The following is a 72,089-nucleotide window of genomic DNA, read 5'->3' as shown; positions in this document are numbered from 1 at the left end:
CTGAATTCTTGCAAATCTGTGACACAGTCAAGACTAATGGGGTTAACCCTGAGGTCTATAGACTGATGCTATTCCCTTTTGCTGTAAGAGACAGAGCTAGAATATGGTTGGATTCTCAACCTAAAGAAAGCCTGGACTCTTGGGAAAAGCTAGTCAATGCCTTCTTGGCAAAGTTCTTTCCACCACAAAGATGGAGTAAGCTTAGAGTGGAAGTCCAAACCTTCAAACAGAAGGATGGAGAATCCCTCTATGAAGCTTGGGAAAGATACAAACAATTAATCAGAAGATGTCCTTCAGACATGCTTTCTGAATGGAGCATCATAGGGATTTTCTATGATGGTCTCTCTGAACTATCTAAGATGTCCTTGGATAGCTCTGCTGGAGGATCTCTTCATCTGAAGAAGACGCCTGCAGAAGCTCAAGAATTGATTGAAATGGTTGCAAATAACCAATTCATGTACACTTCTGAAAGGAATCCTGTGAACAATGGGACTAGTCAGAAGAAAGGAGTTCTTGAGATTGACACTCTGAATGCCATATTGGCTCAGAACAAGATATTGACTCAACAAGTCAATTTAATTTCTCAGAGTCTGTCTGGAATGCAAAATGCACATGGCAGTACTAAGGAAGCTTCATCTGAGGAAGAAGCTTATGATCCTGAGAACCCTTCCATGGAAGAGGTGAATTACCTAGGAGAACCTTATGGAAATACCTACAATTCTTCATGGAGAAATCACCCAAATCTCTCATGGAAGAATCAAGAGAGACCTCAACAAGGTTTCAATAACAATAATGGTGGAAGAAACAGGTTTAGCAATGGCAAGCCTTTTCCATCATCTTCTCAGCAACAGACAGAGAGTTCTAAGCAGAATACTTCTGACTTAGCAACAATGGTCTCTGATCTAATAAAGACCACTCAAAGTTTCATGAATGAAACAAGGTCCTCCATCAGAAATTTGGAAGGACAAGTGGGTCAGCTGAGCAAGAAAGTTACTGAACTCCCTCCTAGCACTCTCCCAAGTAATACAGAAGAAAATCCAAAAGGAGAGTGCAAAGCCATAGACATGGCCGAATATGGAGAGGAAAGAGAGGAGGAGGACGCCACTGAGGAAGACCTCAGTGGGCATGTACCAACCTCCTCTGAGTTCCTCAATGAGGAACCTTGGGAATCTGAGGCTCAAAATGAGACCATAGAGATTCCATTGGACTTACTTCTGCCATTCATGAGCTCTGATGAGTATTCTTCCTCTGAAGAGGATGAGTATGTTACTGAAGAGCAAGTTGCTAAATACCTTGGAGCAATCATGAAACTAAATGACAAGTTATTTGGAAATGAGACTTGGGAGGATGAACCTCCCTTGCTCACCAAAGAACTGGATGACTTGTCTAGACAGAAACTGCCTCAAAAGAGGCAGGATCCTGGGAAGTTTTCTATACCTTGTACCATAGGCACCATGACCTTCAAGAAGGCCTTGTGTGACTTAGGGTCAAGTGTAAACCTCATGCCCCTCTCTGTAATGGAGAAATTAGGGATCTTAGAGGTGAAAGCTGCAAGAATCTCATTAGAGATGGCAGACAACTCAAGAAAACAAGCCCATGGACTTGTAGAGGATGTTCTGGTTAAAGTTGAAGACCAGTACGTTCCTACTGATTTCATAGTCCTAGAGACTGGGAAGTGCATGGATGAATCCATCATCCTTGGCAGACCCTTCCTAGCCACAGCAAAGGCTGTGATTGATGTTGACAAAGGAGAGTTAATCATTCAAGTGAATGAAAAATCCTTGGTGTTTAAGGCCCAAGGATATCCCTCTGTCATCATGGAGAGGAAGCATGAAGAGCTCCTCTCAAAACAGAGCCAAACAGAGCCCCCACAGTCAAACTCTAAGTTTGGTGTTGGGAGGCTACAACCAAACTCTAAGTTTGGTGTTGAAACCCCACATTCAAACTCTAAGTTTGGTGTTGGGAGGCTTCAACACGGTTCTGAGCATTTCTGAGGCTCCATGAGAGCCCTCTGTCAAGCTAATGACATTAAAGAAGCGCTTGTTGGGAGGCAACCCAATGTTTTATAATTAATTATTTTCTTTTGTTATTTTATCTTTTTTGTAGGTTGATGATCATAAGAAGTCACAAAAACAATGAAAAAAGCAAAAACAGAATGAAAAACAGGAAGAAAAATAGCACACCCTGGAGGAGAAGAAACTGGCGTTCAAACGCCAGTAATGCTAGCTGTTGGGCGTTTAACGCCCAGTCTGGCACCATTCTGGGCGTTTAACGCCAGAAAGGGGCACCAGACTGGCGTTAAACGCCAGTAAAGGGCAAGAACCTGGCGTTAAACGCCAGGAATGGGCACCAGCCCGGCGTTTAACGCCAGAAATGGCTCAAAACGTGATTTTGAGCAACATTTAGTGCAGGGATGACTTTTCCTTGACACTACAGGATCTGTGGACCCCACAGGACCCTACCATCACTCTCTCTTCTTCCCCAATTCACCAATCACCTCAACACCTCTTCCCCAAAAACCCCTCCCCTATCAAATCCCATCTTTCTCTTCACCACTCACATCCATCCTTCATAAAACCCCACCAACCTCACCCTTCAAATTCAACCACTTTCCCTCCCAAACCCACCCATAATGGCCGAACCTTTACCCCCCTCTCTCCTATTAATACCCTTCTTCAACTCTTCATTTTCACACAACCTAAACCCCCTTTCTTACCCTTCTTGGCCGAACACACTACCATCCCCCTCTTCCTCATTTCTTCTTCTTCTACTCTCTTCTTTCTTCTTTTGCTCGAGGACGAGCAAACATTTTAAGTTTGGTGTGGTAAAAGCGTTGCTTTTTCATAACCATTATGGCATCCAAGGCCGGAGAAACCTCTAGAAAGAGGAAAGGGAAGGCAAAAGCTTCCACCTCCGAGTCATGGGAGATGGATAGATTCCTCTCAAGGGTGCATCAAGACCACTTCTATGAAGTTGTGGCCTTGAAGAAGGTGATCTCCGAGGTCCCCTTTTCACTCAAAAAGGGTGAATATCCGGAGATCCGCCATGAGATCCGAAGAAGAGGTTGGGAAGTTCTTACCAACCCCATTCAACAAGTCGGAATCTTGATGGTTCAAGAGTTCTATGCCAATGCATGGATCACAAAGAACCATGACCAAAGTGTGAACCCGAATCCAAAGAATTATCTCACTATGGTTCGGGGGAAATACTTGGATTTTAGTCCGGAGAGTGTGAGGGTGGCGTTCAACTTGCCTATGATGCAAGGAGATGAGCATCCTTACACTAGAAGGGTCAACTTTGATCAAAGGTTGGACCAAGTCCTCACAGTCATATGTGAAGAGGGCGCACAATGGAAGCAAGATTTAAGAGGAAAGCCGGTCCAATTGAGAAGGCATGACCTCAAGCCCGTGGCTAGAGGATGGTTAGAGTTCATACAACGCTCAATCATTCCCACTAGCAACCGGTCCGAAGTTACCATAGACCGGGCCATCATGATTCATAGCATCATGATTGGAGAAGAAATAGAAGTTCATGAGGTTATAGCCCAAGAACTCTACAAGGTGGCGGACAAGACCTCCACTTTGGCAAGGTTAGCCTTTCCTCATCTCATTTGTCACCTCTGTTATTCAGTTGGAGTTGACATAGAGGGAGACATTCCCATTGATGAGGACAAGCCCATCACCAAGAAAAGGATGGAGTACACAAGAGATCTCACTCATCATGAGATCCCTGAGATTCCTCAAGGGATGAATTTTCCTCCACAAAACTATTGGGAGCAACTAAACACCTCCCTAGGAGAACTAAGTTCCAACATGGGACAACTGAGGGTGGAGCATCAAGAACACTCCATCATCCTTCATGAAATTAGAGAAGATCAAAGAATCATGAGGGAGGAGCAACAAAGACAAGGAAGAGACATTGAGGAGCTCAAGCACTCCATAGGATCTTCAAGAGCAAGAAAGAGCCGCCATCACTAAGGTGGACCCGTTCTTTGATTTCCTTGTTATTGTTCTTCTGTTTTTCGAATTTTTATGCTTTATGTTTATCCATGTTTGTGTCTTATGATCATTAGTGTCTTAGTGTCTATGCCTTAAAGTTATGAATGTCCTATGAATCCATCACCTTTCTTCAATAAAAACGTGCCTAATTGATAAAGAAAGAATTGCATGAATTCTGAATTTTATAATAGTTTAATTATTTTGATGTGGTGGCAATATTTTTATTCTCTGAATGTATGCTTAAACAGTGCATATGTCTTTTGAATTTGTGGTTCATGAATGTTGGCTCTTGAAAGAATGATGAAAAGGAGACATGTTACTGAGGATCTGAAAAATCAATAAAATGATTCTTGAAGCAAGAAAAAGCATTTCAAAAAAAAAAAAACCGAAAAGAAAAAAAAAAACTGAAAAAAAAAGAGAGAAAGGAATAAGAGTTGTGATCCAAGGCAATAAGAGTGTGCTTAAGAACCCTGGACACCTCTAATTGGGGACTTTAGCAAAGCTGAGTCACAATCTGAAAAGGTTCACCCAATTATGTGTCTGTGGCATGTATGTATCCGGTGGTAATACTGGAAGACAGAGTGCTTTGGGCCACAGCCAAGACTCAATAAATAGCTATGTTCAAGAATCATCATACTTTACTAAGAGAATCATTAACACTATCTGGATTCTAAGTTCCTAAAGAAGCCAACCATTCTGGATTTCAAAGGATAGAGTGAGATGCCAAAACTGTTCGGAGGCAAAAAGTTAAAAGCCCCGCTCATCTGATTAATACTGATCTTCACAGATGTTTTTGGAATTCATTGCATATTCTCTTCTTTTTATCTTATTTGATTTTCAGTTGCTTGAGGACAAGCAACAATTTAAGTTTGGTGTTGTGATGAGCGGATAATTTGTATACTTTTTGGCATTGTTTTTAGTATGTTTTGATATGATATAATTAGTTTTTAGTATGTTTTTATTAGTTTTTAATTAAAATTCACTTTTCTGGACTTTACTATGAGTTTGTGTGTTTTTCTGTGATTTCAGGTATTTTCTGGCTGAAATTGAGGGACCTGAGCAAAAATCTGATTCAGAGACTCAAAAGGACTGCAGATGCTGTTGGATTCTGACCTCCCTGCACTCGAAGTAGATTTTCTGGAGCTACAGAAGCCCAATTGGCGCGCTCTCAACGGCGTTGGAAAGTAGACATCCTGGGCTTTCCAGCAATATATAATAGTCCATACTTTGCTCAAGATTTGATGGCCCAAACCGGCGTTCAAAGTCACCTCAAGAAATTCCAGCGTTAAACGCCGGAACTGGCACCTAAGTGGGAGTTAAACGCCCAAACTGGCACCAAAGCTGGCGTTTAACTCCAAGAAGAGTCTCTACACGAAATTGCTTCATTGCTCAGCCCAAGCACACACCAAGTGGGCCCGGAAGAGGATTTTTTATGTCATTTACTCATTTCTGTACACCCTAGGCTACTAGTTTCTTATAAGTAGGACCTTTTACTATTGTATAGAAATCTTTGGATCACTTTTAGATCTCTAGATCATCTTTGGACATTTCAGTTCTTAGATCATTGGGAGGCTGGCCATTCGGCCATGCCTAGACCTTATGCTTATGTATTTTCAACGGTGGAGTTTCTACACACCATAGATTAAGGTGTGGAGCTCTGCTGTACCTCGAGTATTAATGCAATTACTATTGTTCTTTCATTCAAATTCCGCTTGTTCTTTATCCAAGATATCACTTGTTCTTCAACATGATGAAGGTGATGATTGACGCCCATCACCATTCTCACCCATGAACAAGGTGACTGACAACCATTCTTGTTCTACAAGCATCTGAGGCTTAGTGAATATCTCTTGGATTCCTGATTGCACAATGCATGGTTGATCGCCTGACAACCGAGTGCTCGCCTGACAAACGAGCCAACCATTCCGTGAGATCAGAGTCTTCGTGGTATAGGCAAGAACTGATGGCAGCATTCAAGAGAATCCGGAAAGTCTAACCTTGTCTGTGGTATCCTGAGTAGGATTCAATGACTGAATGACTGTGACGTGCTTCAAACCTGTAACCTACTGGGCGTTAGTGACAGACGCAAAAGAGTTATTCTATTCCGGTAGGGGAGGGAACCGAACCGGTGATTGGCCGTACTGTGACAGAGTATTGAGCATTAGCTTTCACTGCGAGGATGGGAGGTAGCTGCTGACAACAGTGAGACCCTATACGAGCTTGCCATGGAAAGGAGTAAGAAGGGTTGGATGAAGACAGTAGGAAAGCAGAGAGACGGAAGGGAAGGCATCTTCATGCGCTTATCTGAAGTTCCTACCAATGAATTACATAAGTATCACTATCTTTATCTTTTATGATATTTTCGTTCATCACCATATATATCTGAGTTTGCCTGACTAAGATTTACAAGATGACCATAGCTTGCTTCAATACTAACAATCTCCGTGGGATCGACCCTTACTCACGTAAGGTTTATTACTTGGACGACCCAGTGCACTTGCTGGTTAGTTGTGCGAAGTTGTGTAATGCCATGGTATTGGGCTACCACGTTTTTGGAGCCATTACCAGGGATTATGAGAGTTGTGAAAAAGTATAGTTCACAATTTCGCGCACCAGAAACACAGGCCAGAACAATTGGAAAAACACAAACCATAACCCCCAGCCAAATACTAACCAAATACATACAGAAAACCACAAAACAACTACCCAAATTCTAACCAATACCCACCCAATAACCAACCAACTAACCAAAACACTTATCATCATCCATCAACAACCCAAAATCAACCCATCTCACAAGACTCACAAAGGATCACCAATCTAGAGCTGCTCATGGAGAAACTAATGAAGAACCAAGAATTGACAACCAAGAATCAAGAAGCCTCCATAAAGAACCTAGAGAGGCAGATTGGACAAATCTCCAAGAAGATTTCTGTTGAAAAACCATCAAGTTCACTACCTAGTGACACCATTCCTAACCCAAAGGAAGAATGCAAGGTCGTGCAACTAAGAAGTGGAAAAGTGTTAACAGATGGTAACCAAGGAGCAACAAAGAAGCTTATGGAGAATGACACTGAGCCAACAAAGAATGATGAAGCCATCAACAAAGACATGGTAAGCAAGAATGCTCCAGAAAAACTCACAGAGGAAGACAACAAACCACAGAATTTGAAGAAAGGAAAGAAGATCTTGGAGGAACCAGTTCCAAAACAACATCAAGTGGAGAAGAGCTCAACACCACCATTGCCTTATCCACAGAGATTTCACAAGGAAACAAAGGATCAGCACTTCCACAAATTTCTTGAGATTTTCAAGAAGCTAGAGATTAACATACCTTTGGCAGAGGCTTTGGAGCAAATGCCCCTGTATGCCAAATTTTTAAAGGAGCTCATCAACAAGAAAAGAGATTGGAATGAAAAGGAAACAGTGATGCTAAGTGAAGAATGTAGCGCCGTGCTCCAAAAAGGAATTCCACCAAAGCTTAAGGATCCAGGGAGTTTTGTAGTGCCATGCACTATAGGCAAACTATCCTTGGACAAAGCTCTTTGTGATCTTGGAGCTAGTATCAACTTAATGCCCTTGTCCATGATGAAGAAGCTTGCCATAGAAGAACTCAAACCCACCAGGATGTCACTAGTCATGGCAGACAGATCAATCAAGACACCAAATGGCATTGTGGAAAATTTGCTGGTTAAGGTTGGAAAATTTATCTTCCCTGCGGACTTTGTAATTCTATATACTGATGAGGAAGGCAACAGTTCCATCATCTTGGGCAGACCATTTCTAGCAACTGCAAGAGCCATTATAGATGTGGAAAAAGGGGAAATGATTTTTAGAGTACATAATGAGCAAATGATCATCAATGTTTTCAAGTCAATGCAACACCCTCCAGAGCAGGAAGATCATTTGAGGGTGGATATGATAGAGAGCCTGGTGGAAGAAATGTTAGACATTGACCAACATGAGCAAGAAAAAGACAATCAAGAAACAATAGAGGAACATGTGGCTGAGGTTTTCATAAGCAAAGAGGAGAAACCAAGCAAGAAAGAAGAGGTGCAAAAGCAAGAATTGAAGCCATTACCTTCTCATCTCAAATATGCATTTCTTGGCACTTCAGAAAGCCTCCCGGTGATCATCAATTCGTCCTTGACAAAGAAAGAAGAAGGAGAGCTTCTCGATGTTCTCAGAGCTCACAAGGATGCCTTAGGTTGGACCATTGATGACCTGAAAGGCATCAGCCCTACAGTATGCATGCATAAGATTCTTTTGGAAAACAATTCCAAAGCAGTGATTCAACCTCAGAGAAGACTCAACCCTGCAATGAAGGAGGTCGTCCAGAAGGAAGTGATGAAATTATGGAATGCAGGAATTATATATCTTATCTCCGATAGCTCATGGATAAGCCCAGTTCAAGTGGTACCAAAGAAAGGTGGGATGACAGTCATTGTCAATGAAAGGAATGAACTCATTTCCACCAGAACTGTGACAGGGTGGAGGATGTGTATTGACTATAGAAGATTGAATGATGCCACACGCAAAGATCATTTCCCACTTCCTTTCATTGACCAAATGCTTGAAAGGTTGGCTGGCCATGCTTATTATTGTTTCTTGGATGGATATTCGGGGTATAATCAGATAGTGGTGGATCCAAAAGATCAAGAAAAGACTTCATTCACATGCCCAGTTGGAGTTTTTGCTTATAGAAGAATGCCATTTGGATTATGCAATGCCCCAGCCACTTTTCAAAGGTGTATGCTTTCCATTTTCTCAGATATGGTTGAAAAATTTTTAGAAGTTTTTATGGATGACTTCTCTGTTTTTGGTGATAATTTCAATACTTGCTTAAACCATCTAACTCTTGTCTTGAAACGATGCCAAGAAACTAATTTGGTTTTGAACTGGGAGAAGTGCCATTTCATGGTACCTGAGGGGATTGTTCTTGGTCATAAGGTTTCAAGAAGAGGAATAGAGGTTGACAAGGCGAAGGTGGAAATAATAGAAAAACTCCCTCCACCAACTAATGTGAAATCTGTTAGAAGTTTCTTGGGGCATGCAGGTTTTTATAGAAGGTTTATCAAAGATTTTTCTAAAATAGCCAAACCTTTGAGTAATCTTTTGATGATTGATCAACCTTTTGTTTTTGATAAAGAGTGCCAGCATGCTTTTGAAACTTTAAAACAGAAACTTACAACAGCACCAATTATCACACCTCCGGATTGGAACTTACCATTTGAACTCATGTGTGATGCAAGTGAAATTGCAATTGGTGCTGTACTTGGACAGAAGAAGGGAAACTTGCATCATGTCATATATTATGCAAGTAAAGTATTGAATGAAGCTCAAAAAAATTACACTACAACAGAGAAGGAGTTGTTAGCTGTAGTCTATGCATTTGATAAGTTTAGATCGTACTTGATAGGATCTAAGATTGTGGTTTATACTGATCATGCTGCTCTCAAGTATTTGATGTCAAAACAGGATGCTAAACCAAGACTCATCAGGTGGATTCTACTCTTACAAGAATTTGACATTGAGGTAAGGGACAGGAAAGGCACTGAAAATCTAGTTGCTGATCATTTGTCAAGGCTGCCACCAGAAACAATTCAAAAGGCTTCATTGCCTGTGAATGAAAGCTTCCCAGATGAACATCTTATGCTGGTTCAACAAGCACCATGGTTTGCTGATATGGCTAATTACAAAGTGGGGAGGAAGATACCTCAAGAATTCACTAAGCAACAAGTGAAGAAGCTAATCAATGAAGCAAAGAGGTTCTTGTGGGATGAACCTTACTTGTTCAAAAGATGTTCTGATGGAATAATTAGAAGATGTGTCCCTGAGAGTGAAATGCAAGATATATTATGGCATTGCCATGGCTCTGCGTACGGCGGACACTTTGGTCCAGAAAGAACAGCAGCAAAGATACTACAAAATGGGTTCTATTGGCCAACCATCTTCAAAGATGCCAGGGAGTTTGTCCACCAATGTAATGAATGCCAAAGAGCAGGAGGATTAACAAAAAGGAACGAGATGCCACAGAACTTCATTTTGGAAGTAGAATTATTTGATCTATGGGGCATTGATTTCATGGGACCCTTTCCCCCCTCTTATTCATTTAGATATATCTTGGTAGCAGTGGAGTATGTGTCAAAATGGGTGGAAGCCATAGCCACAACCACCTGTGATGCACAAATTGTACTTCAATTCCTAAAGAAGCACATCTTTACTAGATATGGAGTGCCCAAGGGTCTCATCAGTGATGGTGGTGGCCATTTTTGTAATAGACAAATGGAGAAACTTCTCCACAAATATGGAGTTATTCATAAGGTAGCCACACCATATCATCCCCAAACTAATGGGCAGGCAGAGTTAGCAAACAGGGAACTGAAGAAGATCCTAGAAAAGACAATTGGTAGCACAAGAAAGGATTGGGCTAGGAAGTTGGAAGATGCACTTTGGGCATACCGAACAGCTTTCAAAACTCCTATTGGGAAGTCCCCATTTCAATTGCTATATGGCAAATCTTGTCATCTCCCTGTAGAGCTTGAGCACAAAGCCTTTTGGGCTACCAAACTTCTAAATCTGGATTCTGAAGTAGCAGGAGAGAAAAGATTATTGCAACTGAATGAGCTAGATGAGTTTAGGCTAGAAGCTTATGAAAATACCAAGATATACAAGGAAAAAGCTAAGAGATGGCATGACAGGAAGATTTTGAAGAAAGAGTTCAAACCTGGACAACAAGTTCTCTTGTATAACTCTCGGCTCAAGATATTCCCTAGCAAGCTTAAGTCTAAGTGGACTGGTCCATACTTGGTGACTAAGGTTTTCCCTTATGGGAGTATTGAATTGCTAGATGAAGCAACAAAGAATCGGTTTACAGCAAATGGTCATAGAGCAAAACTGTACCTAGGAGGGCAATGGAACAAAGAAACAGAGGCCCAGAGCCTAAATCCTCCTTGAAGCAAAAACAGAAGATGTCAAGCTAGTGACAATAAAAGAGCGCTTGTTGGGAGGCAACCCAACCTGAGGTAGTCTTTCTTTCATAGCTTTTTCAATAAAAATGTTGAATAATTGGTATGGATTGCAAGGAGCTCAGTTTGGTGTTGCACACCAAAACAATTTGAGGGAGAATGAAAACTTCTAAGTTTGGTGTTCCACCAAAAATATCAGTTAAAAACACATTCTCACCTCTTGTATGATTCTAGCTCCAAGCAATCAACCACATTATTCAACTGTTGAATTATTTTCTAGCTCTAATTCCATTAAACTTTAGCAAGGATACATGGTTTCAAATATGGTTAACTTGTTACATCTGAGACAGTGGCAAAATAATTAAGTTTGGTGTTCACACACCAAAACAAATCCTGAAACCACACTCAGTTTATGCACACTAACCATATAACTAAGGGCTTGAGAAGCAAGCAACTTTGAGAACTATGCAGGATATGAGCCAACATTTGAAGACACTATGCATTTTAACTCAAAGAGAACACAAAAGAAGGAAGAATCAAAAGGCTGCAACTTCAAAGGTTGTATCTGAACTTAATCTTTGCTGCTGTGTGTTGTTTTGAACATGGGAACCATTGTATATCTTGCTAAAGTGTTCGTCTAGCTGCAAGTGAAATAGCTTGTTAAAAATGCTAAATCTGCATAATGCTTGTATCCATCACTTAGCTTGAAAATTGTTTTGCTTCCCATATGCTTGAATAAAAGAGTTTGGTTTGAATTGAAAAGTGAAATATCCAATGTTGCATAAGCATGAATGGAAGTTGGTGGTGGTACATGTGTTTGATTAAATGTATAACTCATGAAATAATTGTTGCATATTATCATTCTCATTCAAGTGTGAGTTAGCTTGCTGTTATAAAAGCTCTTATCAAGAATGAAACAACCCTTGGTAATAAAAACAGAAAGAAAAGAGAAAGAAAAAGCCAAAATGGCAAGAAAAATAAAGAATAAAGGTTGGACACCAATAGCTTGGACCTTAGGACATATGCCTGTGGTGTTCTTGTACTAAGATCTGCTTGGATGAGTAAATTCTAAGGGGTATTTTAAAACCCGGTCACTTAGATCAACTGATTTGGGATGGCCAATTGAAAATCCACAATAAAGAGCAACTTAGATACAAAACATTTAGTTATCCAAAGAGATGCTGGGCATCAATGATCCTAAGAAGAATTAGTGAGCCATGTGTCTGTGGTGGAAATATGTTGAGCAAAAGAAAAGAAAATAAAGCCAAAGGCTATGCTGCAGCATTTGACACCCAACCTCTAAAAGAATAATAAGCTTGTTAAAGCATTATAAGCCAAGAAGAGTTAGCAAGGGAGTAAGTCAAAAAGTGAGTCTTATAACAGCAAGTTTAGCAAGCTTTTGAAGAAAGATATGTATTATGTAACAGGAACAATAACTTGAGTTGTCATTGTCTGCATAAATGCCCCATGGATCAAGTTCTGCTATCTGCATAATAAGGATAATCCTCTTAATTCATTTCATGTACTCTTAGTTTTGATGCTTGCTTGGGGACAAGCAAGATTTAAGTTTGGTGTTGTGATGACAAGTCATCATATACCCATTTTTCAAGCTAATTTCACTTGTTTTGATAGCATTTATGCACTTTCTTGTATCCTAAGTAAGTGATTTAGAGTGAAAATGCATAACTTCTCTAAATCAATCAACCATATGTGAATTAATGCAAATTCATGAGGTTTTATGCTATAATTGTTGCATATTATGATAGATTGAATATCTCATGATTTTGAGCATAGCTTTGATGTGTTTGGTTGATTTATGATAGGTGAAGAAAGCTTGGAGAAAAGTGGAAGAAAGAAGGAACGGCTAGAAGCAAAGAGGGAGCAATGAAACAAGTGAAATTGAACCAAGAAACATAAAGTTGGAGTTGAAGTTAGCCCCCAAACTTTGGCACAAACTTTTGGTGCAAAGTTAGCCTCAAAGTTTGCCCCCAAACTTGAAGGCTAACTTGAGAAGTTGAAATTTCTTCCCTGGGCACTCAAAGTTTGCGCCAACGTTAGCCCCCAAACTTGGAGGCTAACGTTGGCATGTTGATTCCTCCCAGGATAGCCAAAGTTTGCGCTCAAGTTTGCCCCCAAACTTGGAGGCCAACTTTGGCATGTCAATTTCTCACCCAGGGCAACCAAAGTTTGCGCTCAAGTTTGCCCCCAAACTTGGAGGCCAACTTTGGCGCCAATTGTATTTAAGGAAAGGCCAAAGTTTGCGCTGAAGTTTGCCCCCAAACTTGAAGGCCAACTTTGGCACCAGAAAAATTGAATTGCTGATATGAAAAGTTGGCCTCAAAGTTTGACCCCAAACTTTAACTCAAACTTTGAATCCAACTTGGCAAAAATTCAAATCCGGTTCACATGGTTCACTTGGGTTTCTCTTCAAACTTCAAGAGCAATTAACCAAGGCCTCTTTCAACCCAATTTCACCAAATCAAAAGCCCACCCAAATACCAAAATCCAAGAATAGAAAGTGTATAAATAGGAGTTAGTTTGATGTAATTAGGACTTTTACTTTTAGCTTTGAATTTTTACTTTTATTTTGGGAGCTTTTGAATACTTTCTTGGTGACTGAACCGAGAATTCTGAGAATTGGGGAGGGAATTAATCTCTCTTCTCCCTCGTTCTTGCCTTAGCAATTCTAATCTTCTTGTTTTGAGTTTTGGGTGTGAAGAGTTGAGGAAATTCTGTCTCAACCTCCATTCAAAATCTCTTCAATTTCGTTTCTGCATAATCAAGTTGAATTTCATTTTCTCTACTGCTTCTTCTTCTAATTCTTGCCAATTGCTTTGTTAACTTGGATCTAGGAAGGCAAATAGAGATCTAGGCTCTGCTACCTAGTCTCTTGAGACCTGAGACCCAATTTTACTTTTGGTTCTTCTGTGAACCTCTTCTGCACTTTATTTCCTTTCTGTTTGAATGCTTACTGCTTCTGATTCAATTTTTGCTCTCTTAATTGTTGCAATTCACTTTCTCTCTGTTTGGATTCTGCAATCCCAGTCCTCAAACCCCTTTTATATTCAAGCCATTTATCTTTCTTGCCGTTTAAGTTATTGTAATTTACATTTCTTGCACTTTAAGTTTCAGTCATTTACTTTCTTGTTCTTGAAGATTCAGTCCATTTTACCTTCCTGTTCTTTAATTTACTGCAATTTGCCCTTCCCCCTTTACATTTACTGTCATTTACTTCCTGTTAAACACAAATCTCTCAACCAATACTTGATTCGCTTGACTAAACCAACCACTAAACTAAAATTGCTCAATCCTTCAATCCCTGTGGGATCGACCTCACTCATGTGAGTTATTATTACTTGATGCGACCCGGTACACTTGCCGGTGAGTTTTGTGTTGGATCGTTTTCCACACATCAACGTGCTTCAAACTCCTGAGGGCGGGGCGTTAGTGACAGACGCAAAAGAATCACTGGATTCTATTCCGGCCTGATTGAGAACCGACAGATGGATAGCCGTGCCGTGACAGGGTGCGTTGAACATTTCCAATGAGAGGATGGGAGGTAGCCACTGACAACGGTGAAACCCTACATACAGCTTGCCATGGAAGGAGCCTTGCGTGTTTGATGAAGAAGACAGTAGGAAAGCAGAGATTCAGAAGATGGAGCATCTCCAAAACCCCAGCCTATTCTCCATTACTGCAATACAAGTAACCATTTCATGTTCTTTTGCTTTTTACAATCAATCCTGATAGTTTCTGATATCCTGACTAAGATTTACAAGATAACCATAGCTTGCTTCAAGCCGACAATCTCCGTGGGATCGACCCTTGCTCACGCAAGGTATTACTTGGACGACCCAGTGCACTTGCTGGTTAGTTGTGCGGGATTGCAAAAGTGTGATTGCAATTTCGTGCACCAGACGCGTCATTCCGGATTTTGCTTTTCCATGCGGGCACGTCGTCCATGCCTCTGCGTCACTTATGCTTTTCCAATCCGCGCGGTTGCGTAAGCCATGCGGCCGCGTCACTGCGATTTCCTCTCTTTCTCGCACAGTCGCGTCAGCCATGCGACCGCATGACTTCTCACTGGTTATCTCCTCAATTCTTTGTGTTCCTTCCATTTTTGCATGCTTCCTTTCCAATCTCCAACTCATTCATGCCCTATAAAGCTTGAAACACTTAACATACAGATCACGGCATCGAATGGAATAAAGGAGAATTAAAATACCTAATTAAAAGTCTCTAGGAAGTAAGTTTTCAATCATGTAATAATTTTAGAAAGGAAATATAAATGCATGCTAATTATATGACTATGTGGGTAAAGATCATGATAAAACCACACAATTAAACACATTATAAACCATAAAATAGTGGTTTATCAACCTCCCCACACTTAAACATTAGCATGTCCTCATGCTTAGTGGAAGGAGATAAAATAAAGGAGTAGGAACGTGTAAAAACTTATGCAATGCAATGCAACCTATATATATGAATGCAACTATATGATTCTTGTCCACTTGATCAAGAATAAATAAGCTCTTCAAAACAATTACAAATCAAGTTCCACTAATTCAATTCTTATACAGTAAGAACAGATAAAAATACAAGAAGGTAGCTCATGAAAGCAGGCAACATAGAATTTTAAGCATTGAACCTTCACTGATGATGTATATATACTCTAGTCTCTCTAGTGTATAGGGTAATCACTCTATCATTCTCTAATCATGCTCCCTAATTTTTGTTCTTCTCCTAACCAATCAACAACATTTAATATACTAATGCAACATCATGAGGTCTTTTCAAGGTTGCAATGGGGCCAAGGTAAAGGTAAGGATACATATATGGTTAAGTGAGCTTATAAATTGAATCTTTAATTAACCCAAACTTTAACATAACCTATATATTTTATATAACTTTGGAGTTCGTACCTAGCTACCCAGAATTCTCTTTCACATTCCATACTCATGTATCAACTTTATTATTTTAATTTTATCATACATGCATTGATCTTTGAATTCTTAACTCAGCATTGGGGTAATTTTGTCCCCTTATTTATTTATTGAATATTTTTGGTTTTTTTTAACATAAATATAAAAATAAACATAGCTAATCAATGCACATAGATTTTTTATTCTTATAGTTTCACATGAGTAGGTGTCCAAATTCCCATTATATTATCATGACACATTCCCTTATTATCCTTTGTCCCCACAATTTCCCATACTTAATTAGCACACACAATTCTATCTTAAGCTAACCAAAGATTCAAATTGGGATATATAATTATTTTTTGCTTAAGACTAGTAATGTGGTAAATTACAGAACAAATGGGATTTAAAGGCTCAAAGTGGCTAACAAGGGTAATTGAGAAGGTAGGCTTAATTTGGATAAGTGAGCTAAATAATTAATGGCCTCAATGATATGCAGCATATAAATATATTAAATATTGGACATATAGGATGGAGCAAAATATAGATTACAATCATAGAGAAGTAAACACACAAGAATAAAACAATTATGGTTAAATAATGTAACCATGCATAAAGGCTCAAATCTCACAGGTTGTGTGTTCTTTAGCTCAAAAATCATGTTCCAAATACAACTTCAAGCAAATTTAACATAAAAGTTTTAATTAAAATTAGTGAAATTTTTGTTCCAAAAATAGAGTCTTAGAAGAAACTTGTTGTCTTTTCAATCAAGTAGAACATGCATGCAACTAATCTATTACTATGCAATTTATCCTATTCTACAAAGAAAAACTAACTAAATATCCTAATTTATTGGTGTTTAGGGAAGGGAAATTACCTCCGGAAGTCAGGTACTGACCGACCTCCCCACACTTAAAGCTTTGCACCGTCCTCGGTGCCATATGTCAGGAACAATGGTGGGCTGGTGGCAGTGTCTCCACAGTCGGGACCGTCCTGGCTCCCTGTGCTGGTGAAGGAAGTGGAGTCCGGAGTGCCTGGGTCCTCGTCAGGTCTATGATTGCCTGTGAGTAGCTCCTTGAGGTATTTAAAATGGCGGTGGTTGTGGCGCTCTCGGAGCTTTGCTTTCTTGTCTTGTTGGTCCAACCGCTCAGTATTTGATGCAGCAGCTGACTAGTAGATGGTGGAGGAACTGCAGCATCCTCTGTGGACTGGCTGGTAGTGACAAGTGGTGGCTTGAGATATCTCCCGTTAGGGACGTACTGATCATCCCGTGGAAGTATGGCTTTGGTGTCTCCAGCTCTGTAGGGGACTCCGGCTGCTGAGACAAGATTAGAGACCAAGACGGGGAAAGGTAGGTTGCCCGCGATCTGCATGTGTTCCATAGCATTCCAGATATGTCGCGGTAATTTTAGAGGCTGGTCTGTGAGGATGCACCATAGTAGAACGGCCATGTCTGCGATAAAGGAGGACTCATGAGTGCTCGGGAAGATGTAATGGGACATAATCTGTGCCCATACGTGAGCCTCTAAGGTAAGCGTGGAAGCTGAGATTCCCTTAGGACAGGAACGATGGTATCCGAAGATCCATTTGCTGTCAGGCTGAGCGATAACTCTAAAAACAGCGTCTCAGTCAAAGTTGTACGCCTAGCGCTTGATTGCAGCTTTCTGAAAAGCGTCCAATCCTTCCGGAGTAGGGGGAAGATCTAAGGCTCGCTGAATGGCTTCTTCTATAATGGGGACTTGCTTCTGACGTATATAAATAGACTGCAGGGTTGGCAGGTGGAAGTTGGAGTAGAACTTAACTACCCAAGAAAGATTGACCTGTCGTGGATGTCTCTGTAGGAATCCCCAATGTCTTTGTGCAATTTGCGGCTCAACAAAGTCGGCAATACGAGGTGGAAGGATAAGAAGGTGTTCATTGTTGTAATTCCGAGCTGCCAGAATAGGAAACATCTGCTCACAGTAGCGATTCAAAAATCGTGCAGCGTCCTTTGCTGGGAAGGCTCTCTCCTTTTCATCAACCTTTATAATCCTTTTAATTCTTTTTGTTGAGGGCTTGACTGCAGTTGAAGAAGGCTCTGCCACTAATGTTCTTTTTGTTTCTTTCCTTGCTGTGGATTTGGGGGTAGCTTTCTCTTTGCCTTTCTTGGTAGCCATCCTGAAAGGAAGCGAGGAAAGACATTAGCATTCAAGGGTTATAGCAAGGAAAAGAATAGGAAAGGTGGTAATCAATGCACAGGTATGGATAATGATGTGGACTCATGGTCATAACTACATGTGGCAAATCAACAATGGAAATATAGCAAGTGCATGTGAGGAAAAATTGAATGCAAGGTGTTTATTGGCATGCCGGCAAAGGGCACGAGTAGCATAGATCAAGCATTCAATGTCCAAATTAGATTACCAAGTCTCTCAAATTAATAAGATGTTTGTAAAAATAATTATATTCAAGTAATAAAATAGAATAGGGGTTTTGTGAAAAGCAGGCATTTAGAGTAGTGGATTTAAAAGAAATCTAAGAATAGTGCAAAATACCATATGGGCGTTTTCACAAACACACAGCATGCATGTTAAATAAGGTATGGAAAATATTAATTAGAACATGCAAGTATCCCTATAAAAATAATATATAATGGTTTAAACAAATTCCAAACAATACATAGGCAATATGTAAAAATAATGACCCAAATAAAATTCTAACACCAATAGGAGGAATAGGAAAAGAAAAAGAAAACATGGTTAAAGAAAGTAGAAGAGAAAGAAAAAGAAAACATGATAAGAAAAAGAAGAATGAAAAGTAAGGAGGGAAGAAGAAAGAAGAAAAACCTTGATAATGGTGGTGGGAGATGGGGGTGGAAGAGAGAAAAGAAGGAAGGGAGAAGGAAGAGGTGAGAAGGAAATAAGATTGGGGGAAAGAAAAGATAAAGCAGGCTGGCAGATTTGAATGAGTTGGGCGGCGCAAACGACGCGGACGCATGGGGGACGCGGTCGCGTGGAAAGCCCTTAAGTGAGGTGACACGGACGCGTCGGTCACGCGGACGCGTGACGTGATTTGCGCTAGTGGCGTGAGGGTATCTTCACACTCGCACAACTCTCTGTTTAATTTATGTTTTGCCAAAATTTAGGGTGGCGCGGTCGCATGGGTGACGCAATCGCGTGGATGGCCATCTTGAGAAAACGGCGCGGACGCGTGGGGCATGCGATCGCGTGGAAGGGCCTGTGCGATTAGCACAAGTGCAGCCTAGCTCCAACATAACTTTCGGCCATTCACCCTTGTTACGTCGAATTGCAGGGCCACGCGTTCGCGTGGGTGACGCGGACGTGTGGTGAGGCCAAATTGCAAATGACGCGATTGCGTCATCCACGCAGTCGCGTGTATCAAATTGTGCCTAAGGCACACCTCTAGCCACATTCCGATTCAACTCTCTGTTCAATCTTTTTTTATTTCCAATACCCATGCGATGCGGACGCGTCGGTGACGCTGGCGCGTCGCGTGCTTTTTCTCTCTCTCTTTTTTTTTATGCAAATGCAGTATGCAGATGAGGTGCAAGATATAGGCAGTAGTACGGAGAAGAGTTATAGAAGAGGGAAGATAAGGAGAAGAAGGGGAACGATCATACCGTGGTGGGTTGCTCCCACCTAGCACTTTGCTTTAACGTCCTTAAGTTGGACGCTTCAGGAGCTCAGTTTTCAATTGCGAGTGGATCCTCCAAGAGGAAGATATCTAACTCCTTGTTTTTCGTCACCTTCTCACCATGATAGAGCTTCAAACGATGTCCATTAACCTTTATGAGTTCAGAGCTTGAAGGGTGACTTAGGTGAAAAACTACGTAGGGCTCAGCCTTCTCGACTCTATATGGACCTTCCCACCTTGATCGCAGCTTGCCTGGCATGAGCCTCAGTCTGGAGTTGTAAAGGAGGACTAAATCTCTAGGTTGGAACTCTTTCCTCTTGATGTGTTGATCATGTACAGCTTTCATTTTCTCCTTGTACAGCCTTGAGTTCTCATAAGCTTCTAGGCGAAGGCTCTCCAATTCTTGCAATTGCAACTTTCTTTCAGCTCCGGCCTTCTCAAATCCCATGTTGCATTCCTTTACTGTCCAAAAAACTTTGTGCTCCACCTCAACTGGAAGATGACAGGCTTTTCCATAGACTAAGCGAAAGGGACTCATCCCAATGGGTGTCTTGTACGCTGTTCTGTATGCCCGGAGTGCATCTTGCAGCCTGGTGCTCTAGTCTCTTCTATGAGGTTTGACTATCTTCTGCAATATGTGCTTTATCTCTCTGTTAGACACCTTGGCTTGCCCATTAGTTTGAGGATGATAGGCTGTTGCTACTTTATGAATGATCCCATGCTTCTTCAGTAATCCTGTGAGTCTCCTGTTACAAAAATGGGTGCCTTGATCGCTCACGATTGCTCGTGGTGATTGATGAGCGGATAATTTGTATACTTTTTGGCATTGTTTTTAGTATGTTTTTGATATGATATAGTTAGTTTTTAGTATGTTTTTATTAGTTTTTAATTAAAATTCACTTTTCTGGACTTTACTATGAGTTTGTGTGTTTTTCTGTGATTTCAGGTATTTTCTGGCTGAAATTGAGGGACCTGAGCAAAAATCTGATTCAGAGACTCAAAAGGACTGCAGATGCTGTTGGATTCTGAACTCCCTGCACTCGAAGTGGATTTTCTGGAGCTACAGAAGCCCAATTGGCGCGCTCTCAACGGCGTTGGAAAGTAGACATCCTGGGCTTTCCAGAAATATATAATAGTCCATACTTTGCCCAAGATTTGATGGCCCAAACCGGCGTTCAAAGTCACCTCAAGAAATTCCAGCGTTAAACGCCGGAACTGGCACCTAAATGGGAGTTAAACGCCCAAACTGGCACCAAAGCTGGCGTTTAACTCCAAGAAGAGTCTCTACACGAAATTGCTTCATTGCTCAGCCCAAGCACACACCAAGTGGGCCCGGAAGAGGATTTTTATGTCATTTACTCATTTCTGTACACCCTAGGCTACTAGTTTCTTATAAGTAGGACCTTTTACTATTGTATAGAAATCTTTTGATCACTTTTAGATCTCTAGATCATCTTTGGACATTTCAGTTCTTAGATCATTGGGAGGCTGGCCATTCGGCCATGCCTAGACCTTATGCTTATGTATTTTCAACGGTGGAGTTTCTACACACCATAGATTAAGGTGTGGAGCTCTGCTGTACCTCGAGTATTAATGCAATTACTATTGTTCTTTCATTCAAATTCCGCTTGTTCTTTATCCAAGATATCACTTGTTCTTCAACATGATGAAGGTGATGATTGACGCCCATCACCATTCTCACCCATGAACAAGGTGACTGACAACCATTCTTGTTCTACAAGCATCTGAGGCTTAGTGAATATCTCTTGGATTCCTGATTGCACGATGCATGGTTGATCGCCTGACAACCGAGTGCTCGCCTGACAAACGAGCCAACCATTCCGTGAGATCAGAGTCTTCGTGGTATAGGCAAGAACTGATGGCAGCATTCAAGAGAATCCGGAAGGTCTAACCTTGTCTGTGGTATTCTGAGTAGGATTCAATGATTGAATGACTGTGACGTGCTTCAAACCTGTAACCTACTGGGCGTTAGTGACAGACGCAAAAGAGTTATTCTATTCCGGTAGGGGAGGGAACCGAACCGGTGATTGGCCGTACTGTGACAGAGTATTGAGCATTAGCTTTCACTGCGAGGATGGGAGGTAGCTGCTGACAACAGTGAGACCCTATACGAGCTTGCCATGGAAAGGAGTAAGAAGGGTTGGATGAAGACAGTAGGAAAGCAGAGAGACGGAAGGGAAGGCATCTTCATGCGCTTATCTGAAGTTCCTACCAATGAATTACATAAGTATCACTATCTTTATCTTTTATGTTTTTTTCGTTCATCACCATATATATCTGAGTTTGCCTGACTAAGATTTACAAGATGACCATAGCTTGCTTCAATACTAACAATCTCCGTGGGATCGACCCTTACTCACGTAAGGTTTATTACTTGGACGACCCAGTGCACTTGCTGGTTAGTTGTGCGAAGTTGTGTAATGCCATGGTATTGGGCTACCACGTTTTTGGAGCCATTACCAGGGATTATGAGAGTTGTGAAAAAGTATAGTTCACAATTTCGCGCACCAGTGATCCAAAGCGACAAATAATGTGGTTTCTAACAAAGGAAACAACAGTGTTAGCATCATCAGTACGGGTAGGAATTGCTTCCACCCATTTAGAAACATAATCTACAGCTAACAGTATATAAAGGTGGCTATTAGAATTTGGAAATGGACCCATAAAGTCAATGCCCCAAACATAAAAAATTTCACAGAAAAGCATAATTTGTTGAGGCATTTCATCCCTCTGGGATATATTACCAAGCCTTTGGCATGGGGGACAAGATTTACAAAATTCAGCAGCATCTTTAAAAAGAGTGGGCCACCAGAATCCACAGTCTAAGATTTTTCTAGTTGTTCTTTGAGGGCCAAAATGTCCTCCACTCTCAGATGAGTGACAGGCCTCTAAAATGGACTGGAATTTTGATTGAGGCACACACCTTCTAATTACTTGGTCAGCGCCACATCTCCATAAATATGGGTCATCCCATATATAATATTTAGACTCGCTTTTTAGCTTGTCTCTTTGGTGCTTAGTAAAATTTGGAGAAAAAGTGCGGCTAACTAGATAATTAGCGACAGGTGCATACCAAGGGACTACTTCAGATACTGCTTGTAGGTTATCAAATGGAAAATTATCAGCTATAGGAGTGGAGTCATCTTTAATGTGCTCAAGGCGACTCAAGTGGTCTACCACTAGATTTTGGTTACCACTCCTATCCTTTATTTCTAAATCAAATTCTTGTAGTAGCAGTATCCAACGTATAAGCCTTGGTTTGGATTCCATTTTAGCTAATAGATACTTTAGAGCTGCGTGGTCTGAATACACTACTACCTTAGCACCAAGTAAATAGGCTCGGAGTTTATCCAGAGCAAAAATAATAGCAAGAAGCTCTTTTTCAGTAGTAGTGTAGTTAGACTGAGCAGTGTCTAAAGTCTTAGACGCATAAGTGGTGCACGAAATTGCAATAACACTTTTGCAATCCCGCACAACTAACCAGCAAGTGCACTGGGTCGTCCAAGTAATACCTTGTGTGAGCAAGGGTCGATCCCACGGAGATTGTCGGCTTGAAGCAAGCTATGGTTATCTTGTAAATCTTAGTCAGGAGATCAGAAATTATCAGGATTGATTGTAAAAAGTAAAAGAACATGAAATGGTTACTTGTTTTGCAGTAATGGAGAATAGGTTGGGGTTTTGGAGATGCTCCATCTTCTGAATCTCTGCTTTCCTACTGTCTTCTTCATCAAACACGCAAGTCTCCTTCCATGGCAAGCTCATGTAGGGTTTCACCGTTGTCAATGGCTACCTCCCATCCTCGCAGTGAAAGCTAATGCACGCACTCTGTCACAGTACTGCCAATCACCGGTTTAGTTCCCCCCCTACCGGAATAGAATCCCTCTTTTGCGTCTGTCACTAACGCCCAGTAGGTTACAGGTTTGAAGCACGTCACAGTCATTCAATCATTGAATCCTACTCAGAATACCACAGATAAGGTTTAGACCTTCCGGATTCTCTTGAATGCTGCCATCAGGTCCTGCCTATACCACGAAGATTCCGATTAAAGAACCCAAGAGATAACTACTCAATCTAAGATAGAACAGAGGTGGTTGTCAGGCACGTGTTCATAGTTGAGAATGATGATGATTGTCACAGATCATCACATTCATCCGGATTAAGAACAAGTGTTATCTTAGAATCGAAGCAAGCATGATTGAATAAGAAACAGTAGTAATTGCATTAATCCATCAAGACACAGCAGAGCTCCTCACCCCCAACCATGGGGTTTAGAGGCTCATACTGTGGAAAGAAACGTGTACAAAATGTTATGGGGTCATAAGGTACGGATACAATGTCAAAAGATCCTATAAGTAGTAAACTAGTGTCCTAAGGTCTACAGAAATGAGTAAATGACAGAAAAATCCACTTCCGGGCCCACTTGGTGTGTGCTTGGGCTGAGCAATGAAGGAATTTCGTGTAGAGACCTTTTCTGGAGTTAAACGCCAGCTTTCATGCCAGTTTGGGCGTTTAACTCCAAATTTTATGCCAGTTCCGGCGTTTAACGCTGGAATTTCTGTAGGTGACTTTGAGCGCCGGTTTGGGCCATCAAATCTTGGGCAAAGTATGGACTATTATATATTGCTGGAAAGCCCAGGATGTCTACTTTCCAACGCCGTTGAGAGCGCGCCAATTGGGCTTCTGTAGCTCCAGAAAATCCACTTCGAGTTCAGGGAGGTCAGAATCCAACAGCATCTGCAGTCCTTTTCAGTCTCTGGATCAGATTTTGCTCAGGACCCTCAATTTCAGTCAGAAGATACCTGAAATCACAGAAAAACACACAAACTCATAGTAAAGTCCAGAAAAGTGAATTTTAATTAAAACTAATAAAAATATACTAAAAACTAACTAAAAGATACTAAAAACATACTAAAAACAATGCCAAAAAGCATACAAATTATCCGCTCATCACAACACCAAACTTAAATTGTTGCTTGTCCCCAAGCAACTAAAAATCAAAATAGGATAAAAAGAAGAGAATATACTATAGACTCCAAAATATCAAAGAAACATAGCTCCAATTAGATGAGCGGGACTAGTAGCTTTTTGCCTCCGAACAGTTTTGGCATCTCACTCTATCCTTTGAAGTTCAGAATGATTAGCATCTATAAGAACTCAGAACTCAGATAGTGTTATTGATTCTCCTAGTTAAGTATATTGATTCTTGAACATAGCCTGTGTATGAGTCTTGGCTGTGACCCAAAGCACTCTGTCTTCCAGTATTACCACCGGATACATACATGCCACAGACACATAATTGGGTGAACCTTCTTAGATTGTGACTCAGCTTTGCTAAAGTCCCCAATTAGAGGTGTCCAGGGTTCTTAAGCACACTCTTTTGCCTTGGATCACAACTTTATTTCCTTCTTTTCTTTCTTTTTTTTCTTTTTCTTCTTCTTTCTCTTTTTTTTTCGAAATTTTTTTTTTATATTCACTGCTTTTTCTTGCTTCAAGAATCATTTTGATGATTTTTCAGATCCTCAATAATAGTTCTCCTTTTCCATCATTCTTTCAAGAGCCAACAAATTTAACATTCTTAAAAACAACAAATTCAAAAGACATATGCACTGTTCAAGCATTCATTCAGAAAACAAAAAGTATTGTCACCACATCAAGCTAATTCAACTAGTTTCAAGGATAAATTTCGAAATCCTGCACTTCTTGTTCTTTTGTGATTAAAGCATTTTTCTTTTAAGAGAGGTGATGGATTCATAGGACATTCATAGCTTTAAGGCATAAACTTAAATTTTATTAATTATGAACTAAGAACAAGACTCAAATATAGATATAAGATGAAACTAAAAAAATAAATAGAAAATAAAAAAAAACGCAAACATAGGCTCCTAATGATAGAGGTTTTCACAGAGTTAGAACTCAACAACCTTGATTTTGAGAAGTGGATGCTCCCTCAGCTTGAGAGGAGAACTTTTGGCGTTTCATCTCTTGAATTCACGCCCCTGCTTCTCTTGTTCCTTCAGCAATTTGCAGAGCATGCAGTTCTGATTCTGCTGTTCTTCCTTCAGTTGCTCCATAGTCTCTTGCAACTTGTTAATAGATGCTTCTAGGTTGGACCAGTAGTCAATTCTTGGGAATTCAGGGAGGAATTCCTGCGCCCTCCTCTTGATGGAGTTGTCTTGCACTTGTCCTTCCATTGACTTCTTGGTGATTGGGTGTTCAATGGGTATGAACTCATCCACTCCCATCTTCACCCCAGCCTCTTTACAGAGCAAGGAGATCAAGCTTGGATAAGCCAATTTGGCTTCAGTGGAATTCTTATTTGCAATTGTGTAGATCTCACAAGCAATCACATGATGCACCTCCACTTCTTTTCCAAGCATAATGCAATGAATCATCACTGCTCTCTTGATGGTGACCTCAGAACGGTTGCTAGTGGGCAATATGGAACGCCCAATAAAGTCTAGCCAACCTCTTGCAATTGGTTTGAGGTCTCCCCTCTTGAGTTGGTTTGGGACACCCTTAGAATTGGTTATCCACTTAGTTCCAGGGAGGCATATGTCCTCTAGAACTTGATCCAACCCCTTATCTACTCTCACCATCCTCCTATTAAAGGAATCAGGATCATCTTGCAGTTGAGGCAACTTGAAGATTTCTCTTATTTTGTCCAGATGGAAGTATATAACTTTCCCTCTGACCATGGTTCTATAGGTATGGTAAGCAGTTCCAGTCATTCTCTGCTTATCTGTTAGCCACAGATTTGAGTAGAATTCCTGAACCATGTTCCTTCCAACCTTTGTCTCAGGATTGGTTAGAACTTCCCATCCTCTGTTTCGAATTTGCTCTGGATCCCCGGATATTCATCTTCTTTCAGATCAAATTTAACTTCCGGGATCACTGACCTCAGACCCATTATTTTATGATAATGGTCTTCATGTTCTTTGGTTAAGAACTTCTCTTCATTCTAAAGATTCTTTGGATTATTCTCTTTCTTGCCTCTTAAATTGGTTTGTTTTCCCTTAGGAGCCATGATATTGATGAATCTTGGCTTAGTGATCACGGAAAAGCACACCAAACTTAGAGGTTTGCTTGTCCTCAAGCAAAATAAAAGAGAGAAGAGAGGGGGAGGAAGAGGAAATTCGAATGGTGTGGTGGAATAAGGGAGCCAAACGTGTATTTATAAGGTGGGGAGGGGAGTTTTCGAAAAACAAGAGAGGGATTTGAAAAGATATGGAAAGAAATTGAGAAAAGGGTGAGTTTTTGAAGAAGATTTGGGATTAATTTGAAATAGATTTGAAGAATGGTTTTGATTTGTGAAGATTTGAAAGTGAATGATGAAGGGTTGAAGTGCATTTATGTAGAAGAGTATGGTTAAAAAGAGGAAAGTTTGAAAAAAATTGAGTTGAAAACAAAAATGTGGTCCCCCCACCTTTCTGGCGTTAAACGCCCAGAATGGCACCCATTCTGGCGTTTAACACCCATTTGCTACCCTTTTTGGGCGTTTAACGCCCAGCCAGGTACCCTGGCTGGCGTTAAACGCCAGAAATCCTTTATCACTGGGCGTTTTTCCAAAACGCCCAGGATGCTGCACACCTGGCGTTAAACGCCCAGAATGGTGCCCATTCTGGCGTTTAACGCCCAAAATGCCCCTTACTGGCGTTTTTTCGCCAGTAAGCTCATTTTCTCTGCTTTTTGAGCTGAATCCTTCTGTAACTCTGTGAATTCCTTCATTTTTGATACTTGCCTTTGTAAGAACAATTCATACAACCTTCTAATGATTGGGTTGCCTCCCAGCAAGCGCTTCTTTACTGTCTTTAGCTGGACTTTCACTGAGAATCACTCAAGTCTCAGTTTTGAGCATTCCTGCTCAAAATTTCCTTCAAGATAGTGCTTGATTCTCTGTCCATTAACAATGAACTTCTTGTCAGAATCAATATCCTGAAGCTCAACATATCCATATGGTGATACTCCTGTAATCACATACGGACCCCTCCACCGGGATTTGAGTTTTCCTGGAAACAATTTGAGCCTGGAGTTGAAGAGCAGAACTTTTTGTCCTGGCTCAAAGACTCTGGTTGACAATCTCTTGTCATGCCACTTCTTTGCCTTTTCCTTATAAATTTTTGCATTTTCAAAGGCATTGAGTCTGAACTCCTCTAGCTCATTTAGCTGGAGCAGTCTTTTCTCACCAGCTAACTGTGCATCCATGTTTAGGAATCTGGTTGCCCAGTAGGCTTTGTGTTCTAGTTCCACAGGCAAATGACAGGCCTTCCCATACACCAATTGGTATGGAGAGGTTCCTATAGGAGTCTTGAATGCTGTTCTGTATGCCCACAGAGCATCATCCAAGCTCTTTGCCCAATCCTTTCTTCGGGCTATCACAGTCCGTTCTAGGATTCTTTTTAGCTCTCTGTTAGAGACTTCAGCTTGCCCATTTGTCTGTGGATGATACGGAGTTGCCACTTTATGGCTGATTCCATATCTAACCATAGCAGAGTATAGCTGTTTATTGCAGAAATGAGTGCCCCATCACTGATTAGTACTCTGGGAACACCAAATCTGCTGAAAATGTTCTTCTGGAGGAATTTCAGTACAGTCTTGGTATCATTAGTGGGTGTAGCAATTGCTTCTACCCACTTAGATACATAGTCTACTGCCACCAGAATGTAAGTGTTTGAGTATGATGGTGGGAATGGTCCCATGAAATCAATTCCCCATTCATCAAACAATTCTATCTCTAATATTCCTTGTTGAGGCATGGCATATCCGTGAGGCAGGTTACCAGCTCTTTGGCAACTGTCACAGTTACGCACAAACTCTCGGGAATCTTTATAGAGAGTAGGCCAGTAGAAGCCGCACTGGAGAACTTTAGTGGCTGTTCGCTCACTTCCAAAATGCCCTCCATACTGTGATCCATGGCAGTGCCATAGGATCCTTCGTGCTTCCTCTCTGGGTACACACCTGCGGATCACTCCGTCAGCACATCTCTTAAAGAGATATGGTTCATCCCAAAGGTAGTACTTGGCATCTGAAATTAGTTTCTTTCTCTGCACATAACTGTACTCTTTGGGTATGAACCTCACAGCTTTATAGTTTGCAATATCTGCAAACCATGGAGCTTCCTGAATGGCAAAGAGTTGCTCATCTGGGAAAGTCTCAGAGATCTCAGTAGAAGGGAGGGACGCATCAGCTACTGGTTCTATCCGGGACAGATGATCAGCCACTTGGTTCTCTGTCCCTTTCTGTCTCTTATTTCTATATCAAACTCTTGCAGAAGCAACACCCATCTTATAAGCCTGGGTTTTGAATCCTGCTTTGTGAGTAAGTATTTAAGAGCAGCATGGTCAGTGTACACAATCACCTTTGATCCCACTAAGTAGGATCTAAACTTGTCAATGGCATAGACCACTGTAAGTAACTCTTTTTCTGTGGTTGTGTAATTCTTCTGTGCATCATTTAGAACACGGCTAGCATAATAAATGACATGCAGAAGTTTGTTATGCCTCTGTCCCAACACTGCACCAATGGCATGATCACTGGCATCACACATTAATTCAAATGGTAATGCCCAATCTGGTGCAGAGATGACTGGTGCTGTGACCAGTTTAGCTTTCAGGGTCTCAAATGCCTGCAAACACTGTGTGTCAAACACAAATGGCGTGTCAGCAGCTAACAGGTTACTCAAAGGTTTAGCAATTTTCAAAAAATCCTTGATAAACCTTCTATAGAATCCTGCATGCCCCAGAAAGCTTCTGATTGCCTTAACATTGGCAGGTGGTGGTAATTTTTCAATTACCTCTACCTTTGCCTTATCCACCTCTATTCCCTTGCTTGAAATTTTGTGCCCAAGGACAATTCCTTCAGTCACCATAAAGTGACATTTCTCCCAGTTTAAAACCAGGTTAGTCTCTTGGCATCTTTTCAGGACAAGTGATAGGTGGTTAAGACAGGAGCTAAATGAGTCTCCATATACTGAAAAGTCATCCATGAAGACTTCCAGAAATTTCTCTACCATATCTGAGAAGATAGAGAGCATGCACCTTTGAAAGGTTGCAGGTGCATTGCACAGACCAAAAGGCATCCTTCTGTAGGCAAACACGCCAGAAGGGCAAGTAAATGCTGTTTTCTCTTGGTCCTGAGGATCTACTGCAATTTGGTTGTAGCCTGAATAGCCATCCAAAAAGCAGTAGTAGTCATGACCAGCTAGTCTTTCTAGCATTTGGTCTATGAATGGTAAAGGAAAATGATCCTTTCTGGTGGCTGTATTGAGTCTTCTGTAGTCAATACACATGCGCCACCCTGTGACTGTTCTTATAGGAACCAGTTCATTTTTTTCATTATGAACCACTGTCATGCCTCCCTTTTTGGGAACAACTTGGACAGGGCTCACCAGGGGCTATCAGAAATAGGATAAATAATCCCAGCCTCTAGTAATTTAGTGACCTCTTTCTGCACCACCTCCTTCATGGCAGGATTTAGCCTCCTCTGTGGTTGAACCACTGGTTTGGCATTATCCTCCAATAGGATCTTGTGCATGCATCTAGCTGGGCTAATACCCTTGAGATCACTTATGGACCACCCAAGAGCTGTCTTGTGTGTCCTTAGCACTTTAATCAGTGCTTCCTCTTCCTGTGGATTTAAAGTTGAGCTTATAATCACTGGAAAAGTGTCACCCTCTCCCAGAAATGCATATTTCAGGGATGATGGTAGTGGTTTGAGTTCAGGCTTAGGAGGCTTATCCTCCTCCTGAGGAATTTTCGAAAATTCCTTTGCCTCCTCTGGCTCGTTGATGAGCGGATAAATTATACACTTTTTGGCATTGTTTTTATATAGTTTTTAGTAAGTTTAAGCTACTTTTAGGGATGTTTTCATTAGTTTTTATGTTAAATTCACATTTCTGGACTTTACTATGAGTTTGTGTGTTTTTCTGTGATTTCAGGTAAATTCTGACTGAAATTGAGGGATTTGAGCAAAACTCTGAAAAAGGCTGACAAAAGGACTGCTGATGCTGTTGGATTCTGACCTCCCTGCACTCGAAATGGATTTTCTGGAGCTACAGAACTCCAAATGGCGCGCTCTCAACGGCGTTGGAAAGTAGACATCCAGGGCTTTCCATCAATATATAATAGTCCGTACTTTATTCGAAGAATGACGACATAACTTGGCGTTAAACGCCAAGTACATGCTGCTGTCTGGAGTAAAACGCCAGAAAAACGTCATGATCCGGAGTCAAACGCCCAAAACACGTCATAACCTGAAGTTTGACGCCAAGAAATGCCTCTACACGTGGATTGATCAAGCTCAGCCCAAACACACACCAAGTGGGCCCCGGAAGTGAATTTATGCATCAATTACTTACTCATGTAAACCCTAGTAGCTAGTCTAGTATATATAGGACCTCTTACTATTGTATTAGACATCCTGGATTGTATTTTCTATCCTGTGATCACGTTTAGGGGGCTGGCCATTCGGCCATGCCTGAACCTCTTGCTTATGTATTTTCAACGGTGGAGTTTCTGCACACCATAGATTAAGGGTGTGGAGCTCTGCTGTACCTCAAAGATTAATGAAATTCTACTTTCTTTTATTCAATTCCTCTTTTATTCTTATTCCAAGATATTCATTCGTACCCAAGAACATGATGAATGTGATGAGTTAGATAACCCTCATCATCATTCTCACTGATGAACGCGCGTGATTGACAACCACTTCCGTTCTACATGCAACACAAGCTTGAATGTGTATCTCTTAGATTCCCCAACAGAATCTTCGTGGTATAAGCTAGATGGATGGCGGCATTTATCTGGATCCGGAAAGTCCAACCTTGTCTGTGGTGTTCCGAGTAGGATCCTGGGAATCCGGAAAGTCTCACCTTGTCTGTGGTATTCCGAGTAGGATTCCGTTCATGAATGACTGTGACGTGCTTCAAACTTTAACCTGCTGGGCGTTAGTGACAAACGCAAAAGAGGGATTCTATTCCAGTAGGAGCGGGAACCAACCGGTGATTGGCCGTACTGTGACAGAGTGCGTGCATTAGCTTTCACTGCGAGGATGGGATGTAGCTATCAACCATGGGTGATGCCTCCAGACTGGTTAGCTGTGCGAGTGACAGCCGCACAGGTTATTTCCCCGAGAGGAATGAAGTAGCCACAGCTGATAGTGAACCCCTATACAAAGCTTGCCATGGAAAGGAGTAAGAAGGATTGAGTAGAAGGAATAGGAGAGCAGGCGTCCGAGAGCTCTACAGCATCTCCATTCCGCTTATCTGAAATTCCTACCAATGAATCTACATAAGTATTTCTATCCCTTTTATTATGTATTTTCTTTTTATTTTATACTTTCAAACCCATAAACCTTTAATCCTCCTGACTGAGATTTACAAGGTGACCATAGCTTGCTTCATACCAACAATCTCTGTGGATTCGACCCTTACTCACGTAAGGTTATTACTTGGACGACCCAGTACACTTGCTGGTTAGTTGAACGGAGTTGTGACTTCAAATAAGGACAATTATTGAATAAATCCAATTACAATGAATCAGATCAAAGAACAGTGATCACAATTTCGTCCACCAAGTTTTTGGCGCCGTTGCCGGGGATTGTTCGAGTATGGACAACTGACGGTTCATCTTGTTGCTCAGATTAAGAGTCTCTATACTGTGACATAGAGGCTTCCTTTTCTTTTCTTGTTTTCTTCTCTTTCATAGGAGCAGGAACAAGGATAAAGGCACTCTTGTTGAAATTAATCCAGAACCTGAAAGGACTCTGAAGAGAAAATTAAGAGAAGCTAAATTACAACAATCCAGAAGCAACCTTTTAGAAAATTTCAAACAAGAAGAGGTGATGGCCGAAAATAATAATAATAATGCAAGGAGAATGCTTGGTGACTTCACAAAGCCAACATCCAAGTTTGATGGAAGAAGCATCTCCATTCCTACCATTGGAGCCAATAACTTTGAGCTTAAGCCTCAACTAGTTGCTCTAATGCAACAAAACTGCAAGTTTTATGGACTTCCATCTGAAGATCCTTACCAGTTTCTAACTGAGTTCTTGCAGATCTGTGACACTGTAAAGACAAATGGAGTTAATCCTGAAGTCTACAGACTCTTGCTTTTCCCTTTTGCTGTAAGAGACAGAGCTAGAGTATGGTTGGATTCACAACCCAAGGATAGCCTGGACTCATGGGATAAGCTTGTCACTGCCTTCTTGGATAAGTTCTTTCCTCCTCAAAAGCTGAGCAAGCTGAGAGTGGATGTTCAAACCTTCAAACAAAAAAGATGGTGAATCCCTCTATGAAGCTTGGGAAAGATACAAGCAGCTGACCAAAAGATGTCCATCTGACATGTTTTCAGAATGGACCATATTAGATATATTCTATTATGGTCTCTCTGAATTTTCGAAAATGTCATTGGACCATTCTGCAGGTGGATCTATTCACCTGAAGAAAACGCCTGAAGAGGCTCAAGAACTCATTGACATGGTTGCAAACAACCAGTTTATGTACACCTCTGAGAGGAATTTCGTGAACAATGGGGTACCTCAGAAGAAAGGAGTTCTTGAAATTGATGCTCTGAATGCCATATTGGCTCAGAACAAAGTGTTGACTCAACAGGTCAACATGATATCTCAAAATCTGAATGGATTGCAACATGCATCCAACAGTACTAGAGAGGCAGCTTCTGAAGAAGCTTATGATCCTGAGAACCCTGCCATGGCAGAGGTTAATTACTTAGGTGAACCTTATGGAAACACCTATAACTCATCATGGAGAAATCATCCAAATTTCTCCTGGAAGGATCAACAGAAACCTCAACAAGGTTTTAACAATGGTGGACGCAATAGGCTGAACAATAGTAAGCCATATCCATCATCTTCTCAGCAACAGACAGAGAACTCTGAACAAAACACTTCTAATTTAGCCAATATAGTTTCTGATCTGTCAAAAGCCACTTTCAGTTTCATGAATGAAACAAGATCCTCCATTAGAAATCTGGAGGCACAAGTGGGCCAGCTGAGTAAGAAAGTTATTGAAACTCCTCCCAGTACTCTCCCAAGCAATACAGAAGAGAATCCAAAGGAGAGTGCAAGGCCATTGATTTAATCAAAGTGGCCAAATGCACCAAGGAGGAGGAGGACAAAAATCCCAGTGAGGAAGACCTCCTGGGACGTTCCTCAAGCAAGAAGGAGTCTCCTATTAAGGATCCTGAGGAATCTGAGGCTCATCTAGAGACCATAGAGATTCCTTTAAATCTCCTTCTGCCATTCATGAGCTCTGAAGAATATTCATCCTCTGAAGAGAATGAAGATGTGACTGGAGAACAAGTTGCTCAATACTTAGGAGCTATCATGAAGCTGAATGCCAAGCTGTTTGGTAATGAGACTTGGGAAAGTGAACCTCCCTTGCTCATTAGTGAACTAGGTACTTGGATTCAGAGAACTCTACCTCAAAAGAAACAAGATCCTGGCAAGTTCTTAATACCTTGCACCATTGGCACCATGAGCTTTGAGAAAGCTCTATGTGATCTTGGATCAGGAATAAATCTTATGCCACTCTCTGTAATGGAGAAGCTGGGAATCATTGAGGTACAACCTGCCTTGTTCTCATTACAATTGGCAGATAAGTCCATGAGACAAGCTTATGGGTTGGTAGAGGACGTGCTAGTAAGGTTGAAGGCCTTTACATCCCTACTGATTTCATAATCCTAGACACTAGGAAGGAAGATGATGAATGCATCATCCTAGGAAGACCTTTCCTAGCCACAGCAGGAGCTATGATAGATGTCAACAGAGGTGAATTAGTCCTTCAATTGAATGGAGAATACCTTGTGTTTCAGGCACATGGCAATCCCTCTGTGACAAAAGAGAGTAAGCATGAAGAGCTTCTCTCAGTTCAAGGTCAAGAAAAACCCACACAGTCAAACTCTAAGTTTGGTGTTGTGAAGCCACAACCAAACTCTAAGTTTGGTGTTCAAACCCCATATCCAAATTCTAAGTTTGGTGTTGGGGCTACACTAACATTGACCTGATCACCTTGTGGAGCACTGTCAAGCTAATGACATTAAAGAAGCGCTTGTTGGGAGGCAACCCAATTTTATTTATCTAATTTTATTTTATTTTGTTTCTTTGTTATTTTTGTGTTTTATTAGGTACATGATCATGAGGAGTCACGAAAAAATCAAAAAAAATTAAAAACAGAGTCAAAAACAGAAGAAAAAAATTTTTCACCCTGGAGGACGCACGGGCTGGCGTTCAGCGCCCAGAAGGAGCATCTGGCTGGCGTTCAACGCCAGAACAGAGCATCTTTCTGGCGCTGAACGCCCAAAACAAGCTACATCTTGGCGTTTAACGCCAGAATGCGCACACAGAGGACAATCTGGCGCTGAACGCCAGGAACAAGCTTGAAACTGGCGTTCAACGCCAAAAACAAGCATCACATGGGCGTTTAACGCCCAGAACATGCATCAATGGCCGTTTGAACGCCATAATGATGCATGAAGGCATGTTACATGCCTATATGGTGAAGGAATGGTATTTGTTTTCACCTCAGGACCTGTGGACCCCACAGGATTCCTACCTCAGGATCTGTGGACCCCACAGGATCCCCACCTACCTTTTCTTTTAATCCTATTCACACTCTCCTAATCCAAATCTCATTCCCAATGTCACCCTTCCCAAAAAAAAAAAAAAAAAAACCTTCACCAATCACCTCAACTCCTCTTCCCAATTACCCCATTCACCATTCACATCAATCTCCTCTTCCCCATAAACCCCACCTACCCTCATAAAATTCAAATTCAATTCCCACCCTTTCCCACCCAAAATGGCCTAAATCCCTTCCCCCCCTCCCCCTATAAATACCCTTCTTTTCTTTTACATTTTCACACGACACAAACCCACATTCCCCCACATAGCCGAACCCTCTCTTCTCCCTCTCTACCATCTTTTCTTCTTCTTCTTCTACTCTTCTTTTCTTTTCTTGCTCGAGGACGAGCAAATTTTTAAGTTTGGTGTGGTAAAAAGCCTAAGCTTTTTTATTTTTTCACCATCAATGGCACCCAAGACCGGAATTTCCTCAAGAAAAGGGAAAGGGAAAGCAAAAGCTTCCACTTTCGAGTCATAGGAGAAAGAGAGATTTATCTCCAAAAGCCATCAAGACCACTTCTATGATGTTGTGGCAAAGAAGAAAGTGATCCCTGAGGTCCCTTTCAAGCTCAAGAAAAATGAGTATCCGGAGATCCGACATGAAATTCAAAAGAAGAGGTTGGGAAGTCTTAGCCAACCCCATGCAACAAGTCGGAATTCTCATGGTTCAAGAGTTCTATGCCAATGCATGGATCACTAGAAACCATGACCAAAGTATGAACCCAAGCCCAAAGAATTACCTCACAATGGTTAGGGGGAAATACTTGGATTTCAGTCCGGAAAATGTGAGATTGGCGTTTCATTTGCCTATGATGCAAGGTGATGAACACCCCTACACAAGAAGGGTCAACTTTAACCAAAGGTTGGACCAAGTCATTATGGACATATGTGTGGAAGGCGCCCAATGGAGAGTAGATTCCAAAGGCAAGCCAGTCCAACTAAGAAGACTGGACCTCAAGCCTGTAGCTAGAGGATGGTTGGAGTTCATTCAAAGATCCATCATCCCTACAAGCAACTGATCTGAAGTTACTGTGGATCGGGCCATCATGGTTCATAGCATCATGATTGGTGAAGAAGTAGAGGTTCATGAAGTCATAGCCAATGAACTCTACAAATAGCTGACAAGCCTTCATACATGGCACGGCTAGCATTCCCTCACCTCATATGCCATCTATGTTATTCAGCTGGAGTTATCATAGATGGAGATGCCTCCATTGAAGAAGACAAGCCCATCACCAAGAAAAGGATGGAGCAAACAAGGGAAGTCCCTCACGGCCCCCAAGAAGAACATGAGGAAGTTCATCATCAACAAATGCCTCATGGAATGCACTTTCCTCCCAACAACTATTGGGAGCAACTTAGCACCTCCTTGGAAGATTTGAGCCATAATGTTGAACAATTAAGGGTGGAACACCATGAACACGCCCTCACTCTCCAAGAAATAAGAGAAGATCAAAGAGCAATGAGGGAGGAGCAACAAAGGCAAGGAAGGGACATAGAAGAGTTGAAGAACATCATTGGTCCTTCAAGAAGAAGACGCCACTAAGGTGGATTCATTCCTTGTTCTTTATTTCTTTCTGTTTTCGGTTTTTAATGCTATGTTTATCTATGTTTTTGTGTCTCTACTTCATGATCATTAGTATGTAAACCATGCCTTAAAGCTATGAAATAAAATCCATTAGTCCTTCACCTCTCTTAAAAGAAAAATGTTTTAATTCAAAAGAACAAGAAGTACATAATTTTCGAAATTATTAGTGAATTTAGTTTAATTATATTGCTGTGGTGGCAATAATTTTTGTCTTCTGAATGAATGATTGAACAGTGCATATGTCTTTTGATCTTGTTGTTTATGAGTGTTTAAAATTGTTGGTTCTTGAAAGAATGAGGAACAAAGAGAAATGTTATTGACGATCTGAAAAACATCATGAAATTGATTCTTGAAGCAAGAAAAAGCAGTGAAAAAAAAAAGGGGCGAAAATTCTAAAGCAAGGATCCAAGGCTTTGAGCATCAATGGATAGGAGGACCCAAGGAAATTAAATCCGGGTCTAAGCGGCTAAATCAAGCTGTCCCTAACCATGTGCTTGTGTCATGAAGGTCCAAGTGAAAAGCTTGAGACTGAGTGGTTAAAGTCGTGATCCAAAGCAAAGAGTGTGCTTAAGAGCTCTGGACACCACTAATTGGGGACTTTAGCAAAGCTAAGTCACAATCTGAAAAGGTTCACCCAGTTATGTGTCTGTGGCATTTGTGTATCTGGTGGTAATACTGGAAGACAAAATGCTTAGGGCCACAGCCAAGACTCATAAGTAGCTGTGTTCAAGAATCAACATGCTTAACTAAGAAAGTCAATAACACTATCCCAAATTCTAAATTCCCCCAGAGACGCCAATACCTCTAAACTACAAAGGAAAAAGTGAGATGCCAAAGCTGTTCAGAAGCAAAAAGCTACAAGTCCCGCTCATGTGATTGAATTAATATTCATTGATATTTGGATTTTATAGTATATTCTCTTCTTTTTATCCTATTTGATTTTCAGTTGCTTGGGGACAAGCAACAATTTAAGTTTGGTGTTGTGATGAGCGGATAAATTATACGCTTTTTGGCATTGTTTTTATATAGTTTTTAGTAAGTTTAAGCTACTTTTAGGGATGTTTTCATTAGTTTTTATGTTAAATTCACATTTCTGGACTTTACTATGAGTTTGTGTGTTTTTCTGTGATTTCAGGTAAATTCTGACTGAAATTGAGGGATTTGAGCAAAACTCTGAAAAAGGCTGACAAAAGGACTGCTGATGCTGTTGGATTCTGACCTCCCTGCACTCGAAATGGATTTTCTGGAGCTACAGAACTCCAAATGGCGCGCTCTCAACGGCGTTGGAAAGTAGACATCCAGGGCTTTCCAGCAATATATAATAGTCCGTACTTAATTCGAATAATGACGACGTAACTTGGCGTTAAACGCCAAGTACATGCTGCTGTCTGGAGTAAAACGCCAGAAAAACGTCATGATCCGGAGTCAAACGCCCAAAACACGTCATAACCTGAAGTTTGACGCCAAGAAATGCCTCTACACGTGGATTGATCAAGCTCAGCCCAAACACACACCAAGTGGGCCCCGGAAGTGAATTTATGCATCAATTACTTACTCATGTAAACCCTAGTAGCTAGTCTAGTATATATAGGACCTCTTACTATTGTATTAGACATCCTGGATTGTATTTTCTATCCTGTGATCACGTTTAGGGGGCTGGCCATTCGGCCATGCCTGAACCCTTTGCTTATGTATTTTTAACGGTGGAGTTTCTGCACACCATAGATTAAGGGTGTGGAGCTCTGCTGTACCTCAAAGATTAATGAAGTTCTATTTTCTTTTATCCAATTCCTCTTTTATTCTTATTCCAAGATATTCATTCGTACCCAAGAACATGATGAATGTAATGAGTTAGATAACCCTCATTACTATTCTCACTTATGAACGCGCGTGATTGACAACCACTTACGTTCTACATGCAAAGAAGCTTGAATGTGTATCTCTTAGATTCCCCAACAGAATCTTCGTGGTATAAGCTAGATGGATGGCGGCATTTATCTGGATCCGGAAAGTCCAACCTTGTCTGTGGTGTTCCGAGTAGGATCTTGGGAATCCGGAAGGTCTCACCTTGTCTGTGGTATTCCGAGTAGGATTCCGTTCATGAATGACTGTGATGTGCTTCAAACTTTAACCTGCTGGGCGTTGGTGACAAACGCAAAAGAGGGATTCTTTTCCAGTAGGAGCGGGAACCAACCGGTGATTGGCCGTACTGTGACAGAGTGCGTGCATTAGCTTTCACTGCGAGGATGGGATGTAGCTATCAACCATGGGTGATGCCTCCAGACTGGTTAGCTGTGCGAGTGACAGCCGCACAGGTTATTTCCCCGAGAGGAATGAAAGTAGCCACAGCTGATAGTGAACCCCTATACAAAGCTTGCCATGGAAAGGAGTAAGAAGGATTGAGTAGAAGGAATAGGAGAGCAGGCGTCCGAGAGCTCTACAGCATCTCCATTCCGCTTATCTGAAATTCCTACCAATGAATCTACATAAGTATTTCTATCCCTTTTATTATGTATTTTCTTTTTATTTTATACTTTCAAACCCATAAACCTTTAATCCTCCTGACTGAGATTTACAAGGTGACCATAGCTTGCTTCATACCAACAATCTCTGTGGATTCGACCCTTACTCACGTAAGGTTATTACTTGGACGACCCAGTACACTTGCTGGTTAGTTGAACGGAGTTGTGACTTCAAATAAGGACAATTATTGAATAAATCCAATTACAATGAATCAGATCAAAGAACAGTGATCACAATTTCGTCCACCACTCGTCCTGATCAGTTTGAGCATCTTTGAAGATGTCCTCAAGCTCTGATTCTAGGCTTTCAGCCATATTGATCTCTTCTACCAGAGAATCAATAATGTCAACGCCTATGCAGTCATCTGGTGTGTCTGGATGCTGCATAGCTTTTACAGCATTCAACTTGAACTCATCCTCATTGACTCTCAAGGTTACTTCCCCCTTTTGTACATCAATGAGAGTTCGTCCAGTTGCTAGGAAGGTCTTCCTAGAATGAGAGTTGCACTTTTGTGCTCCTCCATTTCCAGCACCACAAAGTCAGTTGGAAAGGCAAATGGCCCAACCTTGACAATCATGTCCTCTATTATGCCTGATGGGTGTTTAATGGAGCCATCAGCAAGTTGGAGGCATATCCTGGTTGGTTTGACTTCTCCAATCAACCCAAGCTTTCTGATAGTAGATGCAGGTATTAGATTGATGCTTGCTCCAAGATCACATAAAGCTGTCTTGGTGCAAGTGCCTTCCAATGTGCATGGTATCAGAAAGCTTCCAGGATCTTGAAGCTTTTCTGGTAAGCTTTTTAGAATGACTGCACTGCATTCTTCAGTGAGAAACACTTTTTCAGTTTCTCTCCAATCCTTCTTATGACTTAAGATTTCCTTCATGAACTTAGCATAAGAAGGTATTTGCTCAAGTGCCTCTGCAAACGGAATCTTTATCTCAAGAGTCCTTAAATAGTCTGCAAAGTGGGCAAATTGCTTATCCTGTTCCGCTTTGCGGAGTTTCTGAGGATAAGGCATCTTGGCTTGATATTCTTCAACCTTAGATGCTGCAGGTTTATTCCTTACAGAAGTGGTTGAAGAAGCCTTTTTAGAGGGATTATTGTCAGCACTCTCAGGTGTCTGATCTTCCCTTGGCGTTTGAACGCCAGGAATGGGTGGAAAATGGGCGTTTAACGCCAACTTTTCCCCCTTTTCTGGCGTTTGAACGCCAGAACTGGGCAAGGAATGGGCGTTTAACGCCAGCTTTCCTTCCCTTTCTGGCGTTTGAACGCCAATATTCCTCTCTGGGCTCTTACTGTCCACAGAGGATTTTGAACAGTGGTTTGGTTGTCCTCTGTCAATTGTTCCTTGTTTGACTTTTTGCTCTTTTGAGCAGTGTTATTCAAGGTCTTCCCACTCCTCAATTGAACTGCTTGACACTCCTCTGTTATCTGTTTAGATATTTGCTGTTTTGCTTGATTCAACTGTAGTTCTATGCTTTTATTAGCAACTTTAGTCTCATGGAGCATCTCTTTAAATTCTGCTAACTGTTCTGTCATCAGGAGTAGTTGTTGATTAAGCTCCATTATCTGTTCTTGAGGATTAGAGTCAGTGACTACTGTCACGACTTCCTCTTCTGGAGAGAACTCATTGCTAGAGTACAGATATTGGTTTCTAGCAACAGTGTCTATAAGCTCTTGAGCTTCTTCAATTGTCTTCCTCATGTGTATAGATCCACCAGCTGAGTGGTCTAAAGACATCTGAGCTTTTTCTGTAAGCCCATAGTAGAAAATGTCTAACTGTACCCACTCTGAAAACATTTCAGAGGGACATTTTCTTAGCATACCTCTATACCTCTCCCAGGCATTATAAAGGGATTCATTATCCTCTTGTTTAAAGCCTTGGATGTCCAGCCTTAGCTGTGTCATCCTTTTTGGAGGGTAAAAATGATTCAGGAATTTGTCTGATAACTGTTTCCATGTCTTTATGCTTGCTGTAGGTTGGTTATTTAACCACCTTTTAGCTTGATCTTTTACAGCAAATGGAAACAGTAATAGTCTGTAGACATCCTGATCTACCTCTTTATCATGTACTGTGTCAGCAATTTGTAAGAACTGTGCCAGAAACTCAGTAGGTTCTTCCTGTGGAAGACCGGAATACTGGCAATTTTGCTGCACTATGATAATGAGTTGAGGATTTAGCTCAAAGCTGCTTGCTTTGATGGGAGGTATACAGATGCTACTCCCATATGCAGCTGTAATGGGGTTAGCATATGACCCCAGAGTCCTTTTGAACTGATTAATTCCACTTAAGTCCATGATGGACAAAAGGGAAATGATAATAATTGCAAAGAGATAAATTTTGTGTATTTTTTTTTTGAAATAACCGAAAAAATAAAATAAAAAGAAATTTAAATAAAAATTCGAAAATCAAAAGGGAAAATGAGATCAAAGCAAATTGAGAACTGAATCAATTAGTAAAAAAAAAGATTTTGAAAACAGCAATTAAAAAGATATGATTGAAAAAATTTTTATGAAAAAGATTTGATTTTTAAAAAGAGGAAAGAGAAAAACACAAAAAGACACCAAACTTAAAATTTTTAGAAAATCAAACACTAAATTTTCGAAAATTTTAAGAGAAAAACACAAAGAGGACACCAAACTTAGAATTTTTATGAATCAAAAAGGGACTAAGATTATAAAAAAAAAAAAACAAAATTTTAAAAGAAAAACAAAAGCATTCAATTGACACCAAACTTAAAATATGAAACTAGACTCAACTAAAAGACTCTAAACCAACAAAAATAAAACAGTCCTAATCTAAGCAACAAGATAAGCCGTCAGTTGTCCAAACTCGAACAATCCCCGGCAACGGCGCCAAAAACTTGGTGCACGAAATTGCAATAACACTTTTGCAATCCCGCACAACTAACCAGCAAGTGCACTGGGTCGTCCAAGTAATACCTTGTGTGAGCAAGGGTCGATCCCACGGAGATTGTCGGCTTGAAGCAAGCTATGGTTATCTTGTAAATCTTAGTCAGGAGATCAGAAATTATCAGGATTGATTGTAAAAAGTAAAAGAACATGAAATGGTTACTTGTTTTGCAGTAATGGAGAATAGGTTGGGGTTTTGGAGATGCTCCATCTTCTGAATCTCTGCTTTCCTACTGTCTTCTTCATCAAACACGCAAGTCTCCTTCCATGGCAAGCTCATGTAGGGTTTCACCGTTGTCAATGGCTACCTCCCATCCTCGCAGTGAAAGCTAATGCACGCACTCTGTCACAGTACTGCCAATCACCGGTTTGGTTCCCTCCCCTACCGGAATAGAATCCCTCTTTTGCGTCTGTCACTAACGCCCAGTAGGTTACAGGTTTGAAGCACGTCACAGTCATTCAATCATTGAATCCTACTCAGAATACCACAGACAAGGTTTAGACCTTCCGGATTCTCTTGAATGCTGCCATCAGGTCCTGCCTATACCACGAAGATTCCGATTAAAGAACCCAAGAGATAACTACTCAATCTAAGATAGAACAGAGGTGGTTGTCAGGCACGTGTTCATAGTTGAGAATGATGATGATTGTCACGGATCATCACATTCATCTGGATTAAGAACAAGTGTTATCTTAGAATCGAAGCAAGCATGATTGAATAAGAAACAGTAGTAATTGCATTAATCCATCAAGACACAGCAGAGCTCCTCACCCCCAACCATGGGGTTTAGAGGCTCATACTGTGGAAAGAAACGTGTACAAAATGTTATGGGGTCATAAGGTACGGATACAATGTCAAAAGATCCTATAAGTAGTAAACTAGTGTCCTAAGGTCTACAGAAATGAGTAAATGACAGAAAAATCCACTTCCGGGCCCACTTGGTGTGTGCTTGGGCTGAGCAATGAAGGAATTTCGTGTGGAGACCTTTTCTAGAGTTAAACGCCAGCTTTCATGCCAGTTTGGGCGTTTAACTCCAAATTTTATGCCAGTTCCGGCGTTTAACGCTGAAATTTCTGTAGGTGACTTTGAGCGCCGGTTTGGGCCATCAAATCTTGGGCAAAGTATGGACTATTATATATTGCTGGAAAGCCCAGGATGTCTACTTTCCAATGCCGTTGAGAGCGCGCCAATTGGGCTTCTGTAGCTCCAGAAAATCCACTTCGAGTGCAGGGAGGTCAGAATCCAACAGCATCTGCAGTCCTTTTCAGTCTCTGGATCAGATTTTTGCTCAGGACCCTCAATTTCAGTCAGAAGATACCTGAAATCACAGAAAAACACACAAACTCATAGTAAAGTCCAGAAAAGTGAATTTTAATTAAAACTAATAAAATATACTAAAAACTAACTAAAAGATACTAAAAACATACTAAAAACAATGCCAAAAAGCATACAAATTATCCGCTCATCAATAAGCAATGACAAAAGGATCTTTACTTTCACGTTGAGCCAGCGCTGCTCCTACTGCATGATTGGAAGCATCGCACATGATTTCGAATGGCTGGCTCCAGTCAGGTCCTCTCACAATTGGAGCTTGAGTCAGGGCGGTTTTTAGCTTATCAAATGCTTGTTTGCAATCCTCACTGAACTCGAACTCAATATCCTTCTGCAGTAGTCTGGATAAGGGAAGTGCTACCTTACTGAAGTCCTTAATGAATCTCCTGTAAAAACCTGCATGTCCAAGGAACGAGCGGACTTCCCTCACAGAGGAGGGGTAAGGTAAACTAGAAATAACATCCACCTTTGCTGGATCTACAGAAATACCAGTATTAGACACAACATGTCCTAGCACAATACCTTGTTTAACCATAAAATGACATTTTTCAAAATTTAATACAAGGTTTATACTGACATATCTATCTAATACTCTAGATAGACTATCCAAGCAAAGGCTAAAAGAATCACCATAAACGCTAAATCATCCATAAAAACTTCCATACAGTCCTCAATAAGATCAGAGAAAAGACTCATCATGCACCTTTGGAAAGTAGCTGGTGCATTGCACAAGCCAAAGGGCATTCTCTTGTAAGCATAAGTCCCAAAAGGACATGTAAAAGTAGTCTTTTCCTGATCCTCAGGAGCTATATGAATCTGAAAATATCCTGTATAACCATCTAAAAAGCAGTAATGTGATTTACCTGACAGGCGATCCAGCATTTGATCAATGAATGGAAGAGGATAGTGATCCTTACGAGTGGCTTGGTTCTGCCTGTAATCAATGCAGACCCTCCAGACGTTCTGTACTCTGGTTGCTATGAGCTCTCCATGCTCATTCTTCATTGTAGTGACTCTAGACTTCTTGGGCAGCACTTGTACTGGGCTCACCCATTCGCTGTCTAAAATGGGATAGATGATATCTGCCTCCAATAGTCTGGTCACTTCCTTCTTGACAACCTCTAAGATAGTGGAGTTCAGTCTTCTTTGGGGTTAACGAACGGGTCTTGCTCCTTCTTCTAAAAATATTCTGTGCTCACAAACTTGAGGGTCGATGCCTACTATGTCTGCCAAACTCCACCCAATTGCTTTCTTGTGCCTCCTCAGCACACTAAGTAACTGCTCTTCCTGTTGAGAAGTGAGGTCTCGTGCAATAATAACTGGAAACTTCTGCTTGTCCTCGAAGTAAGCATATTTGAGGTGTGGAGGGAGGGGTTTCAATTCTAACTTCTGTTCGTGGTCAGGCTCTGGATTGTCTGGAGCTGGTGGTAGTGGTAGATTACCTTCATTGTCCTCAGAATTTCCCACACTCGAACCTTGTCCTATGTACTTCTTTTCAAACTCCTCCTGGTGAACTTCAGCTATATTCTCATCTATGATGTCACACTGGAAGGTAGAATGATCTTCTGGAGGATGCTTCATAACTCCATTCAGATTGAAGCTTACTACTCGGCCGTCTATTTCAAAAGAGTATGTTCCTGCAAAAGCATCTAATTTGAACTTCGAGGTCTTCAAGAAAGGTCTTCCGAGTAGGATTGATGATGGCTTCTCCGAGTCATTTTAGGGCATCTCCAGGATGTAAAAATCAATGGGGAAAGTGAGACCTTTAATACCCACTAATACATCTTCAGCAACTCTAGCCACTGTAATAATACTTTTATCTGCTAACACAAAACGAGCTGCCGACCTTTTTAAGGAAAGGAGCCTCAAAACATCATATACAGATAAAGGCATTATACTAACACATGCTCCTAAATCACACATGCAGTCAGAAAATATCACACCTCCAATGGTACAGTTAACCATGCATGGACCTGGGTCACTACATTTTTCAGGTATATGTCCCACTAAAGCAGATATAGAACTACCTAAAGGAATAGTTTCTAATTCATTAATTTTGTCTTTATGTATGCATAAATCCTTTAGAAACTTTGCGTATTTAGGTACCTGTTGAATAACATCAAAAAGGAGAACAGTTACCTCAACCTTTTTGAATATTTCTACCATTTTGGGATCAGGTTCCAACTGCTTCCTGGGCTTCCTTGCAAGTTGTGAAAATGGAATAGGAATGGCGGTTTCTACAGTGTCTGTTCCTTTTGGTGCTTCTTCCTGTGATTTAGCGTCTTTTTCCTCAGCCATGTCCTGTAGATCATTTTCTTCCTCAATATCTTCTAATTTCACTACCTCTTCAGCTGAGGCGTGTTCAGGTGGATTTGGCTCTTCCTGATTCCTCTCTTGCAATGTGGTTCCAGACCTTAGGGTGATGGCATTAATGCCTCCCTTTGGATTGGGTAATGGTTGAGAGGGGAGTCTACCAGAGCTTGAGGACTGGTTGTTAGAGTTGTTCATTGATCCAATCTGTGTGACAAGAGCTTGCAAAGTAGAAGTCAGACCATTCAGAGTAGCAGTAAAGTTGTTTTCCATGGCCTGTTGTCTCCGATCAATAGATTGTAGTAACTCATTATTAGGAGATGAAGAGGGATAAGTGATCTAAGAGGTCTGCTGAGATGCTTGAGGCTGTCTTAGATGAGGTGCTCTGTAGGCCTGATTCTGATTTTGCTGCCTGAAGTTGTTATTGTTATTCCACCTCTGATTTCCATTGTTATCTCTGCCTCCTCTGTTATGATTGTCCCTCCAACCTTGGTTAGAATTATCCTGCCATCCATGGTTATAGCTGCCACCTTGATTGTACCCTTGATTGGGGCAGTCATAGAAGTTATGAGTGGCTGCTACAGTGTGGTCTTCCGGTTGAAGTTGCGGACACTCATCAGTGTAGTGATTGTAATCTGCACAGATTCCACATACTCTTTGTGGAACCAACTGCTGGTTGTGCTGTGGTGGAGAAGGCTGAACTTGCTGAGCCTGTTGTTGACTTAGCTGTATCTGCTTCAGCAAGTTAGTCATTTCACATAAGCTCTGAGCTATAGCAGCAGTCTCTTTGCTAGTGGATACCTCTGCGACAGCTTTTGATCGACGTATGGAACTCCGAACCTTGTGATGATATTTCTATATAGGAATTTCTGACTTCTTTGAGCTGTGGCATTGGCTAGGGGTTCTGCCTCGATCCATTTTGTGAAGTAGTCTATTCCTACTATGAGGAATTTGACTTGTTCTGATCCTTGAGAAAAAGGTCCGAGGAGATCGAGTCCCCATTTTGCGAATGGCCAAGGTGAGGTTATGCTGATGAATTCCTCTGGCGGAGCGGTGTGAAAGTTGGCATGCTTCTGACGTGGGGAGCATGTCTTTACAAATTCTGTGGCTTCTTTTTGTAGATTTGGCCAATAAAATCCTGCTCAAATTACTTTTTTGGCGAGTGCTTGCACTCCGAAGTGATTGCCACAGATGCCACTGTGCACTAAATCTAGGACGTCTTTTGTGTTGGAAGTCGGCACGCATTTTAGCAGTGGTATCGAAATCCCTCTTTTGTATAGAGTATTATTTATGAGGGTGTAGTATTGTGCTTCTCGTTTTAACCTCTTTGCCTCTTTCTCATCTGTGGTGAGAGCTTCTGTTCTGAGGTAGTTAATTATGGGAGTCATCCACCCCTGATCGTGACCTGTTATGGCTAGGACCTTTTCTTCTTCTGAGATTGATGGATTCTGTAGAATTTCTTGTATGAGGCTTCTATTGTTGCCACCTGGTTTGGTGCTGGCTAGTTTTGAGAGTGCATCGGCCCGGGCGTTTTGTTCTTGGGGTATATGATGAAATCTCATACTCTCCGAGTTGTCCGAACTGTTCCCTGGTTTTTTCCAAGTACTTTTTCATAGTGGGATCTTTGGCTTAGTAGCTTCCTGTTATTTGTGAAGTAACTACCTGTGAATCGCTGAAGATGATAAGTTTTTGAGCTCCAACCTCCCTAGCCAGCTTCAAACCAGCTAGTAGTGCCTCATATTCTGCTTGGTTGTTTGAGGCAGGGAACCCAAATTTGAGGTAGAGTTTGATTTGGGTTCCCTGGTCGCTTTCAATCATTACGCCTGCGCCACTTCCCATTTTATTTGAGGAGCCATCCACATATAGATTCCATTCTGCAGGGATTTTCGGTGTGTCTGTAAATTCCGCAATGAAGTCGGCCAGATATTGAGCTTTGATGGTCGTCTGAGCTTTGTATTGAAGGTCGAATTCGGACAACTCGACTGCCCATTGCAAGATTCTGCCTGCCAAGTCTGTTTTCTGTAAGATCCCTCTTATGGGCTGGTTGGTCCGAACTTTAATGGTGTGAGACTGGAAATATAGGCAAAGTCGTCGAGATGTTATTATGAGAGCGTAAGCGAACTTTTCTATTTTCTGGTAATTCAGCTTGGATCCTTGTAATGCTTTGCTGATAAAGTATATGGGTTGTTGCCCACTGTTGTCTTCTCGAACCAGTGCTGAGGCTATTGCCCGATTTCCCACCGCGAGGTATAATATGAGTGGTTCTCCTTCCTGTGGCCGACTTAGTATAGGTGGCCGTCCCAAGAATTTTTTGAAGTCTTGGAATGCTTACTCGTATTCTGCTGTCCATTCAAACCCTTTTCCTTTCCTTAAAGTGGCGTAGAAGGGGAGAGATCTTATTACTGATCCAGCCAGGAATCTGGACAAGGCTGCCAACCTCCCGTTGAGTTGTTGTACCTCTTTGATACAAGTCGGACTTTTCATGTCGAGTACGGCCCTGCACTTGTCCGGGTTTGCCTCGATTCCTCTCTGTGTGATCATAAAACCCAAGAATTTACCAGCTTCTACTGCGAAGGTACATTTTGCAGGATTGAGTCGCATGCCGTGTTGTCTTATGGTGTTGAATACTTGTGTTAGGTCGGATAATAACATATCTTCGTTTTGCGTCTTTACTAGCATGTCGTGTACGTAGACCTCCATGATCTTTCCGATGTGATCCGAAAAAACTTTGTTCATTAATCTTTGGTAAGTGGCTCCCGCGTTTTTAAGACCGAAGGGCATAACAATGTAGCAGTAATTTGCTGTTGGGGTTAAGAATGAGGTTTTTTCTTAGTCGGGTGGGTACATTGGGATCTGGTTATATCCTGAGTATGCATCCATGAAGGAGAGGTATTTATATCCGGAGGAGGCATCTACCAGAGCGTCGATGTTTGGGAGTGGATAAGGATCTTTCAGGCAAGTTTTGTTGAGATCGGTATAGTTAGTGCACATTCTCCACTTCCTGTTTGACTTTTTTACCAAAACGACATTAGCAAGCCATAGAGGGTATTTGAATTCTCTTATGAAACCTGCCTCCAGCAGAGCTCATACTTGTTCTTCCACGGCTTGAGAGCGTTCTGGTCCTAGCTTTCTGCGCCTTTGTTGTACCGGCCGAGATCCTGGGTAGACTGCTAACTTGTGGCACATTAGTTTGGGATCTATGCCCGGCATGTCTGCGGCCTTCCACGCAAAGAGGTCGGCGTTGTCTCGTAGAAACTATATGAGTGATTCTTTTATGTCTCCTTTTAGGAGTGTGCCGATGTTGGTTGTTTGGTCCAGGGTGTCCCCGATCTGAATTTTCTCTATTTCTCCTTCAGGTTGTGGGCGGAGCTCCTCCCGCCTCTGAACTCCGCCGAGCTCAATTGTGTGGAATTCTTCTCCTCTGCCTCTAAGGTTTAGACTTTCATTGTAACAGCGGCGCACCATCTTCTGATCTGCCTTTATCGTGGCTATTCCTCCTGTAGTTGGGAACTTCATGCATAGATGTGGAGTTGAGACTATTGCGCCGAGCTGATTTAACGTTGTCCGACCTATTAGAGCATTGTAGGCTGAGTTTACGTTGACGACGATGTAATCTACTTTGAGTGTTCTTGACTGACTTCCTTTTCCGAAAGTTGTGTGGAGCGAGATATATCCCATCAGTTGAACTAGGGTATCTCCTAGCCAGAACAAGCTGTCCGGATATGCTCTGAGTTCTTTTTTTCCAAGCCGAGTTTGTCGAAAGCGGTTTTGAATAAGATGTCAGCAGAGCTCCCCTGGTATATCAACGTGCGGTGAAGATTTGCGTTTGCTAGTATAACAGTGATGACCATGGGATCGTCATGCCCTGATGCAACGCCGGATGCGTCTTCCTTAATAAAAGTGATCGCTAGGATGTCGGGTGCTTCCTCCTTTTCTGTGACGTGATATACGTCTTTTAGATATCTTTTGCAAGATGATTTGGAGATTCCTCCCCCGGTGAATCTGCCGTGTATCATGTGGACATGTCTTTCTAGCGTTCGAGATGATTGCGCGGTTGGTCCGACGTCTTCTGCTCTTCTTCTTTTCCTTTGTTCATCATCATGGGTGGCCAGGTATCGATCTAGCTTTCCTTCTCGTACGAGCTTTTCTATGACATTTTTTAGGTCAAAACACTCATTCGTGGAGTGCCGACGGATTCGGTGGTACTCACAATATTCAGCCCGATTTCCTCCTCCTTTTTTGCCTTTGAGTGGTTGAGCTGGTGGTATTTTTTCCGTGTTACAAACATCTCTGCATATATCCACAAGAGACACCCGGAGAGGGGTGTAATTGTGGTATTTTTTATTTTCTCTCCATGTTGATCTTCCCTCTTTCTGGAATCTTTGTCTTTGTCCCGGGGGGTGAACCCGGTCTTCGAGGTTTCTCCTAATCGGGAGTTTTCCTCCATGTTGATGTACTTTTTTGCTCATTCCTGCACCTCGTTCAGGGATGTGGGGTACTTCTTCGATATAGATTGACTAAAGGGCCCTTCTCGCAAGCCATTAATGAGGCCCATAATAGCAACTTCTGCAGGCAAGTTCTGTATATCCATATATGTCTTGTTGAATCTTTCCATGTAGTTACGTATGCTTTCCTGTTCTTCTTGCTTGATTCCCAATAAGCTCGGAGCATGTTTAGCTTTGTCCTTTTGGATGAAGAATCTGGCCAGGAATTTCTTAGCCATGTCGTCGAAACTTGAGATGGATCTAGGAGGGAGATTGTCGAACCATTTGATTGCTGTTTTTGTTAAAGTGGTTGGAAAGGCTTTGCAACGAACTACATCTGAGGTGTCGGTGAGATACATTCTGCTTCTGAAGTTGCTGAGGTGATGGCTGGGATCTGTAGTGCCGTTGATGAGAGAACTTTTGCGTGGTCTAAACCTTCAAAAGTTCTTTCATACAAACTTTTTGGGTGTCACAAGTAATAAACCCCTTTAAAAATTGTTAACCGAGTATTCAAACCTCGGGTCGTCTTCTCAAGGAACTGCAAGGAGGTATGTTCTTATTATTGGCTATGGAGATTGTGAATTCGGGGTTTCAAGAATGAGGAATAAGTAATATAAATGGCAAGTAAAATAAATGGCAATTAAAATAAATAAATACTGTAAAGCAACTTTTGGCAAGGTGAGAGAAATTAGAAGTCCAACTTAGTTATCCCTCTCAACAATAATGAAAGTTGTATCTTAATTCCATTTAGTTAACCTTTGAAGCAAAGGTAAGTCAATGGACTAATTAGTTTGACCTTCGAATCCTATTTATTTCCTAAGAAAAAGTTGGGATTATTGAAGTTCAGTTCAATTAGCAAGATAATGATTATCACTTACGCTGAGTTTGATAACTGTTGAGTTACTGATTTCTTAACCAAGACCAAAAGGGGGAAAAAGTAAATTGCTGGAATAAAATATCTTCAGATCGGAAGCAATGGTAACGTAAATAAAAGCAAGCAATCATAAACTGAAAATACCTCAATTATCATTAATTCAAACAATAATCTGTGACATGGAATAATTCATAAATTAAATTATAAAAGTAAATAATTAACTCAAATGCTGGAATAAATAAATAAAGTGAAAGGGAAGCTTAAAAACAAAGGAACATAAAAACCTGGATCGAGAGTCACTTTTACAAGCTAAGAGAAGTCCTAAATCCTAATCCTAAGAGAGAGAGGAGAGAACCTCTCTCAAAACTAAATCTAAATCATCGGAAGTAACAAAAATGCGAGCCCCCTTCTGAATGGATGCATTCCCACATTTTATAACCTCTAGTCTATGTTGTCTGTACTTGGATCTGGGCCAAAAAGGGCTTCAGAAATCGCTGGGGCGTATTCTGTAAATTCTTATTCGTGGCCTCTGTCACGCATCCGCGTGGGTCACGCGGTCGCGTCATTCGGAGCTTTTCCTTGCCACGCGGTCGCGTCAGTCACGCGTCTGCGTCGTATGCATTCTGCTTAAGGCGCGCGGTCGCGTTAGTCATGCGGCCGCGTCGCTGCTTCTTTGCTTCTGGCACGCGATCGTGTCATCCATGCGATCGCGTGGGTGCCAGTTTCTTCAAAACTCCGTTTCGCACTTTCCTTCCATTTTTGTATGTTTCCTTTTCCATCCTTTAAGTCATTCTGCCTTAGAAAATCTGAAACTACTCAACACACTAATCACAGCATCGAATGGAAATAAAGGTAATTAAAATAATTAATTTTAAAGCTTAGAAAACATGTTTTTCACATACATCACATAATAAGGAAGGGAAAGTAAAACCATGCAATTAATATGAATAAGTGGGTAAAGGATTGAATAAATCACTCAAACTAAGCACAAAATAACTCATGAAATATGGATTTATCAACCTTTCCACACTTAAACAATAGCATGTCCTCATGCTAAATCCAAGATGAAGATTAAGGTTAGGTTAAAGTGGTGGAATGTTATGCAATGCAACCTATTCTAAATGCATCTACCTAAATGAGTCATGCAATTCCAATTTATCCACTCATATATAAAGCTTACATGTAGCCAAATTAATTCACATTCTCAAGGAGTCATATATATATATAGCCAACCCTCAAATAATAAAGCATTTTAGCAAATGAGATGGGAAAGAAAAATATTGTACAAACTTGCAAAACAATTAGTAATTTAAGCACAGATATATGTTGATGAGTTTTTGAACCCTCACTGGATTTGTGTTTACTTTCTAGTCACTCAGTGTTTATTGGGTTTATTCACTCTACTTTTCTTTTTATTCTTACTTTCTATAACTTTGTTCTTCATCTAACCAATCAACAATTATAGAATATAGTCACACCAAAAATCATGAGGTCTTTAATTAAGGTTGTAATGGGGCTAAGGTAAAGGTAAGGATATATGTATAAGGCTAAGTGAGCTAATAAGTGAATCCTTAATTAGACTAAGATCTCACCTAACATACATATTTAGTAAAACAAAACTTGTTTACCTATTTTCCCATATTTTCCCACTTATTGTTACATGCTCATGCTTCAATTTTTATTTTTATCCCATGTGCATTGCTTTTATTTTGCATTGGGGAATTCTTTTGTATCCCCTTTATTAAATACTGAAAAATAACTCTCTTTTTTTTTGCACATGGTAATTTAACTTTGATTTTTCATGAGCATGCTTCCCAAAGTTTCTGAGTTATTTTATTTCTTTCAACTTTTTCTACCTTTTGTTTCTATCATCCATGTTCCCAATAGGTTTCCCACACTTTAATCTATTCATAATTTTCTATCTTAAGCTAACCAAGGATTCAACTTGGGATTTTATTTTGTTTTTCTGCTTAAGGCTAGTAGTGTTGCTAAATAGAATAAAAGAGATTTTAAAGGCTCAAGGGGGCTAACAAAGGTGATGTAAAAGGTAGGCTATTTTTGGGGCCAGTGGGTTAATATCAAATAATGGCCTCAATCATTCTTTTGGTATGTACCTATATTCTATATTCTATATTCTATAATTGGACATATAGATTAAAACAAAGTAAAGAACATCAGAATAAAAAAAGAAGCGAAACACACAGGAATGAAATTATGGTTTGAATGTAACCATACAATTAAGCTCAAGACTCATAGGCTGTGTATTCTCTAACTCAAGCATCATATATCATTCATATATGTTATGCAGGTTTAGTTAAAAATTCCCATTATTCTCATAAAAAATATTTAGGGAAGCCTTTGAAGTTCTAATGTTCCTCCTTGATGAAATGTTGTTAACTTAACTATATGATGTAATGCTCTATATACAAGGTTTATGGATTTAAATCTGTTATGTTCAATTTCCTAGCTTACTTCCTTTTTATATTTTTCAATTTAGACTATGCTATCTTATGCTAAAAAGGGTAAACTATACTAATTAATCCACTAATAAGTCAGAATTGCAAACTAAACTAAATAACTAAAATAAACTAAATAGCTAAAATATGAACTAAAAATGCAAAATGCAAAAATAGAGTAGAAATACATAAAAGTAGCAATGTATAAGTACGAGGAAAATAACAATAAAAAGAAAAATACAGAAAAATATCCAGAATAAAAGAAAAAGAGATGTAGTGGTTCACCAAAATAAAACGCCAGAGATGGCGACCTCCCCACACTTAAAGTGAAGCATCGTCCTTGATGCTCAGTCAAGCCGGGTGTGAAGGGGTGTCATCACTGGTAGGGATGGTAGCTGGAGGCTCTGTGGTGGTGGTGGGCGGAGGGTCTGGCTGCTGTAGAGGAGGTGCGGACTGGATTGGGATCTCCGGATCTGCAGCCTCAATCTGATGTGGGACCTCCCGGTGTGGTGCAGCCTGCTCTGTGCCTGCCTGCTGATGGGTCTCTGCCTAGGAATGAGTCTCCTCCTCGTGCTCATCCTCCTCCTCCTCTGATGGCTCTGATAGTGTGTCGGGCTCGGAGGGGATGTCAGCACCCTGTCGGATCATTAGCTTCAGATGCGAATAGTGTCGCTGGCTGCGACGCTCCAATCTCTCATACCGGCACCGGTTACGGCGCTCCATCTGATCAAGCTGTCGGAATAGGCGGTGCACGAGGCGGTATACGGGCTCAGAGGCAGGTGGAGGTGCAGTGGTGGCAGCAGGGGCAGCAGGGGTAGCTGTGGATGAAGAGGGTCCAGCAGACGGTGGGGCTGTCTCATCAGTAGCAGTAAAGGGTGGTGGTCTGTAGCCCAAAGCGAGGAAGTTCCTGCTGTGAGGAATGATCTTCCTGCAGTCCGCCGCTGGTGGTCTCTCATCGGCATCCTCCCATGGCACGTCAGCTTGACGGCCTAGCTGTGTAATCAGATAAGGAAAAAGGAGGGTGCCTCGGACGTGGACCCTGGCCATATAATGCCGGATAAAGCGTAGTAGATAAAAGTCCTTACCCTCCATCACACACCATAGGAGGGTGATCATGGCAGCTAGAATCTCCGTCTCATGAGTACTCGGCATCACATAGTTGCTCAAGATCTGATGCCATAACCGAGCCTCATCATTTAAGTACACCCTCTTGATCCCTCTGGGCATGGTGGTATCCTGACCCATCTCCCAAGGAACAGTCGGGTCGAGGGCTATCCGGGCCTTCAAAGCATCCCAATCAAACCGCATCAGGCGCATGTCCTCCTCAGCCTTTTTATAATCATCAGGCTGATCGGACTTGGCCAGGAGCTGGAGAATGTTCTCTATGGCCTCCTCAGTGACCAAAATCTGTTTTCCTCTCAGGTTCACTGCATCTAGGGTAGTAAGGTAGTAGTTGCAGTAGAATTTCTGAACCCAAGATGCATTGACCTCTGTCAGTGCTCTCTCCAGAAAGAACCAGCCTCTTTGCTTGATGTGCTCCGTGGTGTACTGCCGGAGTGCTTCTGGAATCTTCAGAGTTCTCTCCAGGTATAGGTTTCTGGAGTCTGCAAATGCCGGATACTTCAGCTCACAGTACCGGTTTGCAAATTTTATGGAATCATTTGCAGGGAGTAGCTGGTCAGCTTTTTCCTGCTGTGTAAAGTTCTTCTCCCGCCATGAAGAATCATGCATTAAGTCAATGATGGACTGGGAGGACTCTCCTCTTTTGCGCTTGCCAGTAGCCTTGCCTTTTCCTTTTCTCTGTGAGGTAGACATCCTGAAAAATAGAAAATCAGAATATGGATAAAAATAGGAAAGCAAATAGGCAATTAAACAAAGAAAACTCAAAGCGCCAAAGGAGAAAGGGAAGGAGGTAAATGAGTTATGAATTGTGCATTAAGGATTGTATAGCAGTTTAAAAGTTTGAAAGGAATAATTTACAATCCAAAATGTATCAGAATTCAAGTTAAATAGAAAAATTATCATTATGCCATGGTTAGAAAGTTAGAGGAAAGTGAAAAGTCAGAAAAGAGATTTGAAAAAGTTAGTATGGTGAGAATTTGAAAAAGAGGTCAGTAAATTAAAATTAGTGAGTCAGTAAAAAGTGGGTTAAAGTAAGTGGCATAAAGAAAATATTCCACGTAACAAGGATTCACAGGTAAGAATAGAAGTAACTCATAACCAAACAAGGAAAACAATTGGATGCTGATTCAAAGAGATATATAGAAGAATTGGAATCAGAGCATCACAGATGCAGTTTATAAACCAGGAAATCAAAGAGGATAAGAAAGCCTGCCATGGTATTCATGAAATGGTTTGGTGAAAGTAGAGGACAACAGAGTTTAAATGGCCAAACCAAAACATGAACATTTTACAAAAATTTGGGCAGCATTCCGGCTAAAAATGGATTATCCCAGAAAATAAACAGCAATCAAAGCAGTTTATATGAATTAAAAAGTCAAGCTGCAGGTACATATAAAGAATATAAACATGAAAAGTCAATGTAAAGATCAGCAATATACAAGTAATACAGCATATGAACAAGATCACAGCAACAGCAGATTTTCAAATATGATAAAATAGAAGCAAGAACAGTGCAAATAAACAGACCTAGATCCACTAACCACAGCCTAGGCTACCTAACAACCTAAAATCTACTACAACATGCATATCTAGCTATCCTAAACATGAACATAAATGGAAAAAATAAAAAAAACTACGAACGGAGAAAAAGGATCGCGTGTTGCGGAACCTGGAAAGGCGAAATAAGTAGAACGGGGTAGAAAAACGGCTGGGTGGTGAGGGCGGAGTCCGGGGTGGTGGAGGGCACGGCGGCGCGGAGGGGGGAAACAGTGGTGGAGGAGGGGGAAAGCAGTGGTGGAGGAGGGGGAGGAAGAAGAAATAGGAAGAAAGAAGAGGGGGTTGGGTGCGGCTGGGGACGGCTAAGGTCGGACGGCGGCGGTGGGTGGTTTCTGGCAGTGGTTGGTGCAGCGGTAATGGTGGCTGGGTGGTGGTGGTTGAGGGTTGGAGAGAGAGAGAGAGGGGGTTGAGAGTGAAGGGGTGGGGCGCGAGATAGGGTTTCGCGTGACCTGGGGGGTTATATTTTGAAATCCACGCGGCCGCGTGAGGCACGCGGTCGCGTGGTGGGGGTAAAAATGGGGATGACGTGATCGCGTGGGTCGCACGATCGCGTGAGAGGGTAAGAGAGGGGATGGCGCGATCGCGTGGGTCGCGCGATCGCGTCGCTGGAATTTGTGCTAAACGCACGAATCCAGCGTCGTTTCAGCGCAACTCTCTGTCTCCTTCTGGGGTGATGTGCAATTCATGCGACGCGATCGCGTCGCTCACGCGGTCGTGTGGGATTGGTATTGTGCAAGTGACGCGATCGCATGGTGCACGCGATCGCGTGGGCCAATTTGTGCAAAACGCACAAGGGCCGCACGATTCCAGCCCAACTTTCTGGATGTTGGATCTTTACGCCGATGTCCAGGTCACGCGGCCGCGTGGGTGACGCGGTCGTGCGGGTTGTGTTTTCGCAATATGACGCGATCGCATGGGGCATGCGGTCGCGTCGTGCACCCCTTTTTTGTTTTTTTTATTATGCATGAAAATGCAAAATGCAGTGATTAATATGAATGCTATGCATGATGCCAGGTTCAATAAAAATAAAATAAAAATGAAATAAAAATAAAAACAAATAATATGAAATAAACTAAAAAAGAAGCGACCATACCATGGTGGGTTGTCTCCCACCTAGCACTTTTAGTTAAAGTCCTTAAGTTGGACAGTGGAAGAGCTTCCTGTTATGGCGGCTTATGTTTAAACTCGTCCAAAAATCTCCACCAGTGCTTGGAATGCCAATAGCCTCGGGGGTCCCAAACTAGGCATGTAAAGCTTCTGAGCAGCTTCAAATAGATTGTTAGGCTCCCGGGGTGACAAATGTCAGAATAAACTCCAGGATTCCAAGCCTTGCTTTTAAATCCGCCTCCGTCTTGATCTATATGTTTCCATCCGGGCGGTTTAAAAGGTAGAATCTCACCATGGTGACCAAACGTTCTGCGTGATCCATGCAATTGAGCATGATACCAATCCGTATACTTCGAGGTGAAGCGTGGAACCTTATTGAACCTTGTGCACCAACTCTGAGTACGAGCCATTTCCCTCTTACTCTTAAAGTCGCAAAGAGCTCTAAGCTGGCCATCTGTTTCAAGCAAACCATATTCAAGTGAATAAGTAAAGTTATAGGTTAAGGATTGTACCCACTTGAAGCTTGTATTAGGTGGTAATGGCCTTGGGATGGGTGTTTCCGGTGATTCTGTAAGTTCTACTCCCTTGTGCTCTTCTGTGAATTCCTCCACTTCATTGCAAGAGTCTTCAAATGTATCTGTGTCCTGGTCAAAGTCTCCTATGTCTTCCTCATCACTTGAGTCATAGATTGGAGGTTGAGAGAAATTTACCTCCGCATCATCTTCGCATTCACTTGGTGAAGATTCTTCGATTTCAGAGAATTCACTTGCGGATGCAAGTTCATTACCAAGAGAGCTAGACTTGTGACTATCATCATCAAGGGAATTCGCTTCTTGGATTATTCCGTTTGATTCTTCATAAGCGACTTGCCTTGGGGGTTGTGTACTATCCTCCTTAGCATCAACTGTAACGTCCCTAACGGAGTTATCCTCAGCTCTGGATTCCCATGGAGGTTCAGCATCTCCTAGATCTTCAACCAATTCTTCTTCTTGAACAATGACAGCTTCTTCTACTTGTTCTAGTACAAATTCATTTCCTGTCTTGTCCACTGGAGTTTCTGGTATCTCCTTCATGCTCTGCTCTTCATTAGACTGTCCACATGGAGTTGTCGTTGATCCTTGTATATTTGAGCGCCTAGAAACCCATTGAATTACTGCTTGCTCCAGTTGTCGAATGGTGGTTTGAAGATTATCTACTCTTTCCTTTAGGCAAACCTCTGCTTCTCGGGTTTCCGGACTTGGACATGATACATAATAAAGTGGTGGTGATTGGGAGTGATTGGATTGGTAGTGGGGTAAGGAAGGATCATATGGTGGCGAATGGTGAAAAGAAGCTTGTGAGTGTGGTGGTTCGAGGTTATGTTGAAAGGGTGGCCTATATGCAAGGGGTGGGGCTTGTTGGTAGTTACAAGGTTGTCCACCGTATCTTTCAGCTGGGTATGCATTGTAGAATGGTCTTTGTCCAGGATATCTCGGAGGGTGTTGTTGCCTAAAGGGTTGATTAGATCCTCTTGGCTCCATCCATCCTTAATTGGTCTGACCTTGATGCATTGGTGGATGAAATTGTGATCCATATTCTTTGTATTTGTATGAAATCATTATTATGGCACCGGTTGAATTCACAACTCCGTTCAACTAACCAGCAAGTGTACTGGGTCGTCCAAGTAATAAACCTTACGTGAGTAAGGGTCGATCCCACAGAGATTGTTGGTATGAAGCAAACTATGGTGACCTTGTATTTGTCAGTTAGGCAGATTAAATTGGTTTATAGTTTCGAAAATTAATAATAAAATAGAAATAATAAAAGGGATAGAATACTTATGCAGATTCATTGGTGGGAATTTCAGATAAGCGAATGGAGATACTGTATGGCTCAAGAACGCCTACTTTCCTATTGCTTCAACTCAATCCTTCTTACTCCTTTCCATAGCAAGCTGTATATAGGGGTTCACCGTTCGACGATGGCTACTTTGTATCCTCTCTGGAAAATGGTCCTCTGCGCTGTCACTCGCATGGCTAATCGTCTGGAGGCATCACACTGGCCGAAGGCTACATCCCATCCTCGCAGTGAAAACTACGCTCACGCGCTCTGTCACAGCACGGCTAATCACTGGTTGGTTCCTGATGAGCGGATAATTTGTACCCTTTTTGGCATTGTTTTTAGTATGTTTTTGGTAGTTTTAGTTGAGTTCTTAGTATATTTTTAGTTGTTTTTAGTTAAAATTCACTTTTCTGGACTTTACTATGAGTTTGTGTGTTTTTCTGTGATTTCAGGTATTTTCTGGCTGAAATTGAAGGACCTGAGCAAAAATCTGATTCAGAGACTGAAAAGGACTGCAGATGCTGTTGGATTCTGACCTCCCTGCACTCGAAGTGGATTTTCTGGAGCTACAGAAGCCCAATTGGCGCAGTCTCAACGGCGTTGGAAAGTAGACATCCTGGGATTTCCAGCAATATATGATAGTCCATACTTTGCCCAAGATTTGATGGCCCAAACCGGCGTTCAAAGTCACCTTCAGAATTCCCAGCGTTAAACGCCGGAACTGGCACCAAAATGGGAGTTAAACGCCCAAACTGGCATAAAAGCTGGCGTTTAACTCCAAGAAGAGTCTCTACACGAAAATGCTCAGCCCAAGCACACACCAAGTGGGCCCGGAAGTGGATTTTTATGTCATTTACTCATCTCTGTACACCCTAGGCTACTAGTTCTCTATATATAGGACCTTTTTACTATTGTATTTTCATCTTCTGATCTTTGGAACCTTTTTCTTTAGATCTTTTGATCACTTTGGGAGGCTGGCCTCATGGCCATGCCTAGACCTTGTTCTTATGTATTTCAACGGTGGAGTTTCTACACACCATAGATTAAGGTGTGGAGCTCTGCTGTACCTCGAGTATTAATGCAATTACTATTGTTCTTCTATTCAATTTCGCTTGTTCCTTGTCCAAGATATTCATTCGCACTCAAGAACTTGATGAATGTGATGATTATGTGACGCTCATCATCATTCTCACTTATGAACAAAGTGACTGACAACCACTTCTGTTCTACAAGCAACCAAGGCTCTAGTGTTTATCTCTTGGATTCTTTAACCGGAATCTTCGTGGTATAGGCGAGAACTGATGGCGGCATTCAAGAGAATCCGGAAGGTCTAACCTTGTCTGTGGTATTCTGAGTAGGATTCAATGATTGAATGACTGTGACGTGCTTCAAACTCTTAGCAGGCGGGGCGTTAGTGACAGACGCAAAAGAATCGATGGATTCTATTCCGGCCTGACCGAGAACCGACAGCTGATTAGCCATATGCTGTGACAGAGCATAGGAACATTTTCACTGAGAGGATGGGAGGTAGCCACTGACAACGGTGAAACCCTTGCATAAGCTTGCCATGGAAAGGAGTAAGAAGGATTGGATGAAGACAGTAAGAAAGCAGAGAGACGGAAGGGAAAGCATCTTCATACGCTTATCTGAAGCTCTCACCAATGATATACATAAGTATCTCTATCTTTAGCTTTATGTTTTATTCATCATCTATACCCATTTGAGTCTGCCTGACTAAGATTTACAAGGTGACCATAGCTTGCTTCATACCAACAATCTCCGTGGGATCGACCCTTACTCGCGTAAGGTTTATTACTTGGACGACCCAGTGCACTTGCTGGTTAGTTGTGCGAAGTTGTAGTGATCACAATTTCGTGCACCAAGTTTTTGGCGCCGTTGCCGGGGATTGTTCGAGTATGGACAACTGACAGTTCATCTTGTTGCTTAGATTAGGTATTTTTTCTTCAGAGTTCTTAAGAATGAAATCTAGTGTTTCAAAGGTGATGTTCTTATCATCACCAAAGCTGATTGATTCTCATCAATTTAGCTCTTGAATGCAATGTCCTGCTGAAGCTTGGCCGGCCATGTCTAAATCCTTTAGACTAAAGCTTTAGACTAACATTGCATGATTCCTGGAATTCTCATTAAGAATTTTGATACCTTTATTTTCCTTTTCACTTAATTTTCGAAAAAGCACAAAAAATTACAAAATCATAAAATCCAAAAATATTTCTTGTTTGAGTCTAGAGTCTCATCTTAAGTTTAGTATCAATTGCATGTTTCTGTTCTTATTGCATTCATGCATGTGTCCTCATTGATCTTCAAGTTGTTCTTGATGATTTCCTTGTTTTGATCTTTGAATTCTATTGACTTGAGTGTTTTGTTATATGCATTCTCATTTTGTTAGTGTCAATGGTATACAAACTGCTAAGTTTGGTGTCTTGCATGCATTATTATTTGATTTTAGTTGCATTTTGATTATTCCTTATTATTAAAAATCCAAAAATATTTTTAATTTGTGTCTTTTCAAGTCAATAATACAGAGAATTGAAGATTCAGAACATACTGCAGAGGAATCACACAGAAAAAGCTGGGCATTCAAAAATGCCCAGTGAAGAAGACAGACTGGCGTTTAAACGCCAGCCAGGGTGCCTGGCTGGGCGTTTAACGCCCAAAAGGGTAGTAGTTTGGGCGTTAAACGCCAGAATGTGCACCATTCTGGGCGTTTAACGCCAGGATGGCACAAGGGGGAGGATTTTGTTTCCAAAATCAATTTTTTTCAAGTTTTCAAAGTTTTTCAAAATCAAATCTTTTTCAAATCATATCTTTTCAATCAAATGTTTTCAAAATCAATTTCTTTCCTTTTTCAAAGATACTTACTAACAATTAATGATTTGATTGAACATTTTAAGTATGTTGCCTTTTCTGTTGAGAAAGGTTTAATGTTTGAATCATATCTTTTCTTGTTAGGCAAGTCATTAATTTTTAAAAATCAAATCTTTTTAAAATTGTTTTCAAATCATATCTTTTCAATCATATCTTTTTAAAACCATAACTTTTCAATCAAATATTTTTAATCACATCTTTTTCAAAATAGTTTTCAATCAAATCTTTTTATTTCTAATTTCAAAATCTTTTTCAAAAATCACTTGATTTCTTTTCCACTCTTATTTTCAAAAATCAATTAAGTGTTTTTCAAAATGTTTTCAAAATCTTTTACTTAATTTTCGAAAATTACTTCCCTTCTTCTCACATCCTTCTATTTATGGACTAACACTATTCCTTAATGCAAATTCGAACTCCATCTTCTTTGATAAGTTCGAATTTTCTACCTCTGTCTTCCATTTTTCTTCCTCTGACACCTCAAGGAATCTCTATACTGTGACATAGAGGATTCCATATTTTCTTGTTCTCTTCTCTTTCATATGAGCAGGAACAAAGAAAAGACATTCTTGTTGAAGCTGACCCTGAACCTGAAAGGACCTTGAAGCGAAAGCTAAGAGAAGCTAAGGCACAACTCTCTGTAGAGAACCTAACCAAATTCTTCAAAGAAGAAGAAGACACGGCAGCCGAAAACAACAACAATGCCAACAATGCAAGGAAGGTGCTGGGTGACTTTACTGCACCTACTCCCGACTTCTGTGGGAGAAGCATCTCTATCCCTGCCATTGGAGCAAACAACTTTAAGCTTAAGCCTCAATTAATTTCTCTAATGCAACAGAATTGCAAGTTCCATGGACTTCCATTGGAAGATCCTCATCAGTTTTTAGCTGAATTCTTGCAAATCTGTGACACTGTCAAGACTAATGGGGTAGACCCTGAGGTCTATAGACTTATTCTATTCCCTTTTGCTGTAAGAGACAGAGCTAGGACATGGTTGGACTCACAACCTAAAGAAAGCCTGGACTCATGGGAAAAGCTAGTCAATGCCTTCTTGGCAAAGTTCTTTCCACCTCAAAAATTGAGTAAGCTTAGAGTGGAAGTCCAAACCTTCAGACAGAAGGATGGAGAATCCCTCTATGAAGCCTGGGAAAGATACAAACAATTGATCAGAAAGTGTCCTTCTGACATGCTTTCTGAATGGAACATCATAGGTATTTTCTATGATGGTCTCTCTGAACTATCTAAGATGTCCTTGGATAGCTCTGCTGGAGGATCTCTTCATCTGAAGAAGACGCCTACAGAGGCTCAAGAGCTAATTGAAATGGTTGCAAATAACCAATTCATGTACACTTCTGAAAGGAATCCTGTGAACAAAGGGACTAATCAGAAGAAAGGAGTTCTTGAGATTGATACTCTGAATGCCATATTGGCTCAGAATAAAATATTGACTCAACAACTCAATTTGATTTCTCAAAGTCTGTCTGGAATGCAAAATGCACCAAGCAGTACTAAGGATGCTTCATCTGAAGAAGAAGCTTATGATCCTGAGAACCCTTCAATGGAAGAGGTGAATTACCTAGGAAAACCCTATGGAAACACCTATAATTCTTCATGGAGAAATCACCCAAATTTCTCATGGAAGGATCAACAGAGACCTCAACAAGGTTTCAACAACAACAATGGTGGAAGAAACAGGTTTAGCAATGGCAAGCCTTTCCCATCATCTTCTCAGCAACAGACAGAGAATTCTAAGCAGAACCCCTCTGACTTAGCAACCATGGTCTCTGATCTAATCAAAACCACTCAAAGTTTCATGACTGAAACAAGGTCCTCCATTAGGAATTTGGAGGCACAAGTGGGACAGCTGAGCAAGAAAATTACTGAACTCCCTCCTAGCACTCTTCCAAGCAATACAGAAGAAAATCCAAAAGGAGAGTGCAAGGCCATCAACATGGCCGAATTTGGAGAGGAAGGAGAGGAAGTAAACGCCACTGAGGAAGACCTCAATGGGCGTGCACTGACCTCCACTGAGTTCCCCAATGAGGAACCATGGGAATCTGAGGCTCAAAATGAGACTAGAGATTCCATTGGACTTACTTCTGCCTTTCATGAGCTCGGATGAGTATTCTTCCTCTGAAGAGGATGAGTATGTCACTGAAGAGCAAGTTGCTAAATACCTTGGAGCAATCATGAAGCTAAATGACAAGTTATTTGGAAATGAGACTTGGGAGGATGAACCCCCTTTGCTCACCAAAGAACTGGATAACTTGTCTAGGCAGAAATTACCTCAAAGAGACAGATCCTGGGAAGTTTTCCATACCTTGTACCATAGGCACCATGACCTTCAAGAAGGCTCTGTGTGACTTAGGGTCAAGTGTAAACCTCATGCCTCTCTCTGTAATGGAGAAGCTAGGGATCTTTGAGGTGCAAGCTGCAAAAATCTCACTAGAGATGGCAGACAACTCAAGAAAGCAAGCTCATGGACTTGTGAGGATGTTCTGGTAAAGATTGAAGACCACTACATCCCTACTGATTTCATAGTCCTAGAGACTGGGAAGTGCATGGATGAATCTATCATCCTTGGCAGACCCTTCCTAGCCACAGCAAAGGCTGTGATTGATGTTGATGGAGGTGAACTGATCATTCAAGTGAATGAAGAATCCTTTGTGTTTAAGGCTCAAGGATATCCCTCTGTCACCATGGAGAGGAAGCATAAAGAGCTTCTCTCAAATCAGAGTCAAGCAGAGCCCCCACAGTCAAACTCTAAGTTTGGTGTTGGGAGGCCACAACCAAACTCTAAGTTTGGTGTTGAACCCCCACATTCAAACTCTAAGTTTGGTGTTGGGAGGTTCCAACATTGCTCTGAGTATCTGTGAGGCTCCATGAGAGCCCTCTGTCAAGCTACTGACATTAAAGAAGCGCTTGTTGGGAGGCAACCCAATGTTATATTTTATCTATTTTCTTTTATTATTTTATGTTTTTTGTCGGTTGATGATCATAAGAAGTCACAAAATCAATTGAAAAAGCAAAAACAGAATGAAAAACAGGAAGAAAAACAACACACCCTGGAGGAAGAACCTACTGGCTTTTAAACGCTAGTAAGGCTAGCAGGTGGGCGTTTTAACGCCCAGTCTGGCACCATTCTGGGCGTTTAACGCCAGAAAGGGGCACCAGACTGGCGTTAAACGCCAGGAAAGGGCAAGAACCTGGCGTTAAACGCCAGAAATGGGCACCAGCCCGGCGTTTAACGCCAGAATTGGCTCAAACGTGATTTTGCATGCCATTTGGTGCAGGGATGACTTTTCCTTGACACCTCAGGATCTGTGGACCCCACAGGATCCCCACCTACCCCACCACCTTCTCTCTTCTTCTTCACCCATTCACCAATCACCTCAACACCTCTTCCCCAAAAACTCTTCACCCATCAAAACCCATCTTTCTCTTCACCACTCACACCCTAAACACTACTTCTTCCCCCTTTTGGCCGAACCACACAACCTCCTCCATTTTCTTCTTCTTCTCCTCTATTCTTCCTTCTTTTGCTCGAGGACGAGCAAACCTTTTAAGTTTGGTGTGGTAAAAGCATTGCTTTTTGTTTTTCCATAACCATTTATGGCATCCAAAGCCGGTTCAACTGAGAAGGCATGACCTCAAGCCCATCACTAAGAAAAGGATGGAGCAAACAAGAGACCCCTCTCATCATGAGATCCCTGAGATGCCTCAAGGGATGCACTTTCCTCCACAAGACTATTGGGAGCAACTGAACACCTCCCTAGGAGAATTAAGTTCCAACATGGGACAACTAAGGGTGGAGCACCAAGAACATTCCATCCTCCTCCATGAAATTAGAGAAGATCAAAGAATCATGAGAGAGGAGCAACAAAGACAAGGAAGAGACATTAAAGAGCTCAAGCACTCCATAAGACCTTCAAGAGGAAGAACAAGCCGCCATCACTGAAGTGGACCCGTTCTTTAATCTCCTTGTTCTTTATTTTCTTGTTTTTCAAATTTTCATGCTTATGTTTGTCTATGTTTGTGTCTTATGATCATTAGTGTCTTAGTGTCTATGCCTTAAAGTTATGAATGTCCTATGAATCCATCACCTTTCTTAAATGAAAACTGTTTTTATCACAAAAGAACAAGAAGTACAGGATTTCGAATTTATCTTTAAAACTAGCTTAATTAGTTTGATGTGGTGACAATACTTTTTGTTTTCTGAATGTATGCTTAAACAGTGCATATGTCTTTTGAATTTGTTGTTCATGAATGTTAAAATTGTTGGCTCTTGAAAGAATGATGAAAAAGGAGACATGTTACTGAGGATCTGAAAATCATAAAATGATTCTTGAAGCAAGAAAAAGCAGTGAATACAAAAAAAAAAATAGAGAAACGAAAAAAAAAAAGAAGAGAAAAAGAAAGAAAAAGAAAGAAATAAAGTTGTGATCCAAGGCAAAAAGTGTGCTTAAGAACCCTGGACACCTCTATTGGGGACTCTAGCAAAGCTGAGTCACAATCTGAAAAGGTTCACCCAATTATATGTCTGTGGCATGTATGTATCCAGTGGTAATACTGGAAGACAGAGTGCTTTGGGCCACGGCCAAGACTCAATAAGTAGCTGTGTTCAAGAATCATCATACTTAACTAGAGAATCAATAACACTATCTGGATTCTAAGTACCTAAAGAAGCCAATCATTCTGAATTTCAAAGGATAAAGTGAGATGCCAAAACTGTTCGGAGGCAAAAAGCTACTAGTCCCGCTCATCTAATTTGGAGCTTAGTTTCATTGATAATTTGGAGTCTATATTATATTCTCTTCTTTTTATCTTATTTGATTTTCAGTTGCTTGGGGACAAGCAACAATTTAAGTTTGGTGTTGTGATGAGCGGATAATTTGTACCCTTTTTGGCATTGTTTTTAGTATGTTTTTGGTAGTTTTAGTTGAGTTCTTAGTATATTTTTAGTCGTTTTTAGTTAAAATTTACTTTTCTGGACTTTACTATGAGTTTGTGTGTTTTTCTGTGATTTCAGGTATTTTCTGGCTGAAATTGAGGGACCTGAGCAAAAATCTGATTCAGAGACTGAAAAGGACTGCAGATGCTGTTGGATTCTGACCTCCCTGCACTCGAAGTGGATTTTCTGGAGCTACAGAAGCCCAATTGGCGCGCTCTCAACGGCGTTGGAAGTAGACATCCTGGGCTTTCCAGCAATATATGATAGTCCATACTTTGCCCAAATTTGATGGCCCAAACTGGCGTTCAAAGTCACCTTCAGAATTCCCAGCGTTAAACGCCGAACTGGCACCAAATGGGAGTTAACGCCCAAACTGACATAAAAGCTGGCGTTTAACTCCAAGAAGAGTCTCTACAAACGAAAATGCTCAGCCCAAGCACACACCAAGTGGGCCCGGAAGTAGATTTTTATGTCATTTACTCATCTCTGTACACCCTAGGCTACTAGTTCTCTATATATAGGACCTTTTACTATTGTATTTTCATCTTCTGATCTTTGGAACCTTTTTCTTTAGATCTTTGATCACTTTGGGAGGCTGGCCTCATGGCCATGCCTAGACCTTGTTTCTTATGTATTTTTAACGGTGGAGTTTCTACACACCATAGATTAAGGTGTGGAGCTCTGCTGTACCTCGAGTATTAATGCAATTACTATTGTTCTTCTATTCAATTTCGCTTGTTCCTTGTCCAAGATATTCATTCGCACTCAAGAACTTGATGAATGTGATGATTATGTGACGCTCATCATCATTCTCACTTATGAACAAAGTGACTGACAACCACTTCTGTTCTACAAGCAACCAAGGCTCTAGTGTTTATCTCTTGGATTCTTTAACCGGAATCTTCGTGGTATAGGCGAACTGATGGCGGCATTCAAGAGAATCCGGAAGGTCTAACCTTATCTGTGGTATTCTGAGTAGGATTCAATGATTGAATGACTGTGACGTGCTTCAAACTCCTAGCAGGCGGGGCGTTAGTGACAGACGCAAAAGAATCAATGGATTCTATTCCGGCCTGACCGAGAACCGACAGCTGATTAGCCATATGCTGTGACAGAGCATAGGAACATTTTCACTGAGAGGATGGGAGGTAGCCACTGACAACGTGAAACCCTTGCATAAGCTTGCCATGGAAAGGAGTAAGAAGGATTGGATGAAGACAGTAGAAAGCAGAGAGACGGAAGGGAAAGCATCTTCATACGCTTATCTGAAGCTCTCACCAATGATATACATAAGTATCTCTATCTTTAGCTTTATGTTTTATTCATCATCTATACCCATTTGAGTCTGCCTGACTAAGATTTACAAGGTGACCATAGCTTACTTCATACCAACAATCTCCGTGGGATCGACCCTTACTCGCGTAAGGTTTATTACTTGGACGACCCAGTGCACTTGCTGTTAGTTGTGCGAAGTTGTAGTGATCACAATTTCGTGCACCAGTTCCGCTCCTGCTGGAATAGAATCCCTTGATTCTTTTGCGTCTGTCACTAACGCCCAGCACTTGCGAGTCTGAAGTACGTCACAGTCATTCATTACCGGAATCCTACTCGGAATACCACAGACAAGGTTAGACTTTCCGGATTCCCAGGATCCTACTCGGAATACCACAGACAAGGTGAGACTTTCCGGATCCTCATGAATGCCGCCATCTATCTAGCTTATACCACGAAGATTCTGTTGGGGAATCTAAGATACACATTCAAGCTCGTTGCATGTAGAACGAAGGTGGTTGTCAATCACGCGCGTTCATAGGTGAGAATGATGATAAGCGTCACATAATCATCACATTCATCATGTTCTTGGGTGCGAATGAATATCTTGGAATAAGAATAAGAGAGAATTGAATGAAAAGTAATAGTAATTGTATTGAAACTTGAGGTACAGCAGAGCTCCACACCCTTAATCTATGGTGTGTAGAAACTCCACCGTTGAAAAAAACATAAGTAAAAGGTTCAGGCATGGCCGAATGGCCAGCCCCCTGAGTGATCAAGAGACCGAATAATCAAAGGCTAAACATTCAAGAGATTAAACTGTCAAAGATGTCTAATACACTGGTAAAAAGTTCTATTTATAATAAACTAGCTCCTAGGGTTTACATGAGTAAGTAATTGATGCATAAATCCACTTCCGGGGCCCACTTGGTGTATGCTTGGGCTGAGCTTAATCTATCCACGAGCTGAGGCTTCTCTTGGAGTTGAACTCCGAGTTATGACGTTTTTGGGCGTTCAACTCCGGATCATGACGTTTTTCTGGCGTTTAACTCCAGACAGCAGCATGTACTTGGCGTTCAATGCCAAGTTACATCGTCAATTTCCAAATAAAGTATGGACTATTATATTGCTGGAAAGCTCTGGATGTCTACTTTCCAACGCCGTTGAGAGCGCCCCATTTGGAGTTCTGTAGCTCCAGAAAATCCATTTTGAGCGCTCCATTTTCAGATTCCAACAACATCAGCAGTCCTTTTGTCAGCCTTTTTTCAGAGTTTTGCTCAAGTTCCTCAATTTCAGCCAGAAATTACCTGAAATCACAGAAAACACACAAACTCATAGTAAAGTCCAGAAATGTGAATTTAACATAAAAACTAATGAAACATCCCTAAAAGTAGCTTGAACTTACTAAAAACTACCTAAAAACAATGCCAAAAAGCGTATATATTAACCGCTCATCACAACATCAAACTTAAATTGTTGCTTGTCCCCAAGCAACTGAAAATCAATTAGGATAAAAAGAAGAGAATATACTATAAATTCCAGAATATCAATGAATATTAATTCTAATTAGATGAGCGGGACTTGTAGCTTTTTGCTTCTGAACAGTTTTGGCATCTCACTTTTTCCTTTGAAGTTTAGAATGATTGGCTTCTCTAGGAACTTAGAATTTTGGATAGTGTTATTGACTTTCCTAGTTAAGCATGTTGATTCTTGAACACAGCTACTTATGAGTCTTGGCCGTGGCCCTAAGCACTTTGTTTTCCAGTATTACCACCGATACATAATGCCACAGACACATAACTGGGTGAACCTTTTCAGATTGTGATTCAGCTTGCTAAGTCCCCAGTTAGTGGTGTTCAGAGCTCTTAAGCACACTCTTTTTGCTTTGGATTACGACTTTAACCACTCAGTCTCAAGCTTTTCACTTGGACCTGCATGACACAAGCACATGGTTAGGGACAGCTTGATTTAGCCGCTTAGGCTTGGATTTTATTTCCTTGGGCCCTCCTATCCATTGATGCTCAAAACCTTGGATCCTTTTTACCCTTGCCTCTTGGTTTTAAGGGCCATTGGCTTTTTCTGCTTGCTTTTTCTTTTTCTTTATATTTTTTTTCGCAAGCTTTCTTTTTTTTTTCACTGCTTTTTTCTTGCTTCAAGAATCAATTTCATGATTTTTCAGATCATCAATAATATTTCTCTTTGTTCATCATTCTTTCAAGAGCCAACAATTTTAAAATTCATAAACAACAAGATCAAAAGACATATGCACTGTTCAAGCATTCATTCAGAAAACAAAAGTATTGTCACCACATCATAAATTAAACTAAATTCAAGGATAAATTCGAAATTCATGTACTTCTTGTTCTTTTGAATTAAAACATTTTTCATTTAAGAGGTGAGGGATTAATGGATTTTATTCACAGCTTTAAGGCATGGTTACATACTAATGATCATGAAATAAAGACACAAACATAGATAAGCACAATATTAAAAACCGAAAAACAGAAAGAAATAAAGAACAAGGAATGAATCCACCTCTAGTGGCGTCTTCTTCTTGAAGGTCCAACAATGTCCTTAAGCTCTTCTATGTCCCTTCCTTGCCTTTGTTGCTCCTCCTCATTGCTCTTTGATCTTCTCTTATTTCTTGGAGAATGATGGAGTGCTCATGATGTTCCACCCTTAATTGTTCAATATTGTGGCTCAAACCTTCTAAGAAGTGTTGAGTTGCTCCCAATAGTTGTTTGGAGGAAAGTGCATCCCTTGAGGCATCTCAGGGATTTCTTGATGATGAGCTTCCTCATGCATCTCTTGAGAACCGTGAGGGTCTCTCTTGCTTGCTCCATCCTCTTCTTGGTGATGGGCTTATCCTCTTCAATGAGGATGTCTCCTTCTATGATAACTCCAGCTGAGTAACATAGATGGCAAATAAGGTGAGGAAAGGCTAGCCGTGCCATGGGTGAGGGCTTGTCGGCTATTTTGTAGATTTCATTGGAGATGACCTCATGAACTTCTACTTCCTCTCCAATCATGATGCCATGAATCATGATGGCCTGATCCACAGTAACTTCAGATCGTTGCTAGTAGGAATGATGGAGCGTTGAATGAACTCCAACCATCCTCTAGCCACAGGCTTAAGATCCAATCTTCTTAGTTGGACTGGCTTGCCTTTGGAGTCTCTCTTCCATTGAGCTCCTTCCACACAAATGTCCATAAGGACTTGGTCCAACCTTTGATCAAAGTTGACCCTTCTAGTGTAGGGGCGTTCATCTCCTTGCATCATGGGCAAGTGAAACGCCAACCTCACATTTTCCGGACTAAAATCCAAGTATTTCCCCCGAACCATTGTGAGATAATTCTTTGGACTCGGGTTCATACCTTGATCATGGTTCCTAGTGATCCATGCATTGGCATAGAACTCTTGAACCATTAAGATTCCGACTTGTTGCATGGGGTTGGTTAGGACTTCCCAACCTCTTCTTCGGACTTCATGTCGGATCTCCGGATACTCATTTTTCTTGAGCTTGAAAGGGACCTCAGGGATCACCTTCTTCTTTGCCACAACATCATAGAAGTGGTCTTGATGGCTCTTGAAGATGAATCTTTCCATCTCCCATGACTCGGAGGTGGAAGCTTTTGTCTTCCCTTTTCCTTTTCTAGAGGATACTCCGGCCTTAGGTGCCATTGATGGTAATGGAAAAACAAAAAGCTTAT

At 41.2% G+C, this 72,089-nt stretch overlaps 1 protein-coding gene and 2 non-coding genes across 3 annotated transcripts; all 3 read right to left on the bottom strand.

The window, feature by feature from the left end:
* Positions 1-197: 197 nt before the first annotated feature.
* LOC130959921 (small nucleolar RNA R71) lies at positions 198-305 on the bottom strand. The gene has a single exon (XR_009078910.1). It is a non-coding gene; the product is annotated as a small nucleolar RNA R71 (small nucleolar RNA).
* A 50,011-nt stretch (positions 306-50,316) lies between these two features.
* Positions 50,317-50,694, bottom strand: LOC130959864 (uncharacterized). The gene has a single exon (XM_057885327.1). The coding sequence runs from the start codon at positions 50,692-50,694 to the stop codon at positions 50,317-50,319; it is 378 nt and encodes a 125-aa protein (XP_057741310.1).
* A 12,545-nt stretch (positions 50,695-63,239) lies between these two features.
* Positions 63,240-63,347, bottom strand: LOC130959931 (small nucleolar RNA R71). The gene has a single exon (XR_009078920.1). It is a non-coding gene; the product is annotated as a small nucleolar RNA R71 (small nucleolar RNA).
* Positions 63,348-72,089: the final 8,742 nt, after the last annotated feature.

This window comes from Arachis stenosperma, unplaced genomic scaffold (genome assembly GCF_014773155.1).
Source record: "Arachis stenosperma cultivar V10309 unplaced genomic scaffold, arast.V10309.gnm1.PFL2 arast.V10309.gnm1.Scaffold_100025, whole genome shotgun sequence".
Classification (NCBI taxonomy): Eukaryota; Viridiplantae; Streptophyta; class Magnoliopsida; order Fabales; family Fabaceae; genus Arachis; species Arachis stenosperma.
This window is presented reverse-complemented; position numbering and strand designations above follow the sequence as displayed.

Excerpts from the sequence above, each read along its gene's own strand:
- LOC130959864 (XM_057885327.1), bottom strand. The coding sequence starts at position 50,694 with ATGTATCTCACCGACACCTCAGATGTAGTTCGTTGCAAAGCCTTTCCA.